The sequence below is a fragment of the Leptopilina boulardi genome, unplaced genomic scaffold (genome assembly GCF_019393585.1).
Source record: "Leptopilina boulardi isolate dan_hultmark-lab unplaced genomic scaffold, ZJU_Lbou_2.1 LbouV2_322, whole genome shotgun sequence".
NCBI lineage: Eukaryota > Metazoa > Arthropoda > Insecta > Hymenoptera > Figitidae > Leptopilina > Leptopilina boulardi.
The window spans coordinates 182,756-254,844 of NW_026137888.1; the positions used below are offsets into that span (position 1 = coordinate 182,756).

At 29.2% G+C, this 72,089-nt stretch overlaps 2 protein-coding genes across 2 annotated transcripts; one reads left to right on the top strand and one right to left on the bottom strand.

Moving 5' to 3' along the window:
* Positions 1 to 14,182: 14,182 nt before the first annotated feature.
* On the bottom strand, positions 14,183 to 23,864 carry LOC127284280 (uncharacterized). Its single transcript, XM_051309653.1, has 4 exons — positions 23,763 to 23,864; positions 20,686 to 20,822; positions 16,933 to 16,995; positions 14,183 to 16,641 (listed from the first exon to the last, which is right to left on the bottom strand). The coding sequence occupies exons 2-4, from the start codon at positions 20,818 to 20,820 to the stop codon at positions 15,250 to 15,252; spliced, it is 1,590 nt and encodes a 529-aa protein (XP_051165610.1). The 5' UTR covers positions 20,821 to 20,822; positions 23,763 to 23,864; the 3' UTR covers positions 14,183 to 15,249.
* Positions 23,865 to 29,831: 5,967 nt separating this feature from the next.
* LOC127284277 (uncharacterized) lies at positions 29,832 to 54,270 on the top strand. Its single transcript, XM_051309650.1, has 6 exons — positions 29,832 to 30,107; positions 33,106 to 33,230; positions 37,074 to 37,377; positions 39,974 to 40,125; positions 46,579 to 46,810; positions 54,195 to 54,270. Exons 1-6 carry the CDS (start codon positions 29,927 to 29,929, stop codon positions 54,221 to 54,223), a joined length of 1,023 nt encoding a protein of 340 aa, XP_051165607.1. The 5' UTR covers positions 29,832 to 29,926; the 3' UTR covers positions 54,224 to 54,270.
* The last annotated feature ends 17,819 nt before the right edge of the window (positions 54,271 to 72,089 follow it).

A 72,089-nucleotide genomic window follows, 5' to 3' on the forward strand; every position in this document is an offset into this window, starting at 1 on the left:
CATTTTGGATCCGCCATTTTGAATTTGACACAACCAATGTAAAATTTGAATTCAGAAGCCCAAAAAACATGGATATACCAATTTTGATTGAAATCGTATCATTTTTCGATTTTCAGCAAAGTTTTTTAAAATCTAAACGGCCATTTTGGATCCGCCATTTTGAATTTGACACAACCAATGTAAAATTTGAATTCAGAAGCCCTAAAAACATGGGTATACCAATTTTGGTTGAAATCGTATCATTTTTCGATTTTCAGCAAAGTTTTTTAAAATCTAAACGGCCATTTTGGATCCGCCATTTTGAATTTGACACAACCAATGTAAAATTTGAATTGAGAAGCCCAAAAAACATGGGTATACCAATTTTGGTTGAAATCATATCATTTTTCGATTTTTGGCCAGGTTTTTCGAGAAATCGGCCACTGTGATTTGTTATATTATACAAAAATTTTTTTTTGTTATTTTATTTTTAAGAATAAAATTTAACATTAACCAAAAAAAAAATTTGTAGAATATAACACTTTCAAAATTTAAATAAGATTTTCAAATTTTGCAGTTGTTATATTTTACATCATAAAAAATAATTTTGTTATATTTTACAAAAAGAAATTAGTAAAGAAAATTTTTAAAAGTTCACTTTCAACTGTTTAGTACACTCAGTTTCAAAAGGTAGATAAATATAATAAGCATTTGCAATAGATGGTTTAACTCTTTGCGTCATGCTGGATCTCTCTGAGACCCACTTACAGTTTTCTAATTAAAAAATTTACAAATTGATCGGATTGACTTGAAACTAGTAACTCAGGGGTTTTTGGGGCGTTGATTTCAGATGCGGGTATCAGTTTTTCAAAATTCAAATTGTCGGATCCAATATGGCGGATGAAAAAATTAAAAATTGCTCAGATTCGTTTGAAACTCGTTACTTGGGGGTTTTCGATGACCATACTTACGAATCCGATCAATTTTTTGTAAAGTCGTCCGCTATATTGGATCCGCCATTTTGAATTTTCGAAAACGGATTTCAGATTCGTAATTATTGAACCCAAACATCCTTGAGGGTACAGTGATCAGTCTGTCAAAACGAGAAGCATTACTTTTCCGAATTGAAGCCGTGCTACATTTCGTGCATTTTCGTCTCATTGGAACATTCATTCGCCCAAAATTTTTCCATGTCGATATAAATTGTTTTATTTAAAAATTTTAGTGGTTTTTGTAGCTAAAATAATTGATAATGGTCAATGTTTGCTAGGGTTTACTCTCTTTAATTTAAGAAATTACAAATATTTGAGTATTGTTTACTTTCAAAGAAGTATTATACTTATTTTTGGAAGAAATAGATTATTTTGTAAGGTCGTGCCGTTTACATTCGATAGTAGACTGTTTGCTCAAAATGAATAAATGTGTTGCTGTTTTAAAAAAGGTAAGTATTAGAAAAGTTAATTTTAATAAATAATTATTTTTTTAACTTGTATGGTCACACCTCGAAATTTTTATATAATACTCATGCACCACTAATGGACCCAAGATAGAAAAAAAATTGCTTCTTATTTTCTATTTAATGTAAGTACTTTATTTTACAACTGAACTTTATTTTAAAGTTTTTCCTTTAAAATTTTATAGTTTTTAATATCTGTATAGTAGTAGTATCTAGTATTAATATCTGTTTTTTTGAAATCGTGTACCCCCCCCCTAGCGGCCACACAAATTTATCTGGAAGGCTGAAAATTAGTACACATATGTATTTTTGCGTGTAGATTACAGGAAAAATATAGCGAACTTGATTGGAATTGATTAACATAGCGTTGTCAAGGAAAAACCATGAATTTTTACGAAAAATGCCTAAAAATGACTATGTACCTCCCCCCCCTAGCGGCCACATCTTTTGACATAAAGAGCTCAAATTTGACACACTTACGTATTTTTACGTGAAAATTACAGGAAAATTATAGCGAACTTGATTCGGATCAATTTACATAGCGTTGTCAAGGAAAAATCAAAAATTTAGAAAAAAATGATTTATTCTCCCTAGCGCACACAATATTCAACCCAAATTGTTCACATTTGCTGTAAAACTGTATTTTTGCGTGAAAAATACAGGGAAAAAATGTAAGCGCGATTGGAGTTGATGATCAATTTTTATCAAATTTTTGAAAAAAAATGATAAATTTAATAAAAAAATGTATTTTTCCGCAAAAAACGAAAAAAATCGGACAAGTGCGAGTTACACTCGCACTGAAATCGAGGGTTCCGTACTCGAAGCGAACTTATTTGGTACAAAAACAAATGTTTAAAAAATATGTGTTGTGTATTAAATAATATATGTGATACAAAAATGAACAATTTTAAAAAAAAAATTTAAGAAAATTGTTCCTCCTTTGGTATAAAAACAAAAAAAAATTTAAATTTATTTTGTATTTCAAATAATATAAGTGATACGAAGAGGAACAATTTTCTTAAATTTTACAAAATTGTTCCTTTTTGTATCACTTATATTATTTGAAATACAAAACAAATTAAAATTTTTTTTTGTTTTTATACCAAAGGAGGAACAATTTTCTTAAATTTTTTTTTAAAAATTGTTCATTTTTGTATCACATATATTATTTAATACACAACACATATTTTTTAAACATTTGTTTTTATACCAAATAAGTTCGCTTCGAGTACGGAACCCTCGATTTCAGTGCGAGTGTAACTCGCACTTGTCCGATTTTTTTTCTATATATTCAATTCTTTTTCTGTAATTAGATAAATCTCACACGAACATTTTAGATTTAATTCTTTTAAGCAAAGGAACAGCTTAAACGTGTTAAAAATGTTATGTTTAAAGAATTTCAGTTGCGTAGATAAAAAAAATAGAAAAATTTCATACATGTTTTCCTAAGTACAACTTTTACATGTAATCATACTATCAGGTCAGAAGTTTTAAGTTGAGTTTACATTAACATGAATTGTTATTATTTATATATATACTATTGCGGTTTCGCCCCTCGGCGCACTTCACGTGCCAACACCCTATATAAATTTGACTTTGACCAAATTGTGAGGTTATGTTCGAGTTCACCTAGTACGAGTGTTGGTACTTAAGTCGTAAGACCCATTGCACCTAACCCCGGCAAGCTCGAACCTAGTCTCCCTGCCTAGAGTCCTGCCCTATTCCAAAAGTGCAGTAACTCTTCTATCGAGAGGTCGCGAATCCTATCTGGGTCTATAAAGACATGATCCCAGCATTGATGTCTCGCTGCAGCGTAAGCTGGACAGTGACATAAAATATGAGTCAAAGAGTTCTCTACTGCGCCACACAATCTGCACGTAGGTGAGACGTTTATACCTATTTTGTGCTGATGGTAGTTCAGAAGGCCATGTCCTGCGAGCAGCCTGATCACTGCTCTAACTCTGATCTTGTTGAGTTTTAGAAGGGACTCGGCAAAGCCCTTGTTGAGTTTTAATCCCAACAGAGCTTGGCCTGCCTACCTACACCCAAGCAGCACGGTATATTCCCGGAATATCCCTTGAATACCATCGTGGAATATTCCCATGATCTTCTAGGAAAATCAAAATGTCCGCCTCATGAAAATATTCCACGGTGACATTCAGGGAATATTCCAGTGAAATTGAAGGTAATATTAAAGGAATATTCCAGTGATATTGAGGGAATATTCCACGGTTATATTGAATTTTTTTTAAAGTGTTGAAATAATAGAAATGTGTTATAAATTGTTATTTGAATAAGCAAGAAGATTAAAAACACATTGAAAAAAAAATTCAATATAACCTCAATATCACTGGAATATTTCCTCAATATCACCTGAATATCTCCTTAATGTCACTGGAATATTCCATGAATTTCACCGAGGAATATTCCCTCAATGTCACTGGAATATACCCTGAATGTCACTGTGGAATATTCCCATGTTGCGGACATTTTGATTTTCCTAGAAGATCATGAGAATATTCCACTTTGGTATTCAAGGGATATTCAGGGAATTTACCGTGCTGCATGGGCAGTAGTCTCCGCCCACTCTCTCTCTCATGATATCCCCTAGACCATCTTTTATTGGCCCCTTTCATTGCGCCTGGCATTATGCCTACTGCTGGTTCCGGGCCTATCATAGTCATCTCAGACCCTCTACGGGCCAAGATATCCGCTTCCTCATTTCCTCTGATTCCCGAGTGTCGTGGTACCCAGATTAATGAGAGCTTATTTTTCAAACCAGCTCGTCTAATACCTTCCGACATTCCCAAACTAGTTTTGACTCCCCACATAGCACGACTTCTTGCTGTGAGGTTACTGTAAGGATATCTGTAGGGTTTGTAAGGTTACTGTGTAAGCCTGCAGTAAACTTGAGGTCATCTTAAAACTTCCGCCTTACAGTAAGCTTACACAGTAAAGCTAAGGTAAGCTTACACAGTAAGATCATGGTAAGTTTACATGGTAAGGTTGTGGTAAGCTTACACGGCAAGGTAGTTGTAAGCTTCCTTTAAGGTTACTGTAAGGTTAATGTAGGGTTACTGTTAATATAAAGTAATATGAAAATATATTAAAAATAATTATATTATAATATATATTATATTATAAATTTTTTTGTATAAAAAATTATATATTTGGTAAAGTACTTTATGAACCCCAATAGGATTTGTCAAATAAAAGTTACTGCGCAGCCGTATGTGCCATAGAAAACTACTGCGCATAAATATTAATAAATTTTATTTATTAACAACATTCTATGTTTACAGTAACCTTACATCAACCTTACAGTAACCTTAAAGGAAGCTTACAACTACCTTACCGTGTAAGCTTACCACAACCTTACCATGTAAACTTACCACGACCTTACTGTCTAAGCTTACCTTAGCTTTACTGTGTAAGCTTACTGTAAGGCGGAAGTTTTAAGATGACCTCAAGTTTACTGCAGGCTTACACAGTAACCTTACAAACCCTACAGATATCCTTACAGTAACCTCACAGCAAGAAGTCGTGCTATGTGGGTCTATAGTCGGATTACTCAAGGCGTATAAAGCCGCCTGACTATCGACACAGATATTATTTCTCTTGCCAGATTTTCCTTTTTCAATAGAAATCATTGCGCAAGTCATTACAGCGCAGATCTCTGCCTGCCAGACCGTGGTGTAATTACCTAAAGATAAAGTCACTGTAGTTGCATTAGACTTGCAGTATACATCTAAACCTGTGCCTCTTTCCATCTTGGATCCATCAGTAAACAAGACTTTACCTCCAAGTGGACAGCCCTTTCACCAATCTTTTCTCTAAGGAATAATGGTCTTAAAGCGAGGCTTGAATTTCACTCTTTTGACCCCCTTTGACCCTACTTTCCACTCTTCTATCCTGTTCCATACTGATTTCTGGGATCTTCAGCATAGACGCCGGGAGTTTTGTGTGTTTTTTCCTAGCTTTCCATTTCTCCTGTGCTTGAAGTCTGGTCATTGTGAGATAAACCTTCTTAACCGTTAAAATGTGTAGAGGTTCCTCCCCCAGTAAGAATCGTAACGCAGAAGTTGGCGTGGTTCTCATTGCGCCTGTAATCCCTTTAAACACCATTGCTTGCAGTTGTTCAAGTTTTAATTTCACCGTTTTCAACTGGCTTCTAATCCACTAAACAACTGAAGCATGCAGAAACCTTGGCAACAAGACCATACGATAGAGCCACTTAATCATATCCGGTTTTAGACCCCAAGATGATCCAATAGCCGTTCTGCAAACCCAAAAAGTAGTGCAAAACCTACTATATTGATACAAGTGCTTTCTCCAGTCAGCTTCTTATCCAGAATCACTCCTAGATATTTTACCGAATCGGAAAAAGGCACTTCTTTCCCATAAAATAGAGGTTTTTTCGCCTTGGGAACCTTGTATTTCCTAGTAAAGATAACAATATCCGTCTTGTCTGGATTAACAGAAAGATTAGTTCGTTCACACCATCTCCTGACGATCCCTAATGCCCTCTCTGTCAATTCTAAGAGTGTATCTAACGAGAGACCTCTTACAATAATCACAAAGTCGTCCGCATAGCTTTGCGTATAAAATCCCTGGCCGTTGAGTTCTACTAATAACTCATCTGCAACTAAGCTCCACAATAGAGGAGATAAAACCCCGCTTTGTGGGCAACCATAGGAAACTAGGCCATTTATTTTGGCCTCTCCATACTCTGCTTCCAGGGCTCTATTATGAATCATACCTTTAATCCACCTAATCAATGCATCTGGTATACCACATCTTTTAGCCGCATTACATATTGCTTGACTACAGGTGTTAGGGAAAGCACCCTCTACATCTAGAAAAGTGCCTACCGCATAATCCCCTGAGTCTATCTCTTCCTCTATTCTGCTCATCGCTGAATGAAGGGCTGTTTCTACAGAACAGCCTGCTCTATACGCGTGCTGTCCTGGATGTAAAGGTTGATTTATCAGACATTCCTGTCTGATAAAAGTATCGATCAGTTTCTCCAACGTCTTAAGGATGAAGAAGGTTAAACTGATCGGTCTGAAGTCTTTGGCTGCTGTATAACCAGCACGCCCAGCCTTCGGAATAAACACTACTCTGGTCATTCTCCATGCCTCAGGTGTGTAGCCTAGAGCTGTACTTGCTCTCATGATTTTAACCAAGGGTAAACGAACATATCGCAGTCCTTTTTGTAAGAGAATCGGGTATATGCCGTCTCCCCCTGGTGCCTTAAAAGGCTTAAACAAGCTTAAAGCCCAATCAATCTTTTCCAGAGTCACAATGTCGGATGCAAGTTTCCAGTGTTTTCGTCCAGGACGAGATTTACGTCACGGGCGAAACGTCCGTTAGGTAGCTTAATTGAAGATAGTTTAGTTGTGGCATCTCTGGCTTGAATTTTATGAAGTCTAGATGCTTCTTGTATCTTCTTAATACCTTCGCAAAAGCTCCTCTAGCCGGATGCTCGAGCCTTGTATATTAAATTAAGTATTTTAACTAATTTAGGGTCACTGAAAATTAATTTGAAACCATTTTCTAAATCTTTTTGTCGAATTTTATGTAGCTGTTGTCCAAGCCAAAAACACAACGTAGGGCTAAATGTTAAATATCAGTTCTTCACTTTATTTATATTTCTGATATGTTTCTGTTGCCTTTATAGTTTAATGTTTATCAAATTCTATTTGTAACTCGCTTTGAAAAAAGAGACGTAATGCCGTCTCCACATTAAAAACTTTATAAAAGGTGCGAGCAAATTACACGTAAAGAATTGTGAAAATTTCAAATAATCAATGTAAAGGAAATTTGAACATTCAATTTATTAAATAGATTTTTGTTCTACATTTTTTAAGTTATTTAATTCTTAACACCTCTTACAGTAATAACCTGGGCTCATTTTCGCTGAGGTTCAAAATGAGCTAATGCTCACATAGAACCTGGCGCCACCTACTTGATTCATTTCTGCTGCGGGGTTTTTAATGTGCTCAAAAAATAGTTTTAGTAAGCTAGAAATACGATTTACTAGTTAAATCCAGAATCAAACTTTTAGCCCCGGGCATTTAACATTTAAAAAAGCGGGTGTAAAATATATTTTTCGTAAAAATATTACGAACTTTATAATAAAAAGTTGTTGAGGACTACCTACCCTAGAAGAAAGTTCGACATGTAAATTAATTTTATGTGTTTTATTGTAAAAAAAATATTTCTCGAAAATTTAACATTTAGTCCTAGTCTCCCCTATTATTTTGATTAAATTTATATTTAATAAATTTTTTTAAAATAAAAATGAAAATTAATGAAATTTATAAAAATAAAAAAAAATAAATTTGAAATTTAATTTATGTATATAAATAATTGTTATGTATTTTTAATATAAACATAAAACTGTGTATATTTTATCTTGCAACTGTAAACTAAAGTTTCATCAATTCTAAAATTATGTAGGAACGTGATAAGTTTTCATATATTTTCAAAGATTAGTTTTAGTCAAATCCTTTTAAAGAAATTTTATTATTTCATTTTAAAGAATTTGTTTCCAAGATGACAATCTGTCCTTTTCAGGACAACCATTAAAAAAGAAAAAACATTGACAATTAGTCCTTTTCAAGGAAAATTGTCAATCGTAGGAATTACTTTGTTCTCAAAACCTAAAATTTCACTCGACAGCAGTCGCTTCACGAATCATCGGGAGACTCTTGGGGGCAGCATCTGAACCCCGTTTGGGTTCGAGTGCCTGATACCAGGAACTTTTCTTGACGCACGCGTCACTGCTTGTTCGACTCTCTCTTTATTTATTTAATTTTTGTTGTTTAGTTTAACCTTTGAGCTTGTCATTTACCCAACACATAGTGACCGATATCAACATGTAATTCACGTGTAATTCATACTTTGAATTTAAAAGTTATTTTTTCAATAAACTTCAAGTATAATTACACGTGTATTTAATAATTATATATTTCTCGAAAATTTTATTGCAAAAATGTTTTTCAAATTCAAAGAGTTTTGATATATGTCCTTGATTTTTGAGGTTATGTTCGTTTTAATCGATGTTTCTGTCGTTTGACCTTGAGTATTTATGTTATGTTAATTTTAACATATGTTTTTGACGTTCTTACATAGGCTCCTTAAAGGTTCTCTGTAGGATCCTGTGAAGAATCTTACACAGGATCTCACTAGGATCCGTTGCAGGATATTGGAACAGGGATCCTGCACAAGAACCTGTGCAAGAACATTACTTATTTTGGTTCCTCTGCAGGTTCCTTTGCCTGAAAGTTTAAAACAACTTTTTAAATAAAAAGTTTGTTTCTATGGTTTCTACGTTTGTGTAAAGAATTTTTTTAATTAAATGCATCAGAAAATTAAAAACATTTTTTTATTGTATTTAAAAAATTCACTCTGGATCCTTCATGAGATCCTCTTATGGTTCCTACAAATGTTCCTTGGCATGAAAAGAAAGTAAAATATTTTCCTTTAGAGGATCATGCGAGTTTTCCTGTGTAGGAATCTTAGCATGTAATTATTTTTCATACATTTTCTTGTACAGGAATCTGCAAAGGAACCTTAGTAATTGATGTCTCCTGTACAAGATCCCTGTTCCAATATCCTGCAATGAATCCTAGTGGGATCCCGCGTAGGATTCTTAACAGGAATTTTTAGCTGGGTATTAACTATACTTATAATTATTCTAGAGATTATTTTCTCTAGTTTATACAAATTTTTTTAGTGTGTGTAATAGAACAGGTAGATATATGTACACTACCGTCCGAAATTGTGCGAACTCTGCTTTTTCAACAACTATAAAACTGTTCAAATCTTCAAAAATATTAAAACTAAAATTTTTTCCTCTTTATTTTATTAAAGCTAATAAAAGTCTGAAAGAAATGACACCTTGACAAAGAGAATATGTTAATTTTTCAATTAGATATCTAAGAAAAACCCAATTTTCAACGTTTTTACTATTTTTTTAATTTCTCTGGCAAAAATTAATATTTTCAAACGTTCTTAGGCTCATTGAAATCGTATTTTGTTATGCAATTCAAATTATATAAAACAATTCATGTACACATTCTTCCCTAGCGTAGGCACACCGTGAAAGTTGGCTCATAAAATGTCAAAAAATTGTGATTAATATTTATATGACAAAAAATGATCAGTAAAATGTATAAATCTTAAATTTACTTACATAAATCAGAGAAGTTAAGAATGATATATTTACTTGATTTTTAAACATTATATTTTATTGTAGAATTAAATTTAAATTTTTTGACATTTTATGAGCCAACTTTCACGGTTTGCATACGCTAGGGAAGAATGTGTACATGAATTGTTTTATATAATTTGAATTGCATAACAAAATACGATTTCAATGAGCCTAAGAACGTTTAAAAATATTAATTTTTGCCAGAGAAATAAAAAAAATAGTAAAAACATTGAAAATTGGGTTTTTCTTAGATATCAAATTGAAAAATTAACATATTCTCTTTGTCAAGGTGTCATTTCTTTCAGAATTTTATTAGCTTTAATAAAATAAAGAGGAAAAAAGTTTAGTTTTAATATTTTTGAAGATTTGAACAGTTTTATAGTTGTTGAAAAAGCAGAGTTCGCACAATTTCGGACGGTAGTGTATAATTATATTACACAACCTCATAGCACCATATATTTAAGGATATCCCTGGGACATCCTCAGTATATCCATTTGCTTGCGGCAGTTTGGATATCCTTAGGGTATAATTAAGATATCCTAGGACATCTTCAGGATATTCTAGTGTGATATCCTCACCGCCGGAAGCAAATTCATATCAATAGGATGTCCCAGATATATTCTTAAATATTCGATGCTGTGAGAGCATTAATATTTATAAACTAAATAAATTTTAATAAAAATGAATAGTTAGAAGAAGAAAATAAAATTACTTTTATTTTGTATTTTCTAAAATCTTTGCAAGCATTTTGAGATATTAATGATAAGTAAGGGCGCACTCACACCTTTTTGGCTGCCTGCCTGTAGGAGTTGTCATGGCAACGTACAGGAGTAAGAGAGAGAGAAACTTTAAATTTGAATTTACTATCTCTATTGCTCCTACACGTTGCCATGACAACTCCTGCAGGCACGCAGGCAGCCAAGAGTTGAGAATTTCCCTTAAGCATACCTTACGCAAATTAATTTAAAGTTTTTTAAATTCTGATATTCACAGGAAAGAGAGATACACACACAATTAGACATTTAAATAAAACACATTTTAAGTATAAGAAAAATTGTTTAATACGTTTAAATAATATTTATTTTAATAAATTTTATTAACAAAGTTCATCTTCTTCATCACGTTTCAAATCTGTAAATAATATTTTATTATAATTATTATTATTTATTATAAAAAATTTTTTTATATTTTTTTCAAAATTGATGATCAAATGTGTCGGACCAAATTTTCAAATCTTAATACTGCCCTTTAATGGCGCACTCACACCTTTTTGGCTGTCTGCCTGCTTGCAGGTTACCATGACAACGCAAGGGTTTGAGTGAGACAAAAAATTTGAATATTCAAATTTGGTAGAATATTTGTCTTTTTGGTGGTTTGCAGTTTTTTGCAATTTTCTTTTAAACATTATTAGGTATATGTAAAAAAATCGGACAAGTGCGAGTTACACTCGCACTGAAATCGAGGGTTTCGTACACGAAGCGAACTTATTTGGTATAGAAACAAATGTTTAAAAAATATATGTTTCTTATGTCAAATGATGTAAGTGATACGAAGAGGAACAATTTTATTACATTTTTTAACAAAATTGTTTCTTTTTGTATCACTTATATTATTTGACATAGAACCCAGGTGAAAATGATCCTCACGAATAACGTGTGGAATTCGTCCGGAATTCGTCCAAATTTCCTTAAGAATTCGTTTAGAATTCGTTCAGATTTCCTGTCGAATTCTGGAAAACGCCGTGTGGCGATTTGAAACAGAATTCGTCCATAATTTAATCGGAATTCGTGCGACTTTGATAAGAAAAACGGATACAAAAAAAAATTTCTCTTAAATTTCCGACCGAATTTCGTACGGTATTCGTGCGAATTGCTAACGAATATTTTAAGAACAGTTCGTGCGGATTCCTATAAGAAATTGATAGAAATTCCGAACGGAAATTTGAATGAAAAAATTTTTTAAAAAAATATTCGCCCACTTTTCCGACCGAATAGTGCGCGGTATTCGTACGAATTACTAACAAATTCTTTAAATAATCTTCGTGTGGATTCCTATAAGAAATTAATAGGAAATCCGCAAGGAATTTTGGCTGAAAAATTTTTTTAAAAAAATATTCGCCCCCTTTTCGGACCGAATAGTGCGCGGTATTCGTACGAATTACTAAGAAATTCTTTAAATAAACTTCGTGTGGATTCCTATAAGAAAATGATAGGAATTCCGAACGGAATTTTGGGTGAAAATTTTTTTTAAAAAAATATTCGCCCACTTTTCCGACCGAATAGTGCGCGGTATTCGTACGAATTACTAACAAATTCTTTAAATAATCTTCGTGTGGATTCCTATAAGAAATTAATAGGAAATCCGCAAGGAATTTTGGCTGAAAAATTTTTTTAAAAAAATATTCGCCCCCTTTTCGGACCGAATAGTGCGCGGTATTCGTACGAATTACTAAGAAATTCTTTAAATAAACTTCGTGTGGATTCCTATAAGAAAATGATAGGAATTCCGAACGGAATTTTGGGTGAAAATTTTTTTTAAAAAAATATTCGCCCACTTTTCCGACCGAATAGTGCGCGGTATTCGTACGAATTACTAACAAATTCTTTAAATAATCTTCGTGTGGATTCCTATAAGAAATTAATAGGAAATCCGCAAGGAATTTTGGCTGAAAAATTTTTTTAAAAAAATATTCGCCCCCTTTTCGGACCGAATAGTGCGCGGTATTCGTACGAATTACTAAGAAATTCTTTAAATAATTTCGTGTGGATTCCTATAAGAAAATGATAGGAATTCCGAACGGAATTTTGGGTGAAAATTTTTTTTAAAAAAATATTCGCCCACTTTTCCGACCGAATAGTGCGCGGTATTCGTACGAATTACTAACAAATTCTTTAAATAATCTTCGTGTGGATTCCTATAAGAAATTAATAGGAAATCCGCAAGGAATTTTGGCTGAAAAATTTTTTTAAAAAAATATTCGCCCCCTTTTCGGACCGAATAGTGCGCGGTATTCGTAAGAATTACTAAGGAATTCTTTTAATAAACTTCGTGTGGATTCCTATAAGAAAATGATAGGAATTCCGAACGGAATTTTGAGTGAAAAATTTTTTTAAAAAAATATTCGCCCACTTTTCCGACCGAATATTGCGCGGTATTCGTACGAATTACTATCAAATTCTTTAAATAAACTTCGTGTGGATTCCTATAAGAAATTGATAGGAAATCCGTAAGGAATTTTGGCTAAAAATTTTTTTTAAAAAAATATTCGCCCCCTTTTCGGACCGAATAGTGCGCGGTATTCGTACGAATTACTAAGAAATTCTTTAAATAAACTTCGTGTGGATTCCTATAAGAAAATGATAGGAATTCCGAACGGAATTTTGGGTGAAAATTTTTTTTAAAAAAATATTCGCCCACTTTTCCGACCGAATAGTGCGCGGTATTCGTACGAATTACTAACAAATTCTTTAAATAATCTTCGTGTGGATTCCTATAAGAAAATGATAGGAATTCCGAACGGAATTTTGGGTGAAAAATTTTTTTAACAAAATATTCGCCCACTTTTCCGACCGAATAGTGCGCGGTATTCGTACGAATTACTAACAAATTCTTTAAATAAACTTCGTGTGGATTCCTATAAGAAATTGATAGGAAATCCGCAAGGAATTTTGGCTAAAAATTTTTTTTAAAAAAATATTCGCCCCCTTTTAGGACCGAATAGTGCGCGGTATTCGTACGAATTACTAAGAAATTCTTTAAATAAACTTCGTGTGGATTCCTATAAGAAAATGATAGGAATTCGGAACGGAATTTGGGTGAAAATTTTTTTAAAAATAATATTCGCCCACTTTTCCGACCGAATAGTGCGCGGTATTCGTACGAATTACTAACAAATTCTTTAAATAATCTTCGTGTGGATTCCTATAACAAATTTATAGGAAATCCATAAGGAATTTTGGCTGAAAAATTTTTCTTAAAAAATATTTGCCCCCTTTTCCGACCGAATAGTGCGCGGTATTCGTACGAATTACTATGGAATTCTTTAAATAAACTTCGTGTAGATTCTTATAAGAAATTGATAAGAAATCCGCAAGGAATTCTGGCTGAAAAAATTTATTTTTAAATATTCGCCCACTTTTCCGACCGATTAGTTCGCGCTATTCATACGAAATACTAACAAATTTTTAAAGTAAATTTCGTTGAAATTCCTATAAACTATTGATTGGAAATTTGTACGTAATTTTTGCTGAAATTTTTTTTCAAAAAGTTATTTAATACTTTCCCGAATGTATTTCACAATTATAATTTGGACAAATTGCTTTTTTGCAGATATTTTTCTTTTTAATTAAAATTCGTAATAATTATAATTTGTTTATCTGATCTTCTAAAGTATATTAATAATTGTGGTTAATTTGGAAAGTTTTATGTTTTTACTAATAATTGGAAAGTTATTTTTAGTTTTTTATTCAATGAAAATGTTGACACATTGTTCATATTAGTTGACGTTTTTAATCTTGCTTAAACTTTGTTTAAATAATTAACGTAAGAATTATAAATTATGATTTTATAAAATTAATTATTAAAGTATTCTATTATAAAATACGTTTCCTGTGGATGATTTTTACATATAATGCAAATTAGGCACAGGGGAAATGTATGATATATTTTTCACTTTGACAGAAACGCAAATCCTGTTGATTTCATTTGTGTCTATAGCTACTAATTCATTCGATGATGAAGTTATTCTTTTTATTACCGTTAACTGACTTGGATACAATGTTTCAGTGTTTATTAATTCACAGACGCAAAATTCTTTGGCTGTAAATTCGTCAACTATAAAATATACAATTTGTACAAATTGACCATCATTGCATACAGCAATGGTATTGTTTGAACGATTGCATTTAATTTTTGATGATGAATATAAACATCTATCCTTGACCATCCTTTTGTAATAGAGTGCATTTGGTGATAATTCCAATTGTTCTCTCCATTTACTTTCTACATGAGTAGCACGTCCAAAATACCTTTTTGATCTGAATGCAAATGACTTGAGTGTATTTCTGGTTTGCAATTTTTTACAAAAATTTTCAACATTTTTGGAACATGTTGGTAAAACGCTTTTTGACAAAATATGATCACTGCTCTGCATTGCGATGTTTCGTGCAATTTGGTTCGTGACACCTTTCGAGCTATTTATATTCTTTATCAGTCGTCCATTTCCAGATTCGAAGACGAAACCTGAATGTGTCCATCCTGGTCCCCAATTTATCAATCCTTTTAGCCAATGAATGGTTTGGTGCAGATTATATGTTGCAACTCGTTTAGTATATAGTTGTTCAGCTTCAACTAGAAATTTTTTTAGTAAACTCTCAATATTTTCCATGTCTAATCTTGATATTTTTGATTGCAGGGATACATGGAACACTTGAACAAATAGTGCCCAATGTTTAACATATTTTGATTCTAAATAATGTGTTAAGATCGGTATACTAAAATATAAAATCCAGTTTTCCCACTCCTTTGCTTTCCAATAACGTCGATCTTGCAAGGGACGGGAGGGACGCATAATTTGATTTGGAACTTGAATCATTTTCAAATGTTATCAATCTCATACATTTTGGTAGAGTTTAAAGTTTTAGATAATGATGAGTTTTTAAAAGAACACCAATAATCTGTAAACTGCTTAGCCACACCAAGTCTAGCAAAATGCATATCGTCAGGCGTGAATCCATCAATTATGTTGAAGTGCTGTAAATTTATTAAAGGCGATACACCATTAATAGCATATAATGGTTTGTCATCATTTACTAGTTGTGACATGGAAAGAATCATTTCTTCTTCAGTTTTATCTTCAGGTAATGATTTTAATAATGGATATTTAACACTACCACCAGTATTTTGCTTATTTGGAATCCATTTACCAGGGTGCTTACACCAATTGCACGCTCCATATTTATTGAATTGATGCATTCCTTGCATGGGAGCACGTGCTATGGTATCAACGCAGCAACACACAGCAAATGGTTTAATAATTCGTTCTTCACCACGAATAGTACACGGAATTCCATTGTTTGATAGATGATTTACATCATCTACAAATGATTGTAGAAAAACTTCCATGTCCGGTTTACCTTTTCCAAACCATAAACCATAGACTATACTCTTTGATGTTCTAACTTGAATTGGTGTTTCATTTACAATAACTTGTAATGGCCAAATCGAATATGAAGAACTATTGAATACGGGTGCTCCATCAGAGTTAAAAATTAATGTACAAAAATTATTTTTATCTTGAGGGCTTAAATTTTTTACAAATTTTCTGTATGCTTGGCCATCGTAAATGTCTTCATAAACACCATTATCGTGTTGTCTCTCGTTAATAACAAAATCGTAATAGCCATCGTTACATTCTAGTACGCTTTTTATTTCCTTTGATAAAGAAAATGTTACATAAAAACTCACATAATTACTGTCTCTTAACTGAATTTTATGGTTACAAACTTCACATACTTTTTCTATACATTCATGAGAATATTTACCTGCGTATGTTTCACAATTTGGACAAATTGAATGATATGTAGCAATATCTTTTGGGAAAAAAATTTTATCTACTAAATATCTTGTATCTGGTAGCAGTGGTCTTGGAAAAAAGCAATTCAACATTTTAATCAAGTTAGTGACAGCCGTGTGTGTTAAATTAAATCGCAAGCTATACTTTATCACCATCATTAAAATTTCACCTTCACTTAAAGGTATAGATTTTTTGAGAGGTTGAAAAAATCTTTCGCTTTGTATTTTTTTGTCCAAGTTTGAAGTAGGTGTGACAAGCTCGCTTTCTTCTTCTAAATATTGTTGGTAATTATATTCATGTGGGTTATCTTCATTATATTCTTCTTCACCGAATATGATATCTGACCAATTGTAGCAATCATCGTCTGCTTCTATTTCATGACATTGTTCTTCCGACTCCGATTCAGAAGATTTCTAAAAATAATTTGTTTTTAGAACAAATTTTTTTTTGTTTTGAGCACATGGAAAAAATTTCGGCCCTACAGACTGCACACTTCTTGTTCAGCTTTCGTAAAAATGATACACCAAACCTGTAGCTATGGTGTTCTCTAATGTACAAAGTGTAAATTACTCTTTCCTTTTTGGAATGGCAGTTTTACAAGGGTATTAGTACGAGAGCTGAACTAGACATAGGTATGTTTATAGTGCCGACAATTCATTTCGTGCAGTAATATTTAAGGAAAGTTTTTTGAAAAAAATCTTTACCTCCATTTCCGAAAGTGACATTGACGCAACTTCATCTTCTAGTTTTTCCTCATCACGTGTGAACTGAAAAAACAGAATATTACTTTAAAATAATACAATGAATATGAATAATATATTTATTATTTGTTAATTTGTGTATAAAAATTTTTTTTCTTCTGTGTAATTAAACTAAATACAATTTTCAGCTGTCATGTGTAACTATTACTTGATTTTTGTCTTTACATTGCATAGCATTTGTAAATTTTCACACAATTTATTTGTCAGCGATAATTTTATAATCCAAAGTGGTATCTCTAAAAAATGACAAATTCTTTTTCCTAAAAGTATTTTAACGTTTGTATAGTTTGTTAGTTTTTAAAGTGAATTTGTACTTTAATCAATGAATTTTTAATAATTAACCTGCAAAAAGATGACGTATTCAGTTTAAGGGGTTTAGCGAATTCACTATGCAACCCAATCCTTAATTTTTACGACGACGCATCAGATGGATGCATCTCCAATGAGTGAGATCCAAAGTTCCAATACTTTTTGTACTGGGGAGTTTGTAAGACTGGGGTTTGTGCAAACAATTTGGAAAATTGTTAAAAATTTGATTTTGAAAGTTTATTTTAACTTGGAATTTTTGTCTTCATTTCATATTACATTGCTTCCTCGTGAGAATTTTCATGTTATGAATATTATAAAATGAATATTACGCGCTAATATTAAGGTAATATTACAGTAATATTATACCGTAATATTAAGGTAATATTACACGAGAATATTACAGTAATATTAAGGGAACATTTGTTTACGAAAAAAATCTACCCATCCAGGGAATCGAACCCCGAACTCAAAGCACACGAGTCCAGAGTTTTACCAAAAAGCAGTGTACGTTTATGGTAAGAAATGTTGTTCACACACTAAATTTGAAAATGATAATTTCACTTTTTTGTGACTTGAAATAAGATATGAGATTCATTAAAAAAGTATCGGGTGGGTGCTTTTCCCATGTAAAACTTACTGTTGAACACGAATCTAGTATTGTTTTAACTTTTCTTTTTGTTTTTATTTAGAAATTGAAGTCCGCGTGAAACTGCTTTGGGGCATTGTAGTGCATTCTGTTAGGTGCAATATTCATACTGTCAATATATATTATTCAACTATATTTTTTTCGCGTTTTTTAAGTATAATATGCCAACATAAGAAGAAAACATAGCTTATAATTAAAAAAAACAACTTTTCAACTTTTGAAATAGAGAGATGTTAAGAAGGTATTAAAGCGTCAAAAAGCTGTTGGAAATTTAGCTACCCAGTAAAAAAAATAATTGGGAGTCACGAAAAAGAATTGGGAGTTAGCTTACTTTGTATTCGGTTTGGCGTCTAAACCGTGTAGGGACGTTACGGCCAATTATTTTTTCTTACCCTGAATTCTTTTCATCTGGATTGTTTGAATTGATGTTTGTTGATCAAAATTTGCATTACAAATGAATAGAATGCATGTTCCAAAGTGTCAAAATGCCGATTTGGAATAAGAAATGTGAAATTTTATGAAAACGACAAAATGTGAAATATGACAGATTTATCGACAATTTTACCATGTAAGTAGTGTTCATATGATAAATTTACCATACGAGCACTACTCACATTATAAAATTGTCGATAAATCAGTCATATTTCACATTTTGTCTTTTTCATAAAATTTCACATTTCTTATTCCAAATCGGCATTTTGACACTTCAAAACAATCATTTTTTTCAATTACAATGTCAAATCGCGCTAATGTACATCAATTCAAACAATCCAGGTGAAAAGAATTCAGGGTAAGAAAAAATAATTGGCCGTAACGTCCCTACACGGTTTACACGCCAGAACGAATAGACAGTAACCAAACTCCCAATTCTTTTTCGTGACTCCCAATTATTTTTTTTTACTCCCACATAGCACCATATCTCGCAGTAAGGTTGATGTTAACTTATTTGAATGGCTTGTAAGGTTACATCGTAAACCAACAGTAGACCTGAGGTAAAGTTAAAACTTCCGCCATACAGTAAGCTTACATGTAAAGGTTGAGGTAAGATTACACGTAAGGTTGAGGTAAGCTTACATGTAAAGGTTGAGGTAAGATTACACGTAAGGTTGAGGTAAGGTTACACGTAAGGTTGAGGTAAGGTTATTATCAAGTTGTAAGGTTGAGGTAAAGTTGTTGTAAGGTTACTAAGTGAGATCAGTATTAACAAAATAATTAATAAATAAATATTAAATTATAAAATTAAGTTTGTTGCCCTGCTCTATTTTAGAAACCTAACAAGTCGCAGAAAATTTTGAAAACAAATTTGGAAGGACTGGGATTCGAACCCGGGATCGGTGGGCATAAACCTAAAATCTAACCAACTGAGCTAAGTAGGGAAGTGAAAAAGAGAAAATCAATTTTGCTTTTAAAGAGTTAGTTATCTTCTTGGTAACCTTAAAAGCAAAATTGATTTTCTATTTTTCACTTCCCCGCTTAGCTCAGTTGGTTAGATTTTAGGTTTATGCGCACCGAACCCGGGTTCGAATCCCAGTCCTTCAAAATTTGTTTTCAAAATTTTCTGCGACTTGTTAGGTTTCCAAAATAGAGCAGGGCAACAAATTTAATTTTATTATTTAATATTTATTTATTAATTATATTATAAATTATTTTGTTAATACTGATTTCACCTAGTAACCTTACCACAACTTTACCTCAACCTTACAACTTGTTAATAACCTTACCTCAACCTTACGTGTAATCTTACCTCAACTTTACGTGTAACCTTACCTCAACCTTACTTGTAATCTTACCTCAACTTTACGTGTAACCTTACCTCAACCTTACGTGTAATCTTACCTCAACCTTTACATGTAAGCTTACCTCAACAGTTTATGAAATATAGGAGTTCTCTCAAAATTATTTTATATTCAAACCTAATAAATTATCTTCAAGTTCATTAAAGCTAAGAATTAGGTTAATACAATTTAATCTACGTTCTTAACAATAATAAAATGCAGTGTTTGTAATTTGCGGTAGAAATTGTAGAATAATCGAAGGTGAACAGGATATTAGTTATACATTCAAAATATTTTAATTATTTTAATTGGAATGATATCATTCATTAACGTTTAAGAGGAGTCACCACCTTTATTTTGAGTCCTTTAAATTTTAATGATCGCATGTAATTATTTTTTTTTCTTGCATAATTTTGAAATTTTAATTTTTAACCATTTTATAAATTAAAATCATAAAAAAATTAATATTTTAAATATCTATCTTCTTTTACAATTTTGACTATTTTTCAACGCCAATTTAATTACACGTTTTTTTAATGATACTTCAGAATCTCTCGCATGGATTTTCAAAAAATTAATTTTTTCAAAAAAAAGAAGAAAAGTATGAGTTAAAACATCATTGCACTCTCCTATTAAATATGTATTCTACTTTCACAATTTTAAATATTTTTTATCGTCAAATCTTTTTCACACTTTTTTAATGATTCTTCAGATTTTCTCGCATGGATTTTCAAAAATATTATTTTTTTCAAAAAATAAAAATTGTAAATGGTCAAAAATTAAAATTTCATTTTTTTTACCATCCTGTATGTTTTTAGGACCAAAATGATGCAAGAAAAAAATATAATTACCTGCGATCATTAAAATTTAAAGGACTCAAAATAAAGGTGGTGACTCCCCTTAATTGATTTAAGAGTGAATTATTTTTTAATTTCTAACATGCGTATTCCAAAATATTGTACTTACTGAACTTGGTTCATCAAGTGTTGAATTATTTTCGTTAGTCGATTCAAGTTTCTTTCTCTTTCTCCAACTTGAAGTTCTGGAAATCGCACAATTTTCATCATCTAAATGAGTTTTATACTGCTTTCGTTGACTCATGACTAAAATAATAAACATTGCATTTTGAGCATTAAGATAAAAACATTAATATACATTTATAAATAAAAATGGGCAAAAGATAATAGAAAAATATATTTTAAGGGTGTCCAGCGAATCTGAAAAAAAATTCCATGACTTTTTTCTTACTTTCCTTCTGCTCTGTTCTCAAAAAATATTTCATATTAAAGGAGTAGTGTTTTGATACTAAAAAATTTGAAGATAATAAAAAACATTTTAATTATTATTATTATAAATTGTGTCTTATTATTATTATGACTACAATTCTGTTGAATACCGTCAAGTGTGGATATTTTGCGATTTAGACTTTCGTGATGAATCCATCTTTATATTGAAATGTTTAAATTTTCCGCTTGGTGTAATAAGAGTTTGATATCTGCACTACAAAAGGTGCAAACTGTTAATATTTATTTTTTTGTCAGAAAGGAGAAAAAAATTCATAAATCGTGGAAACTGCAGTGAAAATTTTTCAAATCCGGAAACTTCTGATTGGACCTTAGAAAGTTTTATAGTGCTGCGAAAAAGTAATATGCGTGCAAAATATCGCTACAGAAACATGTTGGACAGGCAGAATGAAAAGATTTTTAAAAATTGATAATATGGTTTTGGCTTATAAATTCAGTTTTATTATTTGTATTTAAATTTTATTGTGAAAATAGGTTGTATTTGTTTGGGAAAATTAACTACATATAATGTTCCATCACTCTGACAAAAAATAAAAAATATGCATTTCTTTGATTTTTCGAAATTTTTTAAAAAAGCCATAGCTTTCTTTTAGTTGGATTATTTAGTCAGGTTTGATTAATATTTTAAGTTAGACTAATACCTACGAGACTGGCAGTTTCGTTTTAATTGGTCAAATTTTGACAGACAGAATTTCCTTTAATGGTGTTGTTGAAACTTTGATTACTCGAAAAGGAAAGTTATGATTAAATTCTCAAGTTCTAAGCAATATACAAACAACACTTGAATTTTATTTATATAGATTAATGTTAATTAACATTATATTAATAATTTATTTTCGAGATTTTGAAAATTGTACAGTAATTTTCCAACTGTTAATAATTGAAAATTTGTTAAATCAAAAAATATTTTATTTACGAATAATGAGTAGAATCAATTATGATTATCAATTATGACTTTCATCTAAAAAGCTAGTTACAGATAATGTCGCTTCAAACATACAAAAATTAAAAAATATGAATTTTTTTTTGATTTTCTGAATTATTTGAAAAAGTGTCATAACTTCCGTTCAAGTTAATATTTTTAACTCTCTGCCTCTGCTAACGACCGTTATCGTCAGAAATCGTCTATTTGGATGCCTGGTGGAGACTATAAAAATTGCATTCTGTAGCGTTAGAGTGGGGATAAGTTAGCAAAGGCAGAGAGTTAAATCGAATATCGGCTATTATTTTAAGTTAAGTTAATATCAAATAGAGTGCCAAACTTTATTTTAATCGGTTATACCATTTTAAGTAATGCTCGTGAACAGTTTTTGCATACAGACAGACAATTGGACAAATTTTTTTTACATTTTTCGAATTATAATGTCCCAAAACGAATGAGTATATGAAAATTTGCAAGTTTGGCGTAATGTACAGAGAGACTTGAATTTTATTGATAATAGATCAATTATAAGTAATAATTACTTTAAACTTTTTTTAAAGTTTTCAAGAAAAGTAATTTTAGACGTGATCTAGTTAGACGTTAGACAGGAAAGTGCTAATTTCAAATTTCTCCATCACTTTGGACTATTATAACATGTTCAATCAATATGAGAAAACTCAACAATTTTGTACAATAATGAATGAAGAACATGAAAAATTGAAACAAGTAAATATGATTGCGTTTATTTGTTATTTAGGAAAGTAATTATATAGGGAACTGGAAATTGAAAAATTGAACAAAGAAAAAAAAATATCTGTCCAAATAACAAATTAAATTAAAATTTCAGTGATCACAGTGGCATTTTCACTTAAAAATAGGGGAAAAGGGGGATTTTGAAAATCAAGTATCAAAAAAGAGCTTCAAGACTGAAATTAGTAAAAAAATGAGTTATCGAAAAATTAAATTTTATATCTAAAGAAACCCGTTTTAGATAATTCACAAGAATCACTAAAATTTTATTCTGTCTTTTATTTCCTTGATTTTCTCCTAATTTTTATCAAAAATATTTACTTTTTTTCTTATCCTGCTAACTGCAATTCTGAATTTTACAAAATTCAATTATTTTCTAAATTCTTATTTAAAATTCTTCAAGAATATAATTATATATTTAAAAATAATTTTTAAAAATAAACATATAAAATTTATTTCAACTCAATTTGACAAAATTTCCAATTAAATTACATTCTAAACTTAAATAATATTTTTAATTTAATAATGTTTAGTTTATTAAAAAACACCTAACCGATTATTAATAAACATTTTATTTTTTGGTTCCTGAAGATGATCAACGTGTTGCGATCGAAAAGCTTCTATTATTTTTTTAATAAAGAAGATTTATATATTGACTTGATAAGATACTTATAATTATACACCTTTACCTGTAATAATATATTCAGCCACAAGCTGAAACTGAAACCAACATGTAATTATAATTAAATAATTTTTGTTAATATACAGTTTTCTGGAATGTATCATTTTAGATGGTAACGTTTTGATACGAATATATGTATCATTTTTAAGAATGATAGTGAATACAGTATCATTTTTTGATACGAATATTTGTGTCAAAATAGAACTGTCATGGCCGGTTCGCACTAACTCAAAATTAAACATTTTAACTTAATCACTTTTATACACTTTTTGGTATTGATAATTGATTTATTAACATATTAAAAATGAGAGAAGTGAGCAAATATATAAAATAAGCACTTTACTTAGAAAAAACTTGTATTCAAAATAATGTGAAATACACTAACCTCTGTTTATGTTGTTGACATTTCGATTAAAGGTGAATCTACAATTTACAATGCTCTCACAACTTTTTCGCTCAAAAAATAGTGAAATATTTAAAGACGTGTTCACATTCCATTGCTAATGGTTTGTACTTAAAATGAGTTCATTTTACAGTTTTATGGAATGTATCATTTTAGATGGCAACGTTTAGATACCGTATAATTTATTAAGTTAATACGAATATATGTAATTTTTAAGAAAGTTAGTGGATACAGGGTCACTCTTTGATACGTATATTTATATCAAAGAATGGAACTGTCATGGCCGGTTCGCCAGGGTTGTGCAGTGACGTGTCACTAGAGGTTTTTGACGTAAATTACCTAAGTCAGGTAATTTACTTCAAAAGCAGGTAAAATACTTGTAAATTACTTGGTTACGATGGTAGACACCTAGGGTTTTTTCGACGTCGTCGGTCGTACCGGTCAGTTGCCACAAAAGGTGCTCAACCTATTTATTTGGAGCTATTTAGTTTCAATGATTTTGATTGGTTGAAGCAATGCTGTCAAGTAGTGCACGTGAAACAAGCTGTAATTTTTCGTGTTTTATAACAGAATAGGTTTGTTTGTTCAGCTGTTTTGCGAAACCTGGTTTTGTTTACATCTTTGCTTTATCGAAATTTTTCGAAATTCACGGTTAGCCTCTTGGCTCTTGCCTCTCGCTGAAGGCCAACGCACAATAGGTTCGCGAAAGTCGTTCGCGAACGAGGTGCATATGATAGAAAAAGATACACATATATATCTGTCCTTTTCTAACTCATGCTTTGAGTTCGCGAACGACGTTCGCGAAGTAGTTGTGCTTAGGGCTTGACCGAACTGAACGTAGCGGAAAAAATTGAAGAAAATTTGAATCAGAATTTAATTAATCCAGCAGTTCTTATGGGCATTGTAGATATTTTCAATGATGATGATCAAGACAAACCAATTCAAATTCTGGTACAAAATGATATTAATATTTGTCATTTTATAAATATTGATTACTTTAATTATATATATATTTATTGTAAATTTTTTAGAGTAAACGATCCAAATTTTATTAATTAAATAATTTTTTCAAACCTTATGTAAAAAAAATAAATTATAGACATTAGAAAAAAATTGCAATTTTTATCTGATCTGTAAAAATGTAATGTAAAAAAATCATTGTTGACAAAATATTTTGACTCAGAATAATTTTTTGTAAAGTAAAGAGAACAATAACATTTAAAAAAAACAATAACATTTAAATAGAAGAATAATTTTGTTAAGGATTGTCACTGCCGGAGTGAAGGGCAAGGGGAATGTTCCCATTGCTCCCATGTAAAATCTTGCATGCGTTTACAACCTCAAAAAAAATTTCAGCCTCATAATTTTAATAAAAAAACCTATATATTAATTTTATTAAAAGAAAAAACTTTCAAAAAAGGATTAAAAAATAATGATAAAATTTTTTAAATATTTATATATTAAAAATTTTAATTAATTAATTTACTGAAAAAGTGGTAGAAATCATGGCAACACAAACTCGACACAGGGTTGTATTGGTATTACTGGTATATTAGTACATTGTCAGAGGTTAACCTCAAATTTTTTAGTGTTGAAAATACGAAAATTAGTTTGCCTTCTTTCATTAAAATTAACATAATTTCAGAAATAATTCACTTGCGTCAATGTTCTTTTAATGAAGCTGAAACTGGCATCCAGTTAATTTTTCAAAATCTTATGTTGGTTTCATCTAACAGAATATTTAGTTTTAAATTCAATTTTTTAATTTAATCTAAGTTTGACAAATTATAATAATTTTCAGAGGTAAATTTGTTTTTTTTGTAATTATACTTAATCATCTGTTTGCTATTCAAAAACTGATCAAATTTTTAATAAATAACATATTTTGAATGCATATGATATCTTTTAAAATTAAGCCCAAGAAAATTAGAATATTTCAGTTGTTTGAAGAATTATATTAATTTTAACAAAAGAATGAAAATTCAAAAATTTACAATTTTCTAAATTGATAATAAAATAGATTTAATGATGAGAAATTAAAAATTGAAGACATAAAAAATACTAATACAAATATCATTAAAGAATTAAACAATATTCAACCAAAAAATAAATTTAAAAAATGTTTTAAAATAAAAAATTTGAATTTGGCTTATAAATTCGGATTTATTGTTTATTTTTTAATTTTAATGTGAAAATGGGTTGTATTTAACAAAAAAAGTTAACTACAGATAGTGTCGCATAAATCTGCCAAAAAATACAAAATTTTCATTATTTTGATTTTTTCAAGTTTTTGAAAAAAATTTATAACTTTCGTTCAGCTTGATATTTTTTAATCAAATATGGCTAATATTTTAAGTCATATTGATAGCTAAAAAGCTGCCAAGTTTCACTTCTATCGGTCCAGCCGTTTTCCTGTGAATCGCGAACAAAATTTTGCGGACATACATACATACATTCATACATACAGACACAAATTTTTTTATGGACATTTTTGGTTTCTCTGTTGTTCAAATTGATAAATTATGGTAGAAAATATCAATTTTGGGCAATGTAGAGACAAAAGTTTCTGAAAATTATATGAAAATTGTATGAAACTTGCACAAAAACACTTATAAAGAAAGTTAATCAACAATTTGCACGTTTGAAAAAAATAACATTTCCTGAAAAAAAGGAAAAAGGGAGAAAATTTTTATTTAAGGGGGAAAAATAGGGGAAAATGGAAAAAGGGGACGAACTATGTTCCCTGAAATTTAGAAGGTAAATAAAAATTTAATGAATTTTAAATAAATTAAATTTAATGTTACAAATTTAATTAAAAAGGTCATTCTTGAATAGAAAAAAGGAAGCAACGAAGTTGACCGCGAAGCGGTCGATGAGGCGCTACTTAGTATGAAAAATTTACTTTGAAGGTTAAATTTCTAAATATCTCAAAAGACATAATCTCCGATTTTTCCTACTGAAAATCCCTGTATACAAGATTTTGTACAAAACAATGTACAATTACATATATATTAAATTGAAACAAGTTTTTGTATTATAGAACTTGTAATCTTAATAGTAATTAATTCCGGTCGTTAGGCACCCTCTATCAATAAACGTAAATTCAAACGATTTTAGTTAAAAATAATTCAAAGTAAGAAAAAACCGCTAACAATATCCGATCTTTTAAGCATTTGCATAGTTGAGGATTTGATGAATTAAAAATTAGAAGTTTTAGTATTTATGTCAATTGAATTTTCAATTCTGTGGATCTTCGACGATATATACATTTCAGTAATTATTTGGCTTTTCGAGGTTATTCGATTTTTTTGGGTTTTAAAGAAAATTCAGATGAACCAATAATTTTATGCTTTATCGAAGAAAATGCAATTTATTTAAATAAATCTGAATATTATCGAGTAAGATAAATAAGGTTATTTTTTAAATAAACGATTTAAAGAAAAAATATGAAATAAATAATTTACTATTAAATTGACGAATTGAAAGTGGAAAAAAATTTCTTTAATAACAGTTTTCTGATTGCAAATTGCGTCGACGTTCAGCATCAAAAACTATTTTCTCTTTTTTCTAGTAATAAAAGTTTACATACATATAACATAAAAGTTTGGAAAAATTGGGACCTTTTTTTGTTTCTTATTAAAGAAAAATATTTTGTGATACACAGCGTCGACGTTAACTTTATGATAAAACAGTTTACATCTTTCTAATAAAAGATGTTCTTCTTTATATTAAAAATTTTTATTATAATATAATAAAATATTAAACGAAATACTAAAATTCTAAACTAATTATTTCTCCCTCACTGCATTCTTACCTACTTTTTAAAACAAAATATTTGCACTTGTTAAAGCCAACAGCTCATCCAGGATTAAACTCGTCTTCAATTTTGATAAAAAAACCACTTTAACTAAAAAGATTTTTCATCTATTAAATAAAATTAAATACATACACGCAACAATCTGAAAGTATGCCAAACATCCCTGTATCAACCACTAAAGCTTTCCTTCCGGTTCAGAGATGGGTAAAAGTAATTTTCATCTATTATACATAATGTAAAATACGTATAATACGTAGAAAACCCCCCACACCAATATGAATTTCAAGATTTTTAAGGTGGTTCCAGAATGATTGCAAAAGAGAAGTAAAAGTACAAGTCCAAGTGCAAATCCCATGAGAGCAAAAGAGACAAAGCGACTATCTATCTCTTTTGCTCTCATAGGATTTGCACTTGCACTTGTACTTGCACTTCTCTTTTGCGCCCATTCTGGAACTGCCTTTATGGAGCTTCTACAATAAGTACAAGTCCAAGTACATACAAGTGCAAATTGGTTGTGTTTTTTATTTTTTAAAGATAATTGATGGTAATTGCTCATTATTAGTTAATTAATTGTTCAATTATTAATTAATTACTCATAATTTAATAATTAATTATTATTTATTATCATTTATCTTAAAAAAGTAAAAGTCAATATGATGCGCGCGCACCCAAACATAACCAATTTGCACTTGTACTTGCTCTTGTACTTATTGTAGAAGCTCCATTATATATAAAGGCCTAAGCACAATTGAGTCAGGTACGTGAGGGTGCAATCCCATGTGAGCAGAATACGTCGACCGAAAGCAGAAAATTATGAGAGTGAAAAGAATAACAATATATACCTAGCTCGTTTGCACTCATGATTTTCTGCTTTCGATCGACTTATTCATTTCACATGGGATCGCACCCTTAGGCTGTGTATGACGGCCTTTCTCCAATTGGGATCTGAAATACTGCGATACGCCATCTGGTGAGAGCCTTGTTGTGGTGGCCATGTTTTCATTACGTCTTTCTCTAACTTATGCAAAAGAAAGAGATAAAAAACCAAAATGGACGTCACAAGAAGGCTCAGAGGTGGGTCAGTTTCGCGTGATTTCTGATCCCAATAGGATCCCAAGAGCATGTTTTACAAATGCGCTGCGTTTAGTTGCTATGGTAACCAATGCTAAAATCAACGCGACGCATTCGGAACGCATAGTTTTAGATGCAATTGGAGAAAGGCCTTTAGGCCTTTACTTCATTTCTGTCTGCGCATGTAACCCAACTGTGACCGCACCATTAAGGCGCATTCAGACCTTCGACTGCCTGCACAGGCAGCCTCCCACCACGCTGAAAACGTACAAGAGTAAGAGAGATAGAAAATTCAAATTTGAATCTACTGATGTCTGTCTCTCTTACTCTTGTACGTTTTCAGCGTGCTGGGAGGCTGCCTGTGCAGGCAGTCGAAAGTCTGAATGCGCCTTAAGGCTGCTCGCACAAGAAAAGACGGAGCAGTGTGCAGGATGTGTTTCAAATGAGATAAAAAAGGAAAGAGCGATATTACTGTCTTTTTCTATCTCATTTAAAACACATCCTGCACACTGCTTCGTCTTTTCTTGTGCGAGCAGCCTTAGGTTGTTCGCACAAGGAATGTCGGTACTGTGTGCTGGAGACTTGTTAAATGGGGTAGAAAAGGACACAATGATAAATCTGTCCTATTTTATCCAACTTCATGCATATCCTGCTCAAGGCCTGAGCAGAATAGAAACGTAACCGGAATCGTAATCGCAAACGCAACCGGAAGAATGAGTTAGAGAAGGATAGATAGATTGTTTGTCCTTCTCTAACTTATTCTTCCGGTTGCGTTTACGATTACGATTCCGGTTACGTTTCTATTCTGCTCAGGCCTTCACTGTAACAGCAGTCCTTGTGCGAGCACCCTAAGAGTACAATAAGGTTATTCAAGTTGGGTGGGGGAAAGCCAAGATGGATGATGGCTGGTGCACAATCAGCCTATCAGCATTCATTCCCACGAGAAATTTCTCGTGGGAATGAATGCTGATAGGCTGATTGTGCACCAGCCATCATCCATCTTGGCTTTCCCCCACCCAACTTGAATAACCTTATCCTATGATGTAGGTGGAATAGTGAAAAAGTGTAATGGAATTGACCAATCAGAAAAAGTTTACAAAAAATCCAATTCTGTAATTGGTCAAGTCTGTTCCACTACTCTACTAGCTGGGACTGTGGCATTAGGCGGTATTTTATTTCTTTCAATCCTCACGTGCTCTCGCCAAGTTCCTGTTGCGTATCCAAAATTTTGTGGTGCTTTTTTAAATATAATTTAAAAATGTCAGAGGACGACAGTGAGAAGTTTGCCTACGTGCGTTTTTGTAAGAGTCTAGAGTTTAAAATCGTTGCCGATAAGGACATTGAACATTTTGATTTTAATAACATTGATTTGAAAAAAATTCAACGTGTGCGCGGAAGTGATAATAAATTTCATCGTGCCCAAATTTTCTTCATATCAGGTAAGATAAATATATAAAATTATACATTTCTATTTTCCTATTTTTTTTATTTTTATTTTTTATACATTTTCTATTTTTTAAAAGTTTGTTAATTATTTAATACTTTCCGGCAACTTTGTCTTTTTTAAATTGATATATATATATATATATATATATATAAGGGCTGGATACTATAAGGTGATACGCGCCATTTACTTAACATGGCACGTATCTCCTTATAGCATCAAGCCCCTCATGTGTATAAAATACCAAGAAGTAAATAATATTTTGATACAGAGAATTTAATTATTATTCTCATAAAATCTTGTGAAATTTTTCGATTCCATCAATTTGAAGATGACAAAAGTTACTGGAAAATTTGAAATAAATATTATGAATTTTTTCTTGTTGATCGTCAGTCACCTATGAAGGTCACTTTCAAAACATCATATTTAACAGCTTATTTCTATAACAGGCATCACAAATAGTCCCCTTTTGTCACCTTTTTCACTTTTTCTGTTAATTAGTCACCTTTTTCTTAAACTGTTTTCTAAACTGAAAATGTCGAATCCAATTAATCATTTAAAACTTTACAAAATTCATCTCAAAAATCACTGAATCTAATACAATTTTTATAAAATCGGATTTCGTCGAATTTTTATTTATTTTTTCTTTTCTCGAATAATCAAAATTTGAATTGATATGAAAACAATTGAATTTTAGGGGAGTTTTAACACAACTGTTTTTTTATAATTAATTAAAATTTCGAAGAACTTTTTTCAACTTTATTTATTTATTATTACCATGTACATATTACCATGTATCAATTATTATGAAAAATAATTGATTTCAAGAAGTTTAGTTAAAAATTCCAGAACAATTGTTACAATTGTAATTTTAAAAAATAATTTAATTTTAGAAGGTTTAAAATTGAAATTTAAAAAATTTTAATTCCTGCGAAAAATTAAATTTATTGAATAAAATTATTGATAAAAGGAATTAAATACAAGGCAAGCAAATTTAAAATTCAATGAAACAAATAAATAATTATTAACTACATTTAATTATTATCATTTCAATTACTTAAATGATAATAAATTAATTCAATTAATTATTATTTTTATTTATAAATTCATCTTTTTATTTTCAATATAATTTTATTTACATTCTCATAAGAATTGAATTATTTCCAATAAAATTTTAATTAAATTACTCGAAAGAATTTATTTTCTAAAATTTCAATAGCATTTTTGCGAAGAATTCAATACCTTTCATCATCAATAATAAAATTTTTGTGAAGAGTTCAATTATTTAAAGTAATAAATAATAAAATTCTTCATAGAAATTCAATAAATCTCAAGAATTGTAATTAAATTCATTTTAGAAATTGAAAAAAAATAGAATTAAATTTTAAATGTATATTACTTGAAAACGTATATAAAAAACTAACAAATTTCGATACAAATAAATTTGACATCAGATTTTCTAAACTCAAAATGTCGGATCCAATTAATCATTTAAAACTTTACCAAATTCATCTCAAAAATCACTGATATGAATCTAATACGATTTTCAGAAAATCAGATATATTTTTAGAATTTTTATTTATTTTTTCTTTTCTCGAATAATGAAATTTTGAATTGAATTGAAAAAATTGAATTTCAAGCGAATTTTAACGCAACTGTTTTGTTATAATTAATTAAAGTCTCGAAGAACTTTTTCCAACATTATGAAAAATAATTGATTTAAAGAAGTTTAGTTAAATATTCCAGAACATAATTCAATTTTAGAAGAGTTACAATTGCAATTTTCAAGAATATTGAATTTTAGAAGTTTTAAAATTGAAATTTAAAAAATTTTAATTCCTTCGAAAAATTAAATTTATTGAATAAAATTATTGATAAAAAGAATTAAATATAAGGCAATTAAATTTAAGGGGAGGGACTGGTGAAATTTCAGCCTACTGAAGTTATTATTGTTAAAGAGTGTCAATTTTTTTTCTGGCATAATTTAGGATCCAAAATTATTATAAATTATTAAAATTTAAAAAAAAAATTTTTTAGCCATTTTAGAAAATTTATTTTTTGGAAAAATTAAATTTCTTTAAATTCCATACGATTGATTGTTTAAAATCGTGAAAAAAGCGTAAAAAAAATTCGACAATAAAAAATAATGAAAATTGTGGAAGTTGTTTAATTTTTTTTCAAAATTACCACTAAAATTGAAAGCAATGAAAATTGATCTTGTTTAGGGGTAATAGTTTTTTTCAACATTTTTTTCAACTAAAAATCTTATTCTACTGAGAAAAACAACAAAAGGTAATTTTTAACAATTTTACAAATATTTTTATTTTTCAAAATTTTCATTTTTTGAAAAAATTGAAATTTTTCAAAATCCATACGCTTGATTGTTTAGAATCATGAAACAAGCGTATAAAAAAATCGGCAGTCAAAAATAATTAAAATTGTGAGAGAAGTTTAAATTTTAAATTTTCGAGAATTTTGAATTTGATTTTAAAAATTATTAACAAATTTATAGTTTTTTAATTTTTCATGATATATTATACATTTAAATAATTAATATTGTCAGAAAAAAAATTGACCACCCTTAAACAGCTTTAATTTTGATGTGTTAAAATTTCAGCGGTCCCTCCCCTTAAAATTCAATGAAACAAATAAATAATTATTAACTACATTTCGACGGGTGTTACGAAGGAAAACACTCCTAAAATGCCTTTGCACGAAAACTAACACTCCCGATTTTTAAATTCAAAAACTAATTTTTAATTACAAAAATTAATTTGATTATATTTCATTTTTAATTTAATATAATAACACGAACGAAAAGCTCCGATAAAACTCAAAAATTCTAAACTTGTCTTTGAAATAGAAAAAACATTGTAGATTATGAAACTATATTTTTCAAATTTTAAAGAGTTCAAAATTCTAATTGCATAAAATATATTTAACATTTTATAAATTGCCAGGCGAATGTTAACATTAATCTCTATTCATTCAAGATTCTGTAGATGATGTGAAGGAGCAGATTGAAAGCGGTGGCCGCTTAAAATTTTTAACTTCAAAAATAGACGATACTCTGTCTCCGGACGAGGAAACGCCATTCGAAAACAAATTGAAAAGGAAGGTAAGATCTAAGTGGTGTCTGTGTGTCAATCCGTTTGTTCGTCTATACATATATAGAATGTTTTGCTTTTATAATTATATTTTAAAAATTAAATGAATCGATTTAGCCCTTGGAACACTTAAATTTAATATAAGTGTGATTCTCTACAAAACCATAATGTTCTTTCTTAAAGAAATAAATTGCACATATTGTAATGAATTCAACGTGATAAATTAACTACAGTGATTGCAAATAGAAGCTTGGAGTCACTTCAGTTTATAAAATTAAATAATTTTTTAAATGCAAAGACACTTAGACAAATCATACATTAGGCTAATTGTAATTGTCCAGAAGCAGTTAGAATGACAAGTAACACTACCCAAGTGCCTCCTCCAGATTGATTTTTAACCATATACGTCTTAAAGAATACCAAAAAATATATGATACGTATTGTTTCTGGCGGCTGCGATGTTGATTTAAGGGATGAAAATAGGAATTGAAATATTTAATTTTTATTAATCTAATAAGACGATCTGATATGTTTAATGGAATAATTCATGAACATTAATACTCTGGATCAAGACAAATTATTAAAACAAGCATGGACATTACAATAAATTATTGTTTCTATTGTTTAAACAATTTATTTTGAATTATGAAACATAAAAAAATTAATAGTACTATTCGAATCAACGCATGTCAGTTCGTCTTATTAAATTAATAGAAATTGAATATTTTAACCCCTATTTACATCCCTTAAATCAACATCGCAGCCGCTAGAAACAATACGTATCATATATTTTTTGGTACTCTTTAAGACGTATATGGTTAAAAATCAATCTGGAGGAGGCACTTGGGTAGTGTTACTTGTGAGAAAACTTAATTACTTGTACGCGTCGTTAGCATAGTGAAAGTAAGAATAGCTTTTATGTAAATATAATCTTACTAACATTTAAAAATCTAATATGTACGTACTTTACTGCACGTAAAAAGATGTACGTAGAATTTTCATTGACTCAGTGCTTGAATTTTGAATAGAACTTAAAGTAATTTAAGAATTATAACATTTTAAATAATATTTAAATGATAGAATTAGAAAATTTCTAGCACTTTGCATGAGATTGTCAAATGCAGTCAATGTAAAAACTTTGTAAAACTGATAGAGGTGTGCAAAAAGCTCGTATGGTCGAGCCGAGCACGCCCTACTGAAAATCCCTGTACAAGATCTTGTACAATTTCCTGTACAAGATCAGCAACTGAACTTGTACAAGTTCTGACCAGTTCCTGTACAGGAAAATGCATACGAATTTGGAACAAGTTCATGTGTATGAAAATAATTGAATTATTTCGAAAAACTTCTTTGAATTTTCAGAATTTTTTTTAATAGTTTTAATTGTACATTTTTAAAGTAATTGAATCTTATGAAGAATTTCTTTTAAGTTTTTAAAATAATTGTAAACATTTGATTAAAATTTTAAGAAAGCAATTCAGTTCCTCTGAGAATTTTATGACAATTTTTTAAAATAATTTAATGCATTCAAGAAATTTTGTTAAAAATTGAATATAATTTGTCTCTCACGTGAAATTTTATAAAAATTGTATTGAAAATATAATTAATTCTTTCGAAGGATTTATTTAATTTTTTGAATATAAACTACCGTCCGAAATTGTGCAAACACTTTCACCGCGAATCATTGAAAAACATACTCGCATGAAAATAGAGATAACTCCGAGTGAAATCAATGTCGAAACTTTTTCCTTATAGCGTTGGAAAGCTTATTAAATTTCGAAAAAAATTATGCATATTTGAAAGAGATTGCTTAAATAGGTTCAAATATATCATTTCACAAAGTTGAAAAAATAATAGGAAATTTTTCCTCATTTTCTAACTTGACTTGAACCTCTTGCATGGTCCAGAAAAATCGACAACAAAAATTGCCCTTTATAGTAATTATTCCTTGGAATCTAAGCTTTCTATTCATTCCAAGAACAATAAAAAATGTTGACGGGTTTCCTAATAATTCAAAAAAGAGTACGAGGGGAAAAAATTCGACTGTCAATCGTTTGATTTTCACGTCTCACTGCCTTCTTCGTTCGTGCTCCAGGACAGAAACAGAAGATTTCGATTGGGAGCTTTCGCCCAATTCCTATTATTTTTTTAACTTTGTACATTGATATATTTAAATCTATTTAAGCAATTTCTTTCGAATAGACATAATTTTTTTCGGAATTTAATAAGCTTTCCAACGCTATAAAGAAAAATCTCTACGTTGATTTCTCTTGGAGTTATCTCTATTTTCATGCGAGTATGTTTTTAAATGACTCGCGGTGTAAGCGTTCGCACAATTTCTGACGGTAGTGTAAATAATAGATTTTATTAATAATCTTGATTAATAATTTTATTATTAAACTTTATTAAAATTATTGATAGAAAATTAAATTCTGGAAATAATTAAATTCTTTCCAAGATTTTATTACAAATTTTTTAAACAAACTGAATTGCTTAGAGATATTTTATAAAAAATGTAATAAAAGTAATCAAATTCATGAGGAGAAATTTAATATTTATTAATTTTATTGAATAATTAAATTCTAATAAAGCATTTTATAAAAACTTTTAAGAATAATTAAATTTTGTAAACAAATTTTATTACAATTTTTAAAAATAATTGAATACTCTTGAGATTGTTTATTAAAATTGGTTTGAAAATAATTGAATTTCTGCGAAGAATTTGACCATTTATAAAAATAATGTAATTCTTTCAAAGAATGTACAATTCTACTTTATTTCCTGATTCGTTAATCCTTCCTATTATTTTGATTATTAAGTTATTTATACACATACTGACAAAAGAAAAAATATGAAATAAATAATTAATATTGTTATAAACATTTTATAAACAAATTTAACCACCTTGTACTTATCATTGTGGAAGATCAACTGACAAGGGTCAAATTTTCTAAAAAAAATTTAATGTTGGTCATGGGTTTTCAATAATAGATTTACCAACAATTTAAAGTGTATTATTGAAAAAATATATGTGCCGTTCGCTTCTAAGTACGAGTCAATATTATTTACTTCTCAATTTTTTTTTGTTTTGTACAACAGACGAACATAACTTAAATGAAAAACGTCCAAGAAATCATTTTTCTGAATGTTGCCCAATTAAATAAACTGGAAATTTTAATCATTAAGTTCCAGAAATAAAAAAGAAATCTTCTGCAAAGTTTACCATGCATCTAAAGATTTTAAATGATTAAAAATTCAAAATTTAACATTTATCTACTTAAAAAAATTTATAATCGCAAATCTTGATTTTTAAACGTCTGTCTTTTCTGTCCTTTTTCCAATAACAAAATCGATATTAAAAAAAAATCGTTGGGATATTTCTGATCAAAAAAGTCAAATCAACATTTTTTTACTTTTTTAGGCAAATTAAAACTTTTTTTTAAATAATCCACATTGAATTGTTCGTAATTGATATTTCCTAAAATATAGATAAAATCCAACTGAGTGGATCAAAATGATTCCTTTTATATAAAATGTACTTTAATGTTTGATGCCCTGTAAAATCCACGATTTTTAAAATTTTGAAATTTTTTTTTTCCTAATTCTTCTGCCATAACATACTAAATTTAAACCAAGTTTAAAAAATTGAAAGACCCATGACCAACATTAATTTTTTTTAGAAAATTTAACCCTTGTAAGTTTATTTTCCACAATGATAATTACAGGGTGGTTAAATTTGTTTATAAAATGTTTATAACAATAGTTAATTATTTTTGTTTTATTCAACGAAATTTGATAAAAAAATTATTTTTTAAATTCTCTTTAATTGTATTAATATATGAATTTCTATTTAGACTAGGAATCAAAAGGAGAGCCCAAAAAAGCGTTTTAAACGCAGCGTTCAAAAAGAAAACTTAAACGAGAAATTAAAATTGTTTAATAAAATTTCTTTAATTGGAAAAAAAACTCCGGAAAAATTACAAGAAAAAGATTGCACATCTTCAGAAGAGGATACGGAGGAAATTAATAATAAACCTTTGCTAACAGTTAAAAAAAATCTTTTTAATGGCAATAATAATGAATCGAACATAAAAAAATTGAAACTCTCAGCTCCTAGTCTGTCGAGAGATAAGAAAGTGGATCACAGTGACAGTGATGGTAAGCATAATATTATTTAATTTATGAATTCTTTAGAGAGCCGAGCTCGACTCCATATATCGATTATTTACATATTAGAGATGGTAATCGAAATCATAAAATCGATTAATAATTATTCAATCGATTTTTGGACACTCTTAAAAATAAATCGATTATTCATTACTCAAAGTCGATTTTATTCGATTTTTTGTAAATAACTGTCAAAAGAAAATTTTACGTTTTTTTCTGAAAACGATATTTCATTAAATTATTATAATGAGAAAAAGGGTGTACTTCCGATTAGCGCATATGTTCAATTGTTCTGAAACTATGCATATCTACGTATTTTTATGCGCTGATTACGAAAATGATAGTGAAAATTGGCGCAAATTAGAAAATGGTACGTCTAGTCAGGGTTAAACACCCATATTAATTATGAATTTGGCGCAGTTTATAAATTAATATACCTACATATTTACACCCACTAGATTTTTTTATTTTTTAAATGTTCATAACTTTTTTAATTTTAGACCAATCAATTTACGATCTTCAGCAAAAGTGTTTCTCTTTTGTAGATCTTTCCGACCACATGCCACAATGGACTGAATTTATTTAAATAAGAAAGTTATAAACAAAAAACCAAAAGTGTGTCTAACTCTGACTGTATTCCCCTACTGATGTCGCTAATATCGGAAGAAAATCTAACGCCACTTTATAAACTCATGGAAATTTGTGTTTTAATGTTTCCCATACCTCCAATAGGTTTAATTTTCATGCACAAGCATTTTGATTTAACAATTAGCGCATTTCAGTGGCACACCGTGCAGGAAGGACGTTATTATTGACTTTCTATGTGGCAACTTTTTTGATAATTTTTTATGTTTTTACATGTCTTCAGGATGAAAAGGCTGCTTTGACCTAAATCGTAACTGCTAATTTTTCGGAGTTTTATAAATATATGTAGATACAGATTTAATTATGGTTCATAAATTAATTTTTCTTTCTGTTTATTTATTCATGTGTGTGTCTGCTGAAAAATTTCAATCTAGAAATTCATTGTATAAAAAACTAAACAACATTATTGTCGGATAAACACCCGTGTGGAAATAGCACGAGTTTGCCCTGACAGAGTTTGTTTTTTTAGTTTTAATTCAAATCTGTTATTTATTTTAGCAAATAATTAGCCCCTGAATAAAACACCGTGACGTTTCTGACTGGAACCTGGTTAAAGCTCGAACAGCACGCCGAACTATTATAGTAGTGTTTCCCGACAATGGGATGGTTGGTGCCCAGATTCAATTTCCACATGGACATGAGAATATATTCAATCACGACTTACAAGTTTTCCGTAGACGTGGCGTGTATTGTAAGAGAACTTTTTTGTTTCTTGTAAAATAATGAATATATATGAACCTTCAGTGAATCTGTATCTACATATATTTATGAAACTCTGATAAATTAGCAGTTACGATTTACGTCAAAGAAGCCTTTTCATCCTGAAGGTATGTAAGAACATAAAGAAGTAAAGAAAGTAACATAAAGAAACATTGTCAAGAAGTTGTCTCATAGAAAGTTAATAATAACGTTCTTTCTGCACGGAGTGGTGGGTACACCATCCGCCCGATTTTCATCCTGACTGGACAAACAAAATTGATAATCAACCAACAAAAATGAGTACTACTTTGGTCGAATAATCAACTGCATTATTCAAATTATTTCGATTCTTAGTAACTTAAAATCGATTATAATAATTCGATTTTTTACTAACAGTTCGATTTTCGATTAAAATCGATTACGATTGCAGATTATCATCCCTAATTTTTTTTAAACTTTTCGTTTTATCACTAGTCAATACTGTCTAGAAGAAGTGTGCCAAATTTGAGAAAGATATGTCCATTAGTTTTTTTAGAAATCTTGACCACCGCTAAAGTACTTTTTGGGAGAGGTCGGAAGCAACTAGTGGCAACTTTATAAATTGGTTTTTCGATAGTATACTTTAAGGTGTTCAAGAGATTGAATGAAATATTTCTCACTTTTTTTAATTCTTCAGAAATCTCTCGCATGGATTTTCAAAAATATTTTTTTTTCAAAAAATAAAAATTCTAAAATGGTTAAAAATTAAAATTTTCTTTTTTTGACAACCTTATATGTTTTGGAACCGAAATGATGCAAGAAAAAAATATAACTTCCTGCGACTATTAAAATTTAAAGGACTTAAAATGAAGGTGGTAACTCCCCTTAAAAACATGTTTCTCAGTGTACCATATGCTTTATGATGTGAAATTGTCACATGATAAATTTGATTTGCACTAGATATAACATAACCTTATGCTGCATAATTGTTCAAAAGTTTTGATTTCAGATAGCAGACAAGAGGGAGTAAAAGTCATTCACTTGTTCAATTTTTATGAAGTTATACTTTATTTTAACATTTGGGCAAAATTACACATGGAACCAAACATAATTTTTGGGCATTTTTATAAGGTTAAAGAAATGAATGTTTTTACTCCCTGTCGTCTGCTATAAAAAAACGACATCTTCGTTTCCATGGTATAAAGGAAGTGAAAACGATGTTATTTCTTTTAATAAAGAAGTAATTATAAATTTGTTTTAACAGACGACACTGAGGATGTGATGGATAAAACCGAGGACAAAAATATGAATCTGCAGATGAACGAGGATCTAGAGCGTGCTGCAAATTATGATTTACAAATCAATCCAAATTTAGACATGAAGAGGTATAAAGTATTTCGTTGTGAGAAATCAAAAGTAAGTTTGACTCTTTTAATGTAATTCAAACAACTGTGTATAAATATTTATTTTTTTTTAGTTTTACTTTAAAATGGTGGTGATATATTTCTGCATTCTCATAAAAAAAATAGGAAGGTTTAGATTCGTTCGATTTTGACAATTATCTAATTCCTGTAATTCTTCTCGTTTTATGATCTCCTGATGTCAAAAAATAGTTTTTAAAAAAGTATCAGTCGCTATCTGTAGAGAAATTAGTATTGACAATAACGTAAGTCATTCTTTATGAATCGATAGGTACTTTCATATGCATACACGGAGAATAGCATTTTATGCATTTAGGGGAAAAATGTTTGATTTCCACTTGTGCAATTTACAGTTTGCTGCGTATCGAGAGCTAATCGAAAATCTTTTGACATTAAATAAATTTTGGGTCTGTGATAACTTAATATCGGAGAACCGACACTGATTTATAGACATCTAATTAACCTTTAACCAGTATTCAATTCATGTCAGAAATACAACACAGGTCCATTAACATGACAACAACTTCAAAACTTATAATGAGAATCCTTGAAAGTAATTAAAAAAATCTACAATTCACTGTTCAAAAAAGTCTATGGTCTATGAATTGTTATTGTTAAAAGAAAAACGATTCCTTTTTAATGATAAACAAGTGAACTGTTCATTTGCTAATTTAATTTGTCTATAGCAATATCAAAGAACACATTTTAAAAACATTTATGATAAACTGTTACTAATAAAAGAATTTACATAAGTATAAGAAGACAAACGATTCTGTTTATATAAAAAACAAACAAGCTGATCATTTGTCAGTTTAATTTGTTTACGACAATAAAAAGTTACTCTTTTGCTTCCTCGTGGAGAAAGCTATGTAGTCGTTCAAATTATAAAATTATTAAAAATGTTTCAAATAAACTTTTTTCTATGTATAAATGATATATATAAGTCCTTGATCAAATGTCCGGATGTATGTATATGTGTGTGTGTGTGGATCCCGATTTCTTGTGAACACGATAAATTTAATACGTTTTAACGGATTTGGCTAAAATTTTCCAGGCTTTTTTGTCACATTAATATCTCAAAATGGACACAAGGATTTTTAAAAATATCGACAAAAAAATTTTATCAAATTTTTTCCAAAAATTCGTTTTTAATGAAAAAAATTTTTTTTGGGACAAATTTAAGTTAATATGTAGTAAAATGTTATTTCTTACGTTAAGACGAATCGATTGATATATAGATATAAAGTACAAAATTAATTCAAATTAAAATAAAAAAATTATTCAAAATTAAAAAATCAGAAATTTACATTTTAGCCAAAAATTTTTTTCCTTTATTGCAGTTCAAATTGATATATAACAAAATTGTATTCCTTGCATCGAAAAGAATCGATTATAATATATATAACTTTTACAATTTACCCAAAATTAATATAAATTTATTAATTTTTCAAATATTTTGAATTTTTTCTTTTTTTGTATTTCAACTTTGTTAAAACGGTGTCTATTTTGTTGGATATTGAATTTAATATATGATAGAATCTTATTCTTTGCATCAAGACGAATCGAATTGTCTACATAAAGTATAAATTATATCAGAATTTAGAGAATTAATCATAATTAAAGCCGATAAATTTACATTTTTATTAAAAATTCAATTTTTTGTTTAACTTTATGTAACTGTGCAATAAAACCTTATCCATTACATAAAGACGATTAAAAATCTTATTCTTTGCATCAAGAACTAATCAATAAATAGTTCTTGTAATGGTGCTTCCTTCACGAGGAAGCAAATTTTTTTGCTGATCGTAAAGGGGAAGCAAAATGTTCATGTAATGAATATCTAAATTTACAACTTGTTTAAAAAATATTCAAGTGTAACTGTCAATTGTGACTAAGTTCAAAAACAATTGGAGAAAAAAAACTGTTCAACATATAAATAAATGCGTTATTCAGTTATTAACTTCAATAAATTAAAAAATTTATTTATTTTATTTAGGGTAGTGGCACCAGCGAAAGAACATTTAAGGGAATGCATTCTTTCGACATTTTTTAATTTTAAATGCCATTCTTGAATTTCGTTTTAAACATATGCATTGAATATCAAAATTCCTATAGAATTTGAAACATATGATAAAAAATTTATAAATATAATATAATATTTAAAATTTTAATCATATATTGAAAACCGTCTATTTCACCAGTGAAAGAACATCAACCAGTAAAAGGATAATTGTATTTTCCAGTGAAAGAACATAGTAAATTTATATTAATGCAGAGCCTAGAAAGATTATAAAAAAATGTTACACATATTCTGAAACAATTTTATAATTTACTGTTAACTATGTTTTCTTAATTACGCATCCAAAAATATGATTTAATTTTATAACTTGTAACCTATTTTCTGTTCATATTTTGTTCATTTATCATTTACATAACACACTGAAAACATAAGAAACTATTTTCAAAAATAACTTGCACATTAAATGGATTGCTTTATCATAAAATATATTTTGAAGAAACAAGGAACTAAAAAATATTTTTTTATAGTGCTAAAAATTATAATTTGTGAAATATTGTGATAAATAAGCAATTTGTTCTTTCACTGGTGCAACTACCCTATTCACACTTGATCAATAACATTTTTTTACAAGTTGGGTTTCACTCTATTATACACTATAAATAATCCTGAGCATTCATGTGGTCCCTTAGCAATTTAAAAAAAGTTTTTGTAAACATTAATATACGATTATTATTAAGGGGTAAAACCATATAAGAGAGTTCAAAAAATCGATATTTTTTACGTAAATAGTTAGCTTATATATTTAAAAATAGGTTTGAACATTTTTTAAAGCGAAATGCGATGTCCTCTCTGTGCTACAGTCAATGAATGAAGCTCGCTCGGAGTAGCAAGCAGATTAGTAGCGACGTCGCTGAAGAAGTCACTTTATGATTTGACATGTTTTGTATAGATAGAGTAAAGGTTTTAAATAATGTATGGTGCTGGAATAACAGATTAAAATGTAAGCACTTTAAATAGTTATTTAAATAACTTTAAATAGTTATTTAAATTTTACGATACATTTTTTCAAACGCGTTTTTCTCAAAAATTCAAAGAAGTGCTTCCTTAAGGGGAGACACCACCCCCAATTTTGACCCACTTAAATTTAAATTATTAAATAAGGTTATATTTTTTTTCTTGCATCATTTGGGTCGTAAAAACATATAAGGTGGTCAAAAAAAGAAAATTTTAATTTTTGACCATTTTAGAATTTTTATTTTTTGAAAAAATTAATATTTTTGAAAATCCATGCGAGAGATTCTGACAAATCATTAAAAAAGTGTGGAAAAAATTTGACGATGAAAAATACTTAAAATTGTGAAAGAAGATACATATTTAATAGGAGAGTGTAATGATGTTTTAACTTATATTTTTCGCTCTTTTTTTGAAAAAATTAAAATTTTTGAAAATCCATGCGAGAGATTCTTAAGAATCATTAAAAAAGCGTGGAAAAAAATTGGCGATGAAAAATAGTCAAAATTGAAAAAGAAGATAGATATTTAAAATATTAATTTTTTTAAAAATTTAATTTCTAAAATTGTCAAAAATTAAAATTTTATTTTTTTGACCATCCTGTATGTTTTTAGGACCTAAATGATGCAAGAAAAAAAATAGAACCTCGTTTAATAATGTAAATTAAAGTGGGTCAAAATTGGGGGTGGTGCCTCCCCTTAAAGATTTTAAGTATTTATTCCCTATTATTCTAAAACAAGAATCATCGAATTTTTGTTAAAATTTGAAGGCTGTACCCTGTTGAAAATTCCTATGTGAGAACACATATGGGATCCCATCCAGGATCTCTTGTGAGTTCTTATGTGGGTTCCCATACAGGTTCACACATAAGATCCTGTATGAAAAGGTTCCTGGGATGAACTTGCGTGAGATCAAGCGCACGATCTTATGTCTCTGTAAAAGCAATAACACAGGATCCCATGAGGTTTCCTGTGTAGGTTCCTATATGAACAACACGATAAATAGGAACACACATGGGATCTTATCCGAGATCTTGTATGAGTTCTTACATAGGTTCTCACATATAAGAAGATTAATAGCAGCTTAATAAGATTTCATATAAAATCTTATTAAGCTGCTTTAACTATTTAAAATTAAGCTGCTTAATAAGATTTCATATAAAATCTTATTAAGCTGCTATTAATCTTCTTATATGTGAGAACCTATGTAAGAACTCATACAAGATCTCGGAAAAGATCCCATGTGTGTTCCTATTTATCGTGTTGCTCATATAGGAACCTACACAGGAAACCTCATGTGATCCTGTGTTATTGCTTTTACAGAGACATAAGATCGTGCGCTTGATCTCACGCAAGTTCATCCCAGGAACCTTTTCATACAGGATCTTATGTGTGAACCTGTATGGGAACCCACATAAGAACTCACAAGAGATCCTGGATGGGATCCCATATGTGTTCTCACATAGGAATTTTCAACAGGGTAAACTTTCTTGAACAGCAAATTGCAGATTCTGACCACTGTATGTTGGTGGTGTGGTTAATGCGTTCGTTTTGAAATATGCTGTTAGCGTTTAGTTAGGGAATTTACATCCAGACGTCGGTCAAGATTTTTCAAAACCCACATTTCGTAAGTCAAATGGTCGAGGAGGTAAAAATTAATGTTAATTATCGAAAGAATGTAAAATGGTAAAAAAAATTGTACAATAACTATGTAAAAAAATAAAATTGGGAGGTACCCGATTTCTTATTGAGAGTGTCGACTTGTCAATGCGAGATTCGCCAAATCTTGCACTGGGCGTCGTGGTGAATGCGGAATTCTAGGAGTACCAATGCGATGTAATTTTTAATCTCTATTACAAACGAATCTTACATCTGCCATTTTGAATTCAAATTTTTTTAAAAAACTAACATCAGATTCGTAATCACCGATCCTGAAAACCCCCGAGTAACAAATTTCAGGCAAATTGGATCAAATTTTTAAAAAATTGCCCTCCATATTTAATCCGCCATTTTGAAATTAAAACATTTTTTTAAAGGAACATCGGATTCGTAATTAGCGACCCCAAAAACCCCCGAGTAACAAATTTCAGGCAAATTGGATCGATTTTTAAAAATGTCTTCTGCCATCTTGGATCCGCCATTTTGAATTTCGAAAAACTAACATCAGATTCGTAATCAGCGACCCCAAAAACCACTGAGTGATAAGTTTCAAGCTAATTGGACCCCTAAGTTATAAATTCCAAGAAAATCCGACCATTTTTAAAGAAATTTCAATTTTAGCCGCCATATTGGATCCGCCATATTGAGTTTAGAAAATTTAATGTCAAAATCGATTTTAGCGCTTTTGAAAACCCCCGAGTAAATATTTTGAAGCATGTTTGGTAATTTTTTAATTTTTTTTACTAAGTCCGCCATATTGGATCCGCCATTTGCAATTTTAAAAGGTGCCACTTTGCACTTAAAAGTAGACATAATAAACTAAATTTTAAGCAAATAAATAATTTTTTAGACAAAACCATTTTTGGACAGAGGGGGTCTCCCGGTGACGTGGAATGCCCCATATATATTCATAAATTTATAATGGATATAACATAATTCAATTTCAAACAATTTTAATTATTTAAAAAATTCATATTTATTTAATTTGAGATTCATTTAGGGTAAATGCACCAGTGGTGGATCAGGTACCAATGGTGGATCAACAGCGTTAAAAAGGTTAAAATAAGCTATTTCTAATTGAACTAAATGTTTCAATCGTTTAGGGGAGGTGTATAGATAAGTTTTATGAAATAAAATCATTTGAAAATATTTAGGAAAACAAAGCAATACAACAATTGTTGATTTTATGCTTTTTCACATGAAATCTTAAAAAATAATTGTTTGGTCTAAATTTTTTTAATTTTTAGAGTAGAAAGTAATCAATTCTTTCCATATAGAATACTTTTGGAAAAAAATTTATATCATTAAGTTTTTTTTGTGTAGTGTAAAGGGGTAAATGATCCACGACTGGAGCAATGTCATTTTATTGTTGAATGGGGGTGTGAGGGGGTGTAAACGTTACAAGCAGGTCGAAAACTACACGATAGTGTCCTTGAAGACTTGTTAATTCATACTATTGTAAAGATAACCCTATATTTTTCATCTGAAAAAATCTGTACCCCTTTAAAGTCAAAATAATAAATTTAGTAGGCTTAATTGATCCACCACTGGTGCAGTTACCCTATTTGTTATTTAACTTTTTAAAATAATTTCAATTTAAAAAACTTTTCGTGATATTTAGAAACATCCTAAATGTTGCAAGCCTCATTTATTTACAATATCAACTATTCCAAAGAAGTTAATAATAAAATATAGAAAAAATAACGATATTAAATGAATTGAAATTAATTTTATTCATGTAAGTAAATTTAAATTTCAGACAAGACGCATTCATTTGGGTGAAGGTATATCCCTTAGAGAAAGTGTCTTTGATGACATTAAGAATCAAACAACTTGTTGCAAATTTGTAAAAACCCTAGCCATTGCACTTTGGTCAAGGGAAAAACTTGTCAACAGATATGTTCGGTCCAGTCGTCCTGGAAAATTGGTTCAAATCAAAGGGAGGTCTCCCCGAAAACAATTAACACCTAAGAAGGAGAAAGTTCTCAGAAGTAAGTCAAATATACACTACCGGTCAGAATTGAGAGTCCACCTATTTTTTGGTGAATGAAAAACATCATAAAACATAAAATGTATAAAAACTAAAAATTTTTTTCTATTCATTTACTAGAAGATGATAAAATTGTGAGAAGAATAAGACTTTTTAGAAGTGATTTGGCCAACATTACATTTAGATATTTTCAAAAACCCTCATTTTTAATGTTTCACAAATATTTGAATAACTTCTAAAATAATAAAAGTTTTTTAATGTTCTTGAGCTTATTTAAAAGTTAGTTTTCTACAGAAAAAGAATTGCTTGTCATCATTAAAGTATAATTTTTTTCCTCAAAAAAATGCAAGTTTTCAAAATTGAACCAAAAAATTCAAAAAAATTTGCCATTTTCTTTTGTACAAGAAACCGTCTTATAAAATACCCAGTGAGCACGGGGACATAGGATGTCTTTAGGACATCCCTAGGATGTCCATGTCCGTTCAAAAGACGTCCTGACGACATCTTATGTCCAAATGACGTCTTTCGAACGGACATGGACATCCTAGGGATGTCCTAAAGACATCCCATGTCCCTGTGCCCACTGGGTATATAAGACATGAAATTGTATAGATTTTTCAAGGAAATTGTATAAAATAATTTTATTTGAATTTTAAAAATTATTTTTCTGTTAAAAAAAGTGAAATTTTTTTGAATTTTTTGGTTCAACTTTGAAGACTTGCATTTTTTTTACGAAAAAAATTATACTTTAATGATGACAAGTAATTCTTTTTCTATAGAAAACTAACTTTTAAATAAGCTCAAGAACATTAAAAAACATTTTTCTAACACACGCACCGAAAGTACATCATTTCCTACCTGTATATCGGGTGGAAAGTAAGTCTTTCCCGGCGACAGGGAGGTAATGTTACTTTACCTCCCCGTGACATCATAACGGGGAGGTTTTTCATGTTTAACCCCTTGTAAAAAATGTTTATTGTTAACAATTAGGCCATATTATAGGTATAACCCCAGCAGAATTTAGTTATCTCTCATTTGCCGGAAACCGGAAGTTAATTGGTTGAATAGTTTAGACGCTACGATCCCAAACAGTTTGAAAAATCTTGTTTCGAGAAAAACGCGTTTAAAGGTTTGGAAACATTTTCATATGAAATATTTATATTTTTGGTTAGATTTGCGTAAATCATGGATATCTATAGGTTTTTGAGGTCGCTGATCACGATTCGTGGTAAGTCATCTGTTAATAAAAATGTCGATAGCAATTTTAACATATGTATAAAAGCGATTAGGCATAAAAGTGCAATGATGAAGTGAGTGAAGTGAGAGTTAAGTGAAAGTGAAGTGAGAGTGAAGTGAAAGTGAAAGTGAAGTGAAAGTGAAGTGAGAGTTAAGTGAAAGTGAAGTGAGAGTTAAGTGAAAGTGAAGTGAAAGTGAAAGTGAAGTGAACGTGAAGTGAAAGTGAAGTGAAGTGAAAGTGAAGTGAAAGTGAAGTGAAGGTGAAGTGAAAGTGAAGTGAAGTTACAGAATAGCACCCCTGAGCGCTGAATAACGCTGAGGTAGCATGATCATTGCACTTTTATGCCTAATCGCTTTTATACATATGTTAAAATTGCTATCGACATTTTTATTAACAGATGACTTACCACGACTCGTGATCAGCGACCTCAAAAACCTATACCTATAACCTATTATCCATGATTTACGCAAATCTAACCAAAAATATAAATATTTCATATGAAAATGTTTCCAAACCTTTAAACGCGTTTTTCTCGAAACAAGATTTTTCAAACTGTTTGGGATCGTAGCGTCTAAACTATTCAACCAATTAACTTCCGGTTTCCGGCAAATGAAAGATAACTAAATTCTGCTGGGGTTATACCTATAATATGGCCTAATTGTTAACAATAAACATTTTTTACAAGGGGTTAAACATGAAAAAATAGAGCAAAAATCGCACGTTTTTAAAAAAGTGTCAGCCATTTTGTCATTCATACAACTTTTTGACAATTTTACAGGTATAACCTATTCTTTAGAATGTCAGCTTCATAACAAATTTTGGTTTTTTGTTCTACGTTCAAAATTGATGAGTGCAGAGTGCCCACCGTTTCACTTATTAAAAAAGCATTGGTTTTTCAAATCGCCATATTGGCCGCCATTTTAAAATTTTTTGAAAATAAAAAATATTTTTTAAAAGCTTAAGGATGTATCTTTATTTATAAAAAAAATAGATCGATATGTTATATTAGTTCCTTGCAAAAAAATGTTAAATGTTGGGCTTTTCTTCGTCGCCGCAATGAGAACCTCCCCTTAAATTGCATTTTTCAAGGTCAAAAATAAAGTTTTTTGAAAAATTGATTACACCATTGAAAAGGGCAGAAAAAAACCTATGCGAAACATATTTGACATTATTTTAATTTTTAAAATTAAAACAGTTACAATGTGTCAAATATTACCTTGTCCATGAGTTTGAAATTCTGTCCTGGATCACTTCACGTGAAATCCCCCATATATATAGGGGGTAAATACCCTAGTAGCACGTACTATAACAGTGATATTAAAATGTCCGACAGATGGTGATATTACCGACCAATGTTATCGTAATATGTCCTATAAAAATAAAATTAACACTTAGCGTTTCACGGATTTGGCCGCAACCGCTGTAATCCGAAATTCGTGATTTGACGGATTACATTTTTCCAAATCTGTGAACAGTAATGTTGTAATTCGTAAAATTTTTAACTGGACATATTTAGAGAAATTCACTAGGACGGGCAGTATAAATTGTTTAAAAATGAAAGTGCATCGTATTTGAGAATAAAAATACCATTTGTAAAATACAATTATTAATTCTTAATTAAATATTGAATGTTAAATACTAAATACGGTCGTAATACGTGATGAGAGTAGTCCAAATCCGTGGGATGATAAGTTTCGATTGGTTGTAACGATCTTTTTTACCGAAAATGAATAGATCCTTTATAGGTTAGTAGATTGAAGAAGTAGATTTCTATTAGGGGGGGTAAGGGTTCCAGCAATGAAAAAAACATTTTTTTTTGTGAATTTATTTTAGAAATATGAATAAAGCAAATTTATCCAAACCGTTTGTACATTATTAAGTATCATTTGAACAATATTCTGCAAATTTTTTAAAAGAAACCCGCCCCTATGATATCTCCGATTTTAATTTTTTTCATTTTTAAATTTTTTGTGTTCATTTGAAGTGGAAATTGATATTTTTGACGAAAAATTCCACTATTTTGTAAATGAAAAACCCCTTTAATGTAAAAAAAATTGAAAAACTCTTCGTTGGGGATAGGTATTTTATGTGTAGAAAATGTATACCAAGTTTGGAATAAATCGGTAAAGTAGTTTTCAAATATCAGTGAACACGGATTTTTAAAAAATGATTATGAGAAAAACGCATTTAAAGTTTTAAAGGCTAAAACAGAAGGAAAAAAATTATTTTTTCAGCTTATTTGGAATCATCGATTCTAGCTCCATAGAGTAGACTCTCGGCAGTAGTTTTAATGTCTTAAGGTCATGTTATTCAGTGTGACGTATTTTCATAGTAAAATATATGGGACACGTGACCACTGAATAACATGACCATAAGCCTCTGTTTTCAAGTATTTGCCTTATATTACATCACTGAGAACAAACACTCGTTCCAACGTACAACTAACTGACGGAAATACAGTTTTAAAAGCGAAGGAACTAATTTGTTAATAACTTTGTGAGTTTCGCTCCAATTGACTTCAAATTTTGGGAATATATTCTTGAGATGTTCAACTACATTGAATTGATTTGCCGTTTAATCTTCAAATAGTTTTACTAAATTATTTATATCAAAGGAGTCATAGAGTTACTATAGGTCAATTTTCGTCTGATTCTTTTATACCTGATAAAGGAGTTCCACAGGGATCTTCACTGGGTTCTCCACTTTTTACTCTTTATATTAATGACATTGACAAAGGCATTGATTCTTTTATCTTACTATTTGCCGATGATGTTAAGGTTTTTCGAATAATTAAATCTATTTCAGATATAAATGCTCTCCAAAATGATTTGGATTATATTTTTACGTGGTCACAAAATAACTTATTACCTCTCAATATCTCTTAAATGTCATATTTTAACATTCACTAGGTCAAAGGTACCTTTTTTTAATAACTATGTTCTAAACAATATAACCTTGGAGAGAGTTTTTTCATTATGTGATCTCGGTGTTACATTTGACTGCCGATTGAATTTTAATGACCATATATCAAAATTAGTAACGGCTACTTCCAGATCTTTGGGTTACCTCTTAAGATCAACTAAACATTTTTATAACATTAAGACTTTAAAGTTACTTTTTTTCTCATTAATTCGATCTAGATTTGATTTTGCTTCTTTTATTGCTATTCCTCAATTTGAAAAGTATAATAATTACTTAGAATATATTCAAAAGAGGTTTCTCAAATATCTGGTCTTTAAGGTTGATAAAAAATGTCTGCCTCGTGGCCAGGATTATAATGAATTGTGTGTACGATTTGGCTTCGTCACAATAGCGCAACGTAGGATTTTCTATGCTTGTTTGTTTATTTTTAAAATTTTGTCTTCCCAAATCTACGCTCCAGATATATTATATAGTTTACCCTTAAGAGTGCCTAAAATCAACTCTCGTAATGAAATACCATTTACTTTGCCCTGTTTACGTAGAGAATTTGGTAAAATTTCTCCAATTTACTTTGCGTGTTACCATTTGAACGATTTTTTTGTTACTATTCAACCAAAACTTGATTTGTTTAGCTCTTCGGTCGGCGATTTTATTAAATGTTTAAACAAATATTTAGATATTGTAGAATGATTTATACTTTCTTGTAGTTGCCCATTTATGGTCCTTCTAGGACTGCGGGCGGTGGAGTTTCAATAAATAAATAAACTACAAGAATAGTAAAAAAAGAAAAAATCGATTTTTCGAAAATGGAAACCTTACCACCCCCCTTAAATTTAATTAAGAAATCTTCTTAACTTTTAGTCTTTTTTCTTCTTTTAAAATGTGTTTATTCTTTATTATTTTAATTTCATTTATTTTGTTGTTTTATTTTTATCTTAAAAAATATGTATATATTTATAAATAAATAGACAATTGTGTAGGAAAATTATAAAAAATGATTTATTTATTAACTAGTAAAATATAAAAATAAATAATTTTGCTGTAATTTTGATGGTGATTAAATAAAACATATTACATAACAAGTTGTTCCTTTTTATTATATCTTCTTATTTAATAAATAAATCATATTTATTTAAAAATCTTCATGCATAATTATATTTATTTATTTGTAAATGTGAATATATATTCTGTCTAAAAATAAATATAAAAAAACAAAATACATCTAATTTCGATATAAATAAAGTTATGATAATAAATTAAAAATAATATTAATAACAAATAGATTTAAAAAGAATAGAAATTGAATTAATACTAAATTTTAGAAATTTATTTTGTATTGTTTACTACTTACAGATAAAATATTTTATTTAAATAATGTAATATAAAGTTTATTATTATTTAAAGATTTATTCACATTTTAAAATAATAAAAAATTGTTAAAAATTAAAATGTTTTAATTAAGTTTAATAGAAATCTACTTCCTTAATGACATAGCTATAAAGCATTTATCCATTGTCGGTAAAGGAGATCTTTATAACCAAGCGAAACTTGACATATCACGAATTTGGACTACTCTCATCACGTATTACGACCGTATTTAGTATGTAACATTCAATATTTCATTGAAAATAATTAATTGCACTTTACAAATGGTATTTTTATACTCAAATACAATGCACTTTAACATTTAAACAATTTATACTGCCCGTCCTAGTGAATTTCTCTAAATATGTCCAGTTAAACATCTTACGACTTACAATAATATTGTTCACGAATTTGGAGAAACGTCGTAATCCGTCAAATCGTGAATTTCAGATTACAGCTGCCGCGACCAAATCCGTGAAATGCTAAGTGCTAATTATTCTTTTTTTACCGATATCATTGGTCGGTAATATTACCATCGGGCGGACATTTTAATATTACAGTAATATTACTGTAATATTACGTGCTACTTGGGTACTTCAGTCATTGTCACTGTTTCAGTTGTTGGCATGCTGAAAAACAAGTAGGAGCTTGTTTTTCTTTAAATAATAAGAAATACTTATTTAAATAATCGATTTTTTTAGTAAATGTTGCAAAATTTGATAATCGAATGCAATACCCCAGTGGGCAAAAAACCATGTTCGTTCCAAAAACGTCCTTAAAACGTTTCATGACAGCCAAAAAATGTTCCAGAACATTATTTGAACATCCATGTTCCTAAAATGTTCTAGAACATTATTTAGCGGACATGAAACGTTTTAAAAACGTTTTTAGAACGAACATGGTTTTTTGCCCACTGTAACATGTCTGTTTTTGGAAAATTAATAGAATTAATCATAACTAAAGCAGGAAAATTCACTCCTTTTACTAAAATTTTTTCATTTATTAAAAATTATGTTACTGTATAATAAAATCTTATTTTTTGCATCAAGAATAAATAAATAGTTCTTTCAATGTTAATACTTCCTCCACAAGGAAGCAAATTTTGTTGATGATCGTAAATAGGAAGCAAAATTTTCATGTAATAAACATTTGGATTTAAAACTCATTGGCGGCATTTTTGAAAAAATGTTCCAAGAGCTATCACTCAGTTTTGTATTGGGTTTTATAACGCACTTTTTGACCCTTCTTGAACACATTTTATTAATAGTAGCCAAAGTTATTAATATTTTAAAAAACAAAAATTTTGAAAAAGTTACTTTTCAATTTTGTAGTAAAAAATTCAAATTTAATGTTTTTATTTTTCTTTAAGTTTGTAGTGCTTTTTGAGACACACACACATGGCACTGAAAACAAGAGTCAACAAATAAGACTCACTTTGAACATTAATATAATAATAAGCAAATATACATTTATCTGAAGTAATGCTTAACTTTAATCCTTAAATATTTAAGTACTCCTTTTAGCATTTTCATCTATTAATTTTCATCTACACTGTAAAAAAAAGTTCTAAATTAGAGCTGATTTCGGTATATTAAAATAGAATCAAATTACGATTTAGTACCAAAATTGGTATGAAATTAGTATACCTTTCTTTTTACAGTGTATTCATTTTAATATTAGAAGAGAAAACGAAATTCTTATTAAATAATGAACAAATAATTAAATTATTGTTACATATCAACTATAAATTTGTAGTCATTCCAATGGTTATCATTCAATCCATCAATAATAATATAATGTATAGAATAAATTAGATTTCATTACTTACCAAAAAGTATATTAAATTTTTTTTCTTTTTCAGGCCCAGAAGAATGCGACGACGAAAGATAAAGCGAACATTATAAGCTAAAAACAAATATATTTTATTTAAAAATTCATTAATATTGTGGTTATTATCCTGCCCATAATTTTTTTTAAATTTTCAGCAACAATATAACTTATTATTATAATATTACATATACTTTCATAAAATTTATTTCATTACTTTTTTAAAAATAAAATATACGCACTTTTATTACATTCTTCAAATTTACCAAAAATTATTCTCGTGTTATAGAATAGTTAACAATATAAAAGAAATAAATCGGTAATAATACAAAATGACAGATAAAAAATACAGAAAATTATTAGGAATAAAATTTTTTAAAATTTTTCAAGCAAAGCTTATGTGTTATTTCCATAAATATAGAACGACTTTAGAGGGAGCAAATATTTCATAACACAATAAAAATTTACCTACTCAATAAAAAATATTAAATATTACCTACTAAATTTAACACAAATTTCTGTTGAGAATTTATCAAAATTGGAATTCGCAGTTGATGAGTAATTCACTCGAATATCATCAATATGATATTCATTCACGAAATTCATCCACAATTTTTTTATTAATATTCCAGCCAACATTGCGTGCAGAATTTATTAATAAATTTAAAAAAAAAATGTTTGGGCATTTCTATTAAATTTATTTAATATTTGGTTAGTAATTCGCTCGAATTCTGTAAAAAAATTCGATCGTAAAAGTGACGACCGAAAATTTTTAAACAAAATTTTTCAGACAAAATTCCAGGCGGATTTACTCACTGTTAACTTAAAAGTATCAAATTGCAACAAATTGATACCAAAAATGTGGATTAAATCAAAAATTGATCCAAACTTTTGGTGTCAATTCGATCCACTTAGGTATCAATTTGATACTTTCAAGAAAAGTGTGCTATCAAAATTTTTTATGGGAATTCGCATGGCATTTATTTTGCAAATTCGTTAGAAATTCGGACGAATTCCGTACAAAATTCAGTCTGAAAAGTGGGCGAAAATTTTTTTAAAAAAATTCATTTGACGGAATTCCATGTGGAATTAATATCAATTAATTTCTAATGGGAATTCTCACGGCATTCATTAAAAAAATTTGTTAATATTTCACACGAATACCGCGCACTATTCGGTCGGAACAGTGGGCGAATATATTTTTAAAAATATTTTTCTGCCAAAATTCCGTTCGGAATTCCCATCAATTTCTTATAGGAATCCACACGAAGTTTATTTAAAGAATTCCTCAGTAATTCGCACGACTACCGCGCACTATTCGTTCGGAAAAGTGGGCGAATATTTTTTTGAAAATATTTTTCATTCAAAATTCCGTTCGGAATTCCTATCAATTTCTTATAGCAATCCACACGAAGTTTATTTAAAGAATTCCTTAGTAATTCGCACGACTACCACGCACTATTCGTTCGGAAAAGTGGGCGAATATTTTTTAAAAAATATTTTTCAGCCTAAACTCCGTTCGGAATTCCTATCAATTTCTTATAGGAATCCACACGAAGTTTATTTAAAGAATTCCTCAGTAATTCGCACGACTACCGCGCACTATTCGTTCGGAAAAGTGGGCGAATATTTTTTTGAAAATATTTTTCATTCAAAATTCCGTTCGGAATTCCTATCAATTTCTTATAGCAATCCACACGAAGTTTATTTAAAGAATTCCTTAGTAATTCGCACGACTACCACGCACTATTCGTTCGGAAAAGTGGGCGAATATTTTTTAAAAAATATTTTTCAGCCTAAATTCCGTTCAAAATTCCTATCAATTTCTTATAGCAATCCACACGAAGTTTATTTAAAGAATTCCTCAGTAATTCGGACGACTACCGCGCACTATTCGTTCGGAACGGTAGGCGAATATTTTTTTAAACATATTTTTCAGACAAAATTCCGTTTGGAATTCCTATCAATTTCTTATAGGAATCCACACGAAGTTTATATAAAGAATTCCTTAGTAATTCGCACGACTACCGCGCACTATTCGTTCGGAAAAATGGGCGAATATTTTTTTAAAAATATTTTTCATCCAAAATTCCGTTCGGAATTCCTATCAATTTCTTATAGCAATCCACACGAAGTTTATTTAAAGAATTCCTTAGTAATTCGCACGAATACCGTGCAATATTCGGTCGGAAAAGTAGGCGACTATATTTTTAAAAAAATTTTTCATCCAAAATTCCGTTCGGAATTCCCATCAATTTCTTATAGGAATCCACACGAAGTTTATTTAAAGAATTCCTCAGTAATTCGCACGACTACCGCTCACTATTCGTTCGGAAAAGTGGGCGAATATTTTTTTGAAAATATTTTTCATTCAAAATTCCGTTCGGAATTCCTATCAATTTCTTATAGCAATCCACACGAAGTTTATTTAAAGAATTCCTTAGTAATTCGCACGACTACCACGCACTATTCGTTCGGAAAAGTGGGCGAATATTTTTTAAAAAATATTTTTCAGCCTAAATTCCGTTCGGAATTCCTATCAATTTCTTATAGCAATCCACACGAAGTTTATTTAAAGAATTCCTCAGTAATTCGCACGACTACCGCGCACTATTCGTTCGGAACGGTAGGCGAATATTTTTTTAAACATATTTTTCAGACAAAATTCCGTTTGGAATTCCTATCAATTTCTTATAGCAATCCACACGAAGTTTATTTAAAGAATTCCTTAGTAATTCGCACGAATACCGTGCAATATTCGGTCGGAAAAGTAGGCGACTATATTTTTAAAAAAATTTTTCATCCAAAATTCCGTTCGGAATTCCCATCAATTTCTTATAGGAATCCACACGAAGTTTATTTAAAGAATTCCTTAGTAATTCGCACGACTACCACGCACTATTCGTTCGGAAAAGTGGGCGAATATTTTTTAAAAAATATTTTTCAGCCTAAATTCCGTTCGGAATTCCTATCAATTTCTTATAGCAATCCACACGAAGTTTATTTAAAGAATTCCTCAGTAATTCGCACGACTACCGCGCACTATTCGTTCGGAACGGTAGGCGAATATTTTTTTAAATATATTTTTCAGACAAAATTCCGTTTGGAATTCCTATCAATTTCTTATAGCAATCCACACGAAGTTTATTTAAAGAATTCCTTAGTAATTCGCACGAATACCGTGCAATATTCGGTCGGAAAAGTAGGCGACTATATTTTTAAAAAAATTTTTCATCCAAAATTCCGTTCGGAATTCCCATCAATTTCTTATAGGAATCCACACGAAGTTTATTTAAAGAATTCCTTAGTAATTCGCACGAATACCGTGCAATATTCGGTCGGAAAAGTAGGCGACTATATTTTTAAAAAAATTTTTCATCCAAAATTCCGTTCGGAATTCCCATCAATTTCTTATAGGAATCCACACGAAGTTTATTTAAAGAATTCCTTAGTAATTCGCACGAATACCGCGCACTATTCGTTTGGAAAAGTGGGCGAATATATTTTTCAAAATATTTATCAGCCAAAATTCCGTTCGGAATTCCCATCAATTTCTTATAGGAATCCACACGAAGTTTATTTAAAGAATTCCTTAGTAATTCGCACGAATACCGCGCACTATTCGTTTGGAAAAGTGGGCGAATATATTTTTCAAAATATTTATCAGCCAAAATTCCGTTCGGAATTCCTATCAAATTCTTATTGGAATCCACACGAACTGTTTTTAAAATATTCTTTAGTAATTCGCACGAATACCATACGAATTTCGGTCGAAAATTTGGTCAAAAGTTTTTTTTGTATTCATTTTTCTGAAAGAAGTCTCACGAATTCCTATTAAATTATGGACGAATTCTGTTTCAAATCGCCACACGGCGTTTTCCAGAATTCGACAGGAAATCTGGACGAAATCTAAACGAATTCTTTCGGAAATCTGGACGAATTCCGAACGAATTCCACACGAATTCCTTACGAATCATTTGCACCTGGGAAAACTTATATTTTTTAAACATTTGTTTTTATATCTAATAAGTTCGCTTCGTGTACGGAACCTTCGAACTTGTTCGATTTTATTTTCAATAAAAAAAACCAACTCCAATCGTCCTCGCTATATATTTTTTGTAATCTACACGTAAAAATTCGTCAAAATGTATAAATTTAAATCACTGTAGATAAAATTTTTTCGTTTTCGGTGGAAAAATACATTTTTTTTCTTAATTTATCATTTTTCTTGAAAAATTTGATAAAAATTGACCATCAACTCCAATCGTGCTTACATTTTTCCTGTAATTTTCACGCAAAAATACATTTATACAGCAAATATTAACACTCTGAGTTGAATATTGTGTGCGCTAGGAAGATAAAACCATTCTCGTAAAAATGCATGGTTTTTCCTTAACAATGCTATGATAATCAATTTCAATCAGGTTCGCTATATTTTACCTGTAATCTACACGCAAAAATATATGTGTACCAAATTTCAGCCCTCCAGATAAATTCGTGTGGCCGCTGTGGGGGGTACACGATTTCAAAAAAACCGATATTAATAGGTCTCGATCTTGTAAAACTTAGTATCGATCTGCATATCCGAAATATTGTTTAGAGATATCTCGAAGTATCCTGTACTGTGAAAGATAGTGATATTTTATGTGTCGCAGAAATGAAATAGAACTATTTGTTAATAATAATGTTTATGTTAGTAATGAAGAAAAAAAGGTGATTTTTTTATAATGGAACAATATTTGAAAACCAGTTATAGCTATTTATTTATATTTTAATATTCCATTTAAAAATTTAGATTCCAAGGATTCTAACTCGAGACATCTTGTAAACCAGATTTTTATTTTCACTCCACATTTTGTCTTCATAAATAAAAAAAAATTTCATTTGCTTCGATATATGTTTGATAATATATTAAAGTTTTATGAAATTTCAATAAATTTTTTGATAACAATTTTTTTTAAATATGTGCAAAAGACCCGGAGTATATTCATATTAAACAATTATATTATTATGAGAAATTTTATATGACTATAATATTATTTGTTACTTGAGAAGTATAACGTTATTAGCTATCACATAATAAGTAATAAATAGTTACAATGTTTCACACTTTATAATGCAGGATGAATTTAAAATTCTGCCTTTTTCTGAAATGTTTTTTATAAAAATAAAGAAAATAATTTAAATAAAATAATAATTTTGAAAAACTTGGAAAGATTGATTTAAATGAATTTAAATTTTGTTTGAAGTAAATGGTTCCATGTTAATACTCATTCTAAATTCTGTTTCTTATATTTATTTTATCTCTGTCTCCTTTTATTTTCATTTAACGAATAATTTAAGATATATACATAAAGCGTTAAGAACTCAATTTTAATCACGTCTTAACTAGATACGTAGTATATTGAAATTTTGATTTTAACTTTAAGTATTATAAATTTCTTTTTTTTCAATTAATTTTTGTATTTTTATTTAATTTGCGTTTATTATGTTTATTTTTACCATGTTTATTTATTTTGTGGTGTACATGTGATTTTATTTATATTATATTTTTTAAACAATGAATTCACTCCATTGGTATGTTTGTTTCAATTTTTATTTTATTGTTTTACTTATTTTTAAATGTTCCACGATTATTAACTACTGTTTTCATTTAGTTATTCATTTATTTTTTTATTATTATTCAATTATTTATTTTTTTTGTATCACCTGATTTCTTGATGTAAAATTTTTTTATATATTTTGTAATTTTAATTATTTTAATTTTTAATATTTTTTTGTTAATTTCTGTCTATAAATTTAATTATATAAAAAGAGGATTCCTTACATTATTATGTTTGTTTCAAATTTTAGAAATTTTTATATATTTTGTAATTTTTGTTATTTTACTTTTTAATTTTTTTTCTAATTTGAATCTCTGAATTTAATTTTAAAATGAGAATTTTTGCATTATGTTTTTTTTTAATTTTCTTGTATGATTTTATATATTTTAAAATTTTGTACATTTATTAAATTACTTTTTTGATTTTGTTATTAATTTTTTTTTAATAGATTTATTATATATTTTTTAATTATTTGCCTCTTAATTTATTTAATTTTTATTGATTTTAATTATTAACTTTTTGTTTAAAATTTTTCTATGACTCTTGTATATTTTACTATTTTACTTTTTAACATCTTGTTTTTTTAAATTTTTGATTACTTTAAATCTTTGTCTGTTGTCAAATAATGTGTTTTACTGATCGTAATATTACTACTGGAATATTGCTGTAATAGTACTGTAATATTACACGTTTATTTGAAATATATAAAAATTTCAAAGCTTTTTATGTTAAAACAGAAAAAGATAAGAATTAATCAGTCAAATATTTTTGAGTTGTTTTTGAAATTTTTTTACATATCTTGTAATATTACAGTAATATTAACCAGTGATATTTTTATCAAGCGATCATTTTTATATGTAGTGTTACATGTAATACAAAATTTTGTATCAATTAAATTGTCTAGTTTAATACTTATTCTAATTATTTTGTTTATTATATATATATTTTTTTTTCATTTTCTGACTCTTAATTTGTTTAAATGGGGAAACTCGTGTAAATGCACGTTTTTTCAAGATTTTTTTTACAAAAAGTGGTATAGTTTACTGAATTGAAATAAAATATACATTAAAGTGTATAATATAAGCTATACGTATGATAATTTTCTTAATTATAAATATTGGATATTGGCGGCGTTAGAGGCGTTTAAAGTTAGATATTTGGTTTTGAGCAGTGTCACCTACTGTTCTCAAATCTCAACCAAAATTAAAAAACAAAATTTTTATCGTTAAAAATTTTAAATACACAAATACGCTTTGCATGACGAAAAGAAAATTAAAAACAAAAAATTTTTGAAAATTTGGGACCATTTTGAAAAAAGTCATTTCTTATAAATAATCTACAAAAAAATTGTTTAAAAAAAAGAAAAGAAACTCATGCAATAGTCAGTAAGTTAAAGATGCTTTCTGGTAAGTTTTATGAAAATCGGTTAAAAATTGTCTGACCTGCATTGCACTGCTCAGTTCCTTGCGACTAGTTTATACTAATCAACAGCTCATTTCACCATCGTGTTTTCTCTCTCTTTCTCAATCGAGTAATATACTTGACTCTCTTGAAAAATCAATAAATAACCTAATTTTTCTACTTCAAAAATTAATAATTAGTAATTCAAAAATTAGCATGGCTACCTCTACTAAAACTTTTTTTATATTATTCTAATTATTCCATTCTACAATATACTCGTTTTTTAAAAAAATCTATCCATAACTTTTTAAATAATTCAATAAAATGTATGAGTTTTGCATGTTCAGATTAGGAATCCTATGTTAACTGGTGCAACTTTAAACCCAGATTTCTCAGTTTTGAGCATGGCAATGGGTACTGGGTTTTTTAACACTTATAAAGTACATAAAAAAGGAACATTTTCCCAGAGTTTAAAAAAATTCTAGCGAAAATCGATTTGCCGGAGAAATACCTTAACTATTACCATGAAAACCTTATATATTCGAGAATAGCTGTTGCATTGTAACAGTGCTGGCTACTGATAATGAATAAAATTATATTGACAAGAAAGCGACAGAATATAGCGATCTCGTGCGCATCGTTAATTCCATTTGGTAGCATTTGAAGTAGGGGAAGGTGGGAAATTGAAGCCCCTTAAGGACAATGATTAAAAAAACTAACTTATTGTTATAATAAAATATTGTTTTCGTCATTTTTTACTCCTTTTGTTATTTATCTTTAATTATAATTAATTAGAAATTAAGAACAAAAAAGTAAGTTAGCAAAAAATATAATGTTTGCTAAAAAAAATACATTTACTTACATTTGATATTCCAATAAAATGGTATAATTTCTATTTTCTTTAGATATTTTACTTATTTTGTCAATAGTTCTCGACAGATGAACATTTTACAAAAATATTTAACACATAAAAAAGACTTACAGCTTCTTTAGTATTAAAATATCCAATAATAACACATTTTAGACAATAAAACACAAATATAGATTTTTAGAAATTAAATATGTAACAATATCAAATTTTATAAATGAATCTTGTTCAATTTTCAAAGAAATAAGAAAAGCCATATCGAGGTAACGAAACTCTGCTGGCTGACACAATTCTCCCATTACCCCAAAGAATTTTGACAGGCCACAATTTGAAAAAAGAAGAAAAACATAAACAAATTTAATTGTTACCTTTATTTTTATTCATGTATCTAAATCTAAACATTTTTATCTCTAATAAAATTTTAGGGTTCCATACCCCCGTACCCGAAAGAGGGAACCCTATTAATGAGACTAGTGAAGCAAAGCAAGTACCCCCCCCCCCCCTTAACGACCACACGAATTTATCTAGAGGGCTGAAATTTGGTACACATATGTATTCTGGCGTGTAGATTACAGGAAAGAAATAGTGAACATGTTTCGGCTTTATTTATATAGTATTGTCAAGGAAAAATTAAAAATTTTGAATAAAGCCTTTAATCCTCCTAGGGCACACACTATTTGACCAAGACAGTTCATATTTGGTATACATGCGTATTTTTGCGTGTAGATTACAGGAAAAATATAGCGAGCCCGATTGGAGTTGTTGGTTATATTGTTCTTAAGGAAAACTCATATTTTTAGAAAAAATCATGGATTTTTCGAATAAAAAAAGAAAAAAAGTTTATCTAAAGGAATTCAAATTTATACATTTTTATGTATTTTTACATGTAGATTACAAAAAATGTTGATTTAATTTAGTTTTTTTCGAAAAATTAATTTTTTTTTAAAAAGTGGACTTTTCTCTTAAATTGAGGTACGGAACCCTCAGTTTCAATGCAAGTGTAACTTGTACTAATCCGATTTTTTTTATACTTAATTTGATATATTTCAATGTTGGTGAAAAATTGCATTTCTCTTTGTGTGATACCTTAAAAAAGTAATTGTTTAACAACAATTATAATCCGACACGGAAAACGTTTTGGTTGACATGATGTTCCAGGCGGCATTTAGTGGTATGCCTTTGAAACGGTAAATTTGCGTTCCTCGTTTAGCACTATTGAAAATCCTTGTACAAGAAAATGTGTACATGTTCAGTAGCTGAACTTGTACCTGTACAAGAACATGTATAAGAACATGTACAGTTTCTTGTATATAAATATTATATATATTTACTTGTACAAGAACTTGTTCCAAATTTCGGTGCCGAAATTGTACAAGATCTTGTTTATGTTCTCACCAGAACAGGTACAAGTTCAGCTCCTGAACATGTACATTTTCTTGAACAAGATCTTGTATAAGGATTTTCAATAGAGAGTGACGCTACATTTCTCCGACGGAGGCTTTACACGCTCAGGTTTTGGACAACTTACCTTTGGAATTGCGACAACCACATTTCGGATAATCAACCTGCTTGAGCGTAAAGCATTCCTTTTTCGAATTGAAGTTGTGCTACACTTCGTGAATTTTTGTCTCATTGGAACATTCATTCGCCCAAAATTTTTTCCGTGGATGAATTATTAAAAAAATTCGTCCGCCGTATTGGACCAACCTTTTTGAATTTTTGAAATTGCGAGAAAATTTAAATGTGTTTTCTGACGTACTGTTCTTCTTGCAGATTAAGAATAAAAAAATGATTACTTATAGCATTTTCGCCAAGTTGTTCAAGCTGGTGTAGAATGTGACGATGGGGACATCTATCACAAATTTCTTCTCCAGGTACTTTGCTCATTTCCGCCCAATCAGTTTCCATTTGTTTAATAAATGTAATTATTTCCTGCTCGGAATTCATAAATGAGCACATTTCATTTTTTGTGGGAGGTCGAAGATTTTTTAAAACGAATTTTTTGCAAAATTTGTGTAATAATTTCGAGCATTCCATAGATAAAATATCGATGTTGAATTTTCTAATCTCCAACCAGTATTCACAAATTTCTTTGCAGTGTTTTGCTATAAATATACAATAAAAATAATTTTTTAAACAACCAACATTTAGAACAATCCCCTAAAAATGTCAGAATTTGTATAAATGTTTCGGAGCTCAAATTTATGGAATGTATACCGTGGATGTCCCAGTTACCGTCCACCTAAGACCTAGCTTCCGTCCAGTTTAATTTTCAAAATAACATTTATAAAAAAATTATTTTCTTTTATTTGTTTACTTAAACTAATAAGTCGATTGTGTGCCAAAAGGAATAAATTATTGTTAAAAAATAATTTAAATTACTATACGAGATATTTGTAAAATGGACGGAAACTGGGACATGGACAGTAACTGGTACATCCACGGTAGCTTTTGAATATTTTTTATATTTTAATATATTAGTTTGACATATTCTTATTAATCATTTTTAAGTTTTTTTTATACAAATAGTTCGATACTAAAGAATAAATTAGATTCAAACATTAATGATTATAAATTTTTAATTTTAACCCAAAAAGTCGCATCTTATTTTGCAAAATAAATAGGGGAGAGTGGGGAGTTGTGCTACAGGTTTTGTTTTTCGATCAAAACTGTTATATAATTTTTTTTTACTATTCTATTATATGGAACTTTCAGTACACATAAAAACACAACTTTTGGCATGATGGATTAATTAAAATTCAAAACGGAAATAGAAATAGAAAGTTTTCAAAAACAGTGGGGAGTTGTGCTCTACCGTTGAAAATTGAAGAAAAAGACATATTTTTTAGAATATTCTTTATTTAAATTATGAAATGTGAAAAAGTAAGATAACTTACCTAAAATAAAGTAAAAGATAAGATAAAATATTAATTTTAGATAATTTAGATAAAATTGAATTTTTTTTAAATAATTGAAAAACAATATTTGTATTGCATAAAATATTCTAATTATTCATAAATAATGCACAATGAAAATAAAGAGTGCGTATTAGGATTAAAAACTGTTAAATATTATGTGAGGCACAACTCCCCACACTGAAACAAAATTTATTTGATTTAAATACTTCAAATTATTTGAAAAATATTTAATTGGTTCAAATACTTTTTATTTGGATCAAAAAAATATGTATTTGACTCAAATTATTTGAATCGCATTTATTTGAACCAAATAAATCGTATTTGGTTCAATTAAATAATTAATTAAATTGAATAAACGAATTTATTTCATACAAATAATGAGTTACTTGAAACTATTCATTCATTTATTTCACTCACATATTTCGTTTATTTGATACAAATAAAAAGTATTTGACACGATAAATTTATGTAATTAATTCAAATAAACTGAATTATTTAATACAAATAATTCGTTATTTAATGCTAATACACTATTTTATCAAGACAAATAAAAAAATATTTCAATCTATTAAATATTCATTTGAAACGATAATAATTATTTACTTGAAACAATTAATTTATTTATTTCACTCAAATATTTCGTTTTATTGAAACAAATAAAAAGTATTTGACACAATAAATTTATTTTAGTGATTCTAATCAACTAAATTATTTAATATAAATAGTGCGTTGTTTAATCTCTGGTTAAAAAGTCGGATTAATTTTGGATTAAATTCGGAGAAATTGGTCTGGATAAGCCTGAAAAGTACCGTGGATGTACCAGTTACCGTCCATGTCCCAGTATCCGTCCATTTTACAAATATCTCGTATAGTAATTTAAATTATTTTTTAACAATAATTTATTCCTTTTGGCACGCAATCGACTTATTAGTTTAAGTAAACAAATAAAAGAAAATAATTTTTTTATAAATGTTATTTTGAAAATTAAACTGGACGGAAACTAGGCCTTAGGTGGACGGCAACTGGGACATCCACGGTATACGAAACAAGTACGATAATGATTCGCGATAGCCTGAAATCAGTTCAAGTAAAATATAACAAATCCTAAGTTAGACCGGAATAATCTGGAATGACTATGAAATCAGTCCGCAATAAGTCCTCTATAATCCGAATATGAATCCCGAAAAAATTAAATCAAGAAATACTACTGAACAATCTAAAAACTGTAAGCAAAGAATCTGAAAGTAATACGCATCACTTTGAAATCAGTCCGAACAAAATAGCGTAATCCGAATTTTCACTGTGGTAATCCGAAACTTTTATGTATAAAATCCGCAAACATTCCGCAACAATCTGCATTTAATATACTTAAAAAACTTCGTTAAAACTAGGTATGAAACGATCCGAAATCCGTATGTGAAGAATCAAGAATCAGTCCGTATCAATCCGAAATTAGTCTTGCTAAACCATATTCTGTATTAAAGCCGGAACAATTCGAAATTTGTATGCAGCAAATTCGGTAAATGTCAGAAACAATCGGAATTATATCTGATAGAAACGCGATAATTCGCAATGAGTCCAGAATTATTCGGAACTTGTACGTAGACTATCCGCAACAATCCGAATTCAGTATGTGAAAAATCCGGAATTAGTCCGTTTTAATCCGAAATCAATCCGGTTTATAATTCCAGTAAATCCGGAATTATCCCGGTATAATCCGAAATTAATCCGGTTAAGCCTAAAATTAATCAGTTCTGTGAATATAGTAAATCCGAATTTAGTCTGGTTTAATCTGAAATTAATCTGTAATTAGTCTGCAACAATCAAGATTTATGAAAATTTTCTACTTTCATTGATATAAATATTTAGTTACATACAAAGACCGGATTATTTTGGATTCATTGCGAGTTATCGTGTTTTTAACAGATATAATTCGGTCTGTTAAAGACTATTAACCAATGATTTGCATACAGATTTCGGATTGTTCCAAACTATTTTCGAAGTAGGGTTTAAACATACTCATTTCAGGCTTAACCGGACTAATTCCGGATTTACTGGAATAATAATTCGGATTAATTTCGGATTATACTGGACTAATTCCGGATTTACTGGAATTATAAACCGGACTAATTCCGGATTTTTCACATACTGAATTCGGATTGTTGCGGATAGTCTACGTACAAGTTCCGGATTATTCTGGACTCATTGCGAATTATCGCGTTTCTATCAGATATAATTCCGATTGTTTCTGACATTTACCGAATTTGCTGCATACAAATTTCGGATTGTTCCGGCCTCAATACGGAATATGGTTTAGCAAGACTAATTTCGGATTGATACGGACTATGTAAGTGAATATTTATATCCATGAAAGTAGAAAATTTTAATAAATCTTGATTGTTGCAGACTAATTACAGATTAATTTCATATTAAACCGGACTAATTTTGAATTTACTATATTCACAGACCTGATTAATTTCGGATTCAATCGGACTAATTCCGGATATTCTGGATTCATAAACCAGAATAATTTCGGATTAAAAATGACTAATTCCGGATTTTCTGGATTCATAAACCGGATTAATTTCGGATTAAACAGGACTAATTCCGCATTTACTGGTATAATAAACCGGATTAATTTTGGATTTAACTGGACTAATTCCAGATTGTATAGATTTATAGACCGGGTTATTTTCGGATTTATGTGAATTAATGACTGATTTACTTGATTCATAGACCAGACTAATTCCAGATTTATGGGAACCGTTTGCGGATTGCCAACAGACAAGTTTTGTATTATTTCTGACTTATTTCGGATTAAGGTTTTTAAATGGATTAAATCCAGACATTTGCGAACTATTTTCGCACATATTTCCGATTATACTTTTTCTTCGGACAGATTTCGAACGATTGTGGAAATTTTCGTATAGTTTCCGAAACAATCCGGACTTTCTTGTCAGAATTAATGCTAAATTAGTCTGAAATTTTGAGTTTCTTTTTCTGCCGCATGGTGCGGCTTTCTCACCATTGAGAAGAGTTTGACATTCTATAAAAGCCGTGCCGTGTGTAAGACGTGTATGTCTAGAGAAATTTGTAGATCTCTTTTTCTCTCAAGGAGAGGTCTGTGGTTATTAGTAATACAGACTGCATTAATTCCGGACTTAACCGGGAAAATTCCAGATTTTGAGAACCCGACAAATTCCGGATGTACTAGATTCATATATCCGATTAATTTAGGATTCAACCGGACTAATTCTGGATTTTCTGGATCCATAAACCGGATTACTTTCGGATTAAACCGGACTATTTCCGGATTCACTGATTACACAAATGAGACTAATATCGTATTAGACCGGATTAATTTCAAAGTTAGTAGTTACATAAATCGCACCAATTTCGGTTTGAATCGGACAAATTTCGGATGACAAAAATCTTACCATAAACCGGACTATTTCGGAATAGTTCCGAATTTACTGTTAAGAGAAAACGGATTATTTCCGTACTTGACTGGACCAATTCCACATTTACTGTTTACGGACAATCGGACTAACTCCGGATTAGACCAGACTAATATTTGATTCACTCATTAATCGCAACCCGTATTGGTTTCAGACTTAACCAAAACAATTCCGGGTGACAAAAACCTGACCATAAACCGCATTGTTTCAGACTAATTGCGGATTAGTCCGAAATCAATCCGAAATTTTAACCAGGGATGTTAATACACTATTTTATTAAAGGAAAATAAAATATTTTGATCAATAAAATATTTAAGTGTAATGAGAATAATGAGTTATTTGATACTATTCATTTATTTATATATTGTAACGAACCAGTTTGTTACTAAAATAATATTCGCTGCCCTTCCGGGTGATTTTCCCAAACAATATATAATTTAAATTTGAATACTTTTCCCGCGCTATTGCCAACTTAAATATGCTTAAGTGGTACGCGTGAAAATTAGCAGACGACAAACGCACATGTGTCCGGCGACCGGAAATTAATATTCAGAGAGAGAATAGCGTTCTCCCAGTTCAGTCGTGCTAATCGAAATTATATCAATAGTTATTTCTGTGAAAACTTAATAATTGTCAAAGAATTTATAAAAGAAAGTACATAATAAATAAAGGATATATAAAAAGTATTATCAGCGCAATATTCTAAAAATTGGGATAAAATATAACAATAATTCTTAAAGAACCATAGCGCAATTTCTATTTCGACATAAAGAAATCAAGGTAAGTCCAATTTGATTATTCCTTTTTGAAGTGGTTATATATCTAATAAATACTCTCTCAGCCGTCATAATCGATAATAAATAGTTACATTTGTTAGTCCCGGAAAATTCTTAACTTTGTGCCATCCGTATAAGTCGGACCCCATTCTTAAAATTAATTCTTATATGGTTTGCCACAATATTTTATTTAATACAAATATTTTTTCATCTAAAAACATAATATTTACAATAATTCAGAACAACGAAAAACGCGTTTTTAATACAAATATATTTACATTTTTTTTGAAAATTCACCTAGGATGATTCATGATAATAGTCATGAAGCATATAATTAATTATATTTTATAAATTGCATTTAATTGGAAAATATAATTTAATATCTTAACTTTAACTAAATGATGTTAAGCACTTTTCTGAGTTAGGTGTATTGTTTGCAAGTTTAAATGGGATCAAGAAGTTAACATTCGATGCCACGTAGCGTGCGTAGCGTAGTTGGTAAAGCGTTAGACTCATAATCCGTAGGTCGTAGGTTCGATTCCCCCCATCCGTTAGATTTATTTATTTCTCAGGTTTGCGTTTAATCATCAATTCTATGTATGAATTAGTTGAAAAATAAAAATATATGTGATCATAGTATGCAGAAATTACATATTTTTTAATATATTTATTTGAGTAAGAATTTAATTTAGAAATGGAAGAATTAGTAAATAAATGTGTTATTTATTCAATTCAAATGTTGATTTATTTGAATCAAAAATTTCTTACATTTTATGCAAATAAATTATGTATTTGGAGCAAATAAAATAATAATAATAATAATTACTTATGATAAATAATCAAATATTTGATTCAAAAAATTTTTTAGTTGTTTCAAGAAAAATATTTTATCGATGCAAATAAATATTTATTTGATACGATAAAATAAAATAATTATGTCTAGTAAATATTTATTTCAATGAAATAATTTTCATAATTGATTAAAATAATCATTTATTAGTTTTGAATATTCCATTTATTTGATTTGAATATTTTGTATTTGATTCAAATAACTATTTATTTGATACGATAAAATAAAATACTTGGGTTTAGTAAATGTGTATTTGGTTCAAATACATATTTATTGGATAATAGACAAGTAAATGATGTATTTGGATCAAATACTTTTTATTTGATCCAAATAAATTTTTTTTTCAGTGCACTTTCTATATTTTCAAAATAGTCATAAAATAATTAATATATCGAATGTTTATGCGAACTCATTTTTGTTCTTCAAAAAGTTATTAATGACAGCTAATTTTTATGCATTAAACATTGTGATCGCTTTGAAAAAATTAGTGGAAATGACCTAAACATAAAGAGACAAAAAAACTTTTAGAAACAAATTTTAACTTACTATCTCAAAAGACACGAAAAATACTTCCAAAAACAACGGGTACCATTTAAAAAGTTAGTTTTTAACGAGAAATAATATACCAAAAATTGAAATTTTGCATTTGCCATATTAAAAATATTAAGGTGGAGTACGACTCCCCACGAGGCACAACTCCCCACTCTCCTCTACCTTTTTGCAAGTCCTGTTGTTGCGGTAATTTTTTCTTTAAAGAATAATACATCAAGAGTATAACCATAAATTTTTAAGTCATAATACTAAAATTTAAATAACTTTTGAATTTTAAAGTAAAAACACAATTTTTCGTTTTTATTTTTCAAAATTTTTTAACTTAAAATAAATTAATCCTTGCAAAACTAATTACATTTTAAAAACCACATTATAAGCTACTTCAGATTAAGTTTTTGTGCAAAAATAATCAATACTGGCTATACAATACACGTTTGAATACGTCGGGTCGAGCAGACCCGTTGTATCATTTATGTTTGAACGTGGAATTGTGCCAGTTAACACGATGATCAGTAAAAAAAACTTCAGGCTTGTCTAAAATGACGATGATAGTTAAACGCGAGAGAGTTTTCGTTTTTTGATTAGAATTGTCCAAAAATAGTAAAGAGAAAATCGAAACTGCTCCTCTTTGAATTTTCTTGAGCAAAAACGTGAAAAAATTTCAATTTTTTTAAAATAAAAATAACATTTTTTAGAATTTTTAATTTATTAATTTGGTTTAAAACAGTTGTATAAAAACTGGATAGGACCAACTAAAAGACAAATGTTATATCCGGATTGTTTCTGGATTTTATTATTTTTATATCTGACATTTGAAGCAGAGATAATTCTAACGGGAAGTAATATAAAAATATACTTTTAATTTGATTGAAGTACAAAAGTTCCTAAAAAATAGCAATTTTAAATAAATTATAAATTTCATTTTAACATAAATTTTGATTTACTTATTTTTAATTAAAGAAAATAGTTCAAAATTATCTTCTTATTTGAATTAAATATGATTTCTCAGTATGTAATTATTTTATATATAATTATTTATGTATACTTATTAAGGTGTTCTTTATTTTTAAAATTTTCAAAATTTTATCATTTCCGGTCAAAATTGTATTTTAAATGGTTAAAAAAAGATACGTATTTTTTTATTTTAATTTTAATAAATAATTATTGGTGTCTCAAAGCCTTTGAATTTTTTCATGTAATTTAAATGGGAAAAAACCGTTTTTTGTAAATTTGCTATAAAACCATTAAGAATCAATATTTTTCGACCAAATATTTTTGTTTCTCTTCTCAAAGGTTAAAAGGATAACATTAGAAAAATGTTTATAAAACTTTTATTGTTTAACCCCTTCAATATTTCAGGAAACTATAGCATGAATGACCAAAAATGCCCAGCAAACCCAGTTCAACGAATTTTCATGAATCTTAGTATACAAGGTTTTTGGGGCTTAATGATCACGAATATGACTTTAGTTTTGCGAAATTCAAAATGGCCGGCATAATTTT

Excerpts from the sequence above, each read along its gene's own strand:
- LOC127284280 (XM_051309653.1), bottom strand. The coding sequence starts at position 20,820 with ATGAGTCAACGAAAGCAGTATAAAACTCATTTAGATGATGAAAATTGT. Across the intron at positions 16,996-20,685 it reads CACTTGATGAACCAAGTTCA|TTCACACGTGATGAGGAAAA; the intron begins GTAAGTACAATA and ends CTGTTTTTTCAG. Across the intron at positions 16,642-16,932 it reads TGTCACTTTCGGAAATGGAG|AAATCTTCTGAATCGGAGTC; the intron begins GTAAAGATTTTT and ends AATTATTTTTAG.
- LOC127284277 (XM_051309650.1), top strand. The coding sequence starts at position 29,927 with ATGTCAGAGGACGACAGTGAGAAGTTTGCCTACGTGCGTTTTTGTAAG. Across the intron at positions 37,378-39,973 it reads GGATCACAGTGACAGTGATG|ACGACACTGAGGATGTGATG; the intron begins GTAAGCATAATA and ends TTGTTTTAACAG. Across the intron at positions 40,126-46,578 it reads TTCGTTGTGAGAAATCAAAA|ACAAGACGCATTCATTTGGG; the intron begins GTAAGTTTGACT and ends TTTAAATTTCAG.